The 72,089-nt window shown below is 32.9% G+C and overlaps 4 protein-coding genes and 1 long non-coding RNA gene across 6 annotated transcripts in view; 2 read left to right on the top strand and 3 right to left on the bottom strand.

Moving 5' to 3' along the window:
* Nucleotides 1-36,926: 36,926 nt before the first annotated feature.
* Nucleotides 36,927-52,453, top strand: LOC126771820 (uncharacterized). Its single transcript, XM_050491924.1, has 13 exons — nucleotides 36,927-37,017; nucleotides 37,225-37,358; nucleotides 37,440-38,261; nucleotides 38,365-38,534; nucleotides 38,613-38,894; nucleotides 38,972-39,159; nucleotides 39,313-39,499; nucleotides 39,662-39,905; nucleotides 49,489-49,606; nucleotides 49,722-49,855; nucleotides 49,956-50,783; nucleotides 50,869-51,035; nucleotides 51,465-52,453. The coding sequence occupies exons 1-13, from the start codon at nucleotides 36,927-36,929 to the stop codon at nucleotides 52,354-52,356; spliced, it is 4,257 nt and encodes a 1,418-aa protein (XP_050347881.1). The 3' UTR covers nucleotides 52,357-52,453.
* LOC126771839 (arylphorin subunit beta-like) lies at nucleotides 52,443-55,760 on the bottom strand. Of its 2 annotated transcripts, none has more exons than XM_050491969.1 (5): nucleotides 55,539-55,760; nucleotides 54,525-54,634; nucleotides 53,650-54,477; nucleotides 53,419-53,564; nucleotides 52,443-53,331 (listed from the first exon to the last, which is right to left on the bottom strand). In XM_050491969.1, the coding sequence occupies exons 1-5, from the start codon at nucleotides 55,642-55,644 to the stop codon at nucleotides 52,521-52,523; spliced, it is 2,001 nt and encodes a 666-aa protein (XP_050347926.1). In that variant the 5' UTR covers nucleotides 55,645-55,760; the 3' UTR covers nucleotides 52,443-52,520. The 2 variants fall into 2 exon arrangements, with proteins under 2 accessions (XP_050347926.1, XP_050347927.1); XM_050491970.1 differs by having other exon boundaries at nucleotides 53,650-54,459.
* A 2,481-nt stretch (nucleotides 55,761-58,241) lies between these two features.
* On the bottom strand, nucleotides 58,242-62,456 carry LOC126771884 (troponin C). The gene is made up of 5 exons (XM_050492047.1): nucleotides 62,287-62,456; nucleotides 61,882-62,053; nucleotides 60,174-60,276; nucleotides 59,159-59,307; nucleotides 58,242-58,520 (listed from the first exon to the last, which is right to left on the bottom strand). Exons 1-5 carry the CDS (start codon nucleotides 62,287-62,289, stop codon nucleotides 58,492-58,494), a joined length of 456 nt encoding a protein of 151 aa, XP_050348004.1. The 5' UTR covers nucleotides 62,290-62,456; the 3' UTR covers nucleotides 58,242-58,491.
* Nucleotides 62,028-64,048, top strand: LOC126771903 (uncharacterized). The gene is made up of 3 exons (XR_007669577.1): nucleotides 62,028-62,080; nucleotides 62,820-62,935; nucleotides 63,672-64,048. It is a non-coding gene; the product is annotated as an uncharacterized LOC126771903 (long non-coding RNA).
* Nucleotides 64,049-67,647: 3,599 nt separating this feature from the next.
* LOC126772037 (larval serum protein 1 beta chain-like) overlaps nucleotides 67,648-72,089 on the bottom strand; it is a 4,989-nt gene continuing 547 nt past the window's right edge. The window contains exons 2-5 of the mRNA XM_050492216.1: nucleotides 70,477-70,610; nucleotides 69,610-70,398; nucleotides 69,378-69,499; nucleotides 67,648-69,046 (exon numbers count right to left, since the gene is read on the bottom strand). Coding sequence (XP_050348173.1) covers nucleotides 67,648-69,046; nucleotides 69,378-69,499; nucleotides 69,610-70,398; nucleotides 70,477-70,610 — 2,444 coding nt within the window. The remainder of the gene's footprint in view (nucleotides 69,047-69,377; nucleotides 69,500-69,609; nucleotides 70,399-70,476; nucleotides 70,611-72,089) is intronic.

Below are 72,089 nucleotides of genomic sequence, written 5' to 3'. Positions count from 1 at the left end.
GGATGAAGTTTTAAATGTAAGTTATTAAGAACGAATTTAGGTTTAAATGCCCCACTGAAGAGAGCTCGAAAATGCTACAATAGTTTACCAAAAACAGTTGATTTTAATTTAAGATTGATTTAAGAAGATAAGTCGTTGAAGTACTTTAAAGCCAAACTGAAAAAATACTTTATGAAATTTTATGATTAAAAAAATACCTCTTACTTATTATACAAATTATTTTTAGTCCATAAATCTTAAAAATTATTTTTTTTTAATTTTAATTATTCTAATTAATTTTTATTTTGGTTATATTAACAGAATAATTATCTTTTTCTAATCTTTTAATGTATACATTCAAATTTACATTATAATGCACCACTTTATATTAATATCAAAATTTAGTTATTTATTTTGTTATTTAAATTAAAGATGCTTGTTTTTTTTTGTTTTGTTATTCTTCAATTAGATTTTTCTTTTGAATCTCAATTTAGCCTATCATTGATATATATTTTGTTACAATATTTTTATACATGCAATAACAAATGTTTTTCTGAATATATAACGTTGGCTACTTGCTGAAACAAAAATAAAAATAAAATAAATTGGCACCAGTAAAAGTAGCGGCTTAATGTATAATAACTGCTACTTAATAATAACAATAATAATAATAATAATGTCGTCCAGACCGATTTCGGCCATGACCGCCAATCTCATAATCCGATGGGACGGCAATCTGACACGACCGGAAAGAGTTCAGGCGCAGGACCAACGGCTTTACGTGCTTTCCGGGGCACAGGAGTTTACTCACTCTCAACTTCCAGACTCTGGACTGCTACTGAGAATATTCGACATAAAATCCCAATAACTTTTTATTGGACTGACCTGGAATTTAAACACATGACCTCGGGGTCTGCGGTCTTATATCTAGCCACTAGACCAACGAGGCAGTCAACTGCTCCTTAACGTCCTATTAATGGGCAGACCATCTTGTTCTGCTAGAATATCTTAAGATACATGCGGTTTTCCTTACGACGTCTTGAAATTTAAATTATAAACATAAATTCGGTAGCAGCATTAGAAAATTAATGGAGCCTGCCTGGATTTGCACCCTTAGTAGATATGTATGGTAAATAGTTGCATACCATTACATTAATAGAATAACTTTTCTTGGGTGGTGTTTTGTTAGACGCTCTGGGGGCGCTATGTTTTTAAGGTCTATTTAACACTGATGTAAATGTCAGGGTTTAGAGCAACAGAATATTTGGTGTATCTCTGCGCTGGAATGTTTCCGGCGCATAGCTTTGATGTCAGACGTTAAGTTTAAATTTAAATTATTATTATCTTTATAATAAACCTACATTTAGTTTATTTATTTTACTGGTCAAGAGTTTTGTTTTTATAATATTAATATACTTGATGCTTGTTCAAAATTATTTTTTTACTTTAGATTATTTATTTGTGTGATTAAGGAATAATTGAGGTGAAATTTTTATGTCGAATTTGGTTTTCTATCGGTTTTTACAAATTTCAAAGATTTTGATATTTTAATAAATATTATATAATACAATATATATACGTAATAGATCTATATGTACTAGTTGTCATTTATACTATATCGTCATTAAATATGACACAATATTAATAGATAAACATATGTTAGTTACCAAGAGCCAAGATGGCTCACGTCAGTAATTTGAACGCGTGAATCTTAATCGATGATTGCGGGTTCAAATCCAGATAAGAACCACTGAACTTTCATGTGCTTAATTTGTTTATAATTCATCTTGTACTTGGCGGTGCAAAAGAAATCGTGATAAACCATACATGTTTCTAAATTAACTGAATTTGTGTGGTAGAAAAAGGTCTAACTCATCACCTCTAATGAAAAAGAAGGTCTTAGCCCAGCTTATTTTAATTTAGTTTACCGATGCTACCTAATAATTTTAAAAGACATTATGTACGTTAAAATGGATTTTTATCATAAACTTAATTCCACGCTAGCGAAATTGCGAGTTTTGCTAGTATTATAATATTAAATGGGGAATAATTTTATATATACATATATATCATCCGTGCAGTGACGGAGAAAGAATACATTTCACTGCCCTTCTCTTTCCCATGGGTGTCGAAAGAGGCGACTAAGGGATATCTGAGCGACCATCTGCTCATCTGGTGGTAGGATGCTAACATCCGCCTGGTTTGTTACCACCGTACGCATGGTGAAAAACTCGTGGCTGCCCCACCAGGCCACGCATAATCTCGGGGTGCACCGTCGTGCCGGTTGGTGACCGGAAGGTGGGGTCCCGGCGGCCACTTCCGGGGCGGTTCGGGGGCCCTTCCGTCCGGCGGATCAGTATATTTTCCATTTTGGCAACCATTTGGGAAAACACGCCTCCATACTTTGCCCATCCCTATCGTGGTAATACGTCGCTCGCTTCACGTCTCTTTTCCTCAACGCTGTCCACCACCATCTCGAGACAGCACGGCCTGCAATGTTGTTTCTCACGGAGACGCAAATACTCCGCCCTGCCGACACCAGCTACCTTAACTATCCCGGCTACATGCTTGAAGAATCTTTCAAAGCGAAAGCCGGAGTATGCTTGTTCGTCAGGGCGGATATTTGTTGTCACCGATTGCGCTGCTTGGAGGACCCCTCCTTCTCCATGTTGGTGGTACGTGTGGACCTGGTTCGTCAGAGTCGAGTCTACGTGTGCCTCTACAGATCCCACAATGGTGACTTGGGACAAGCCGATTATTTGACCATCTTAGTCGGGTGGCAGATGCTGCGCAAGAGCAGTTTCCTAACGCGGAATTGGTGTTTTTGGGGGATTTTAATGCTCACCATGAATCATGGTTGAAATCCCTCAAAACTGACCATGCTGGAAGAACTGCTCATGCTTTTGCTCTCACACACGACTTGACACAACTGGTTGATCAGCCCACCAGGATCCCAGACATTGATGGGCAAGCGCCTTCTCTACTGGATCTTTTGCTGACTTCTCACCCGGTGGAATATCAGGTTGTGGTTCAAGCTCCACTTGGTTCTTCGGATCACGGCCTTATATCTACCAAAGTGCCACAGGCCAAGCTGCCGCTATCAGCGGTATGCAAACGTCGCGTTTGGCACTATAAGTCGGCAGATTGGGACGGTATGCGCGATTACTATGCGTCAGTCCCTTGGTTGCTTCAGTGGGAATGATCCGACAGCTAGTGCCGCTGCTGTTGCTGATGAGATCATGTTAGGAATGGAATACTACATTCCTAGCTCAGATCTCATCAGTAGGGGTACGCGTAACCGTTGGTTCACTCGTGAATGTGCCGACGCTGTATCATCTAAGCAGGCGGCATATCACGCGTGGATCAACGGCTGCGTTAGCGGGGCATCTAACATTGACTCACTGAAAGCAAACTACAATAAAAATTCCAAGTCCTGTAGGAAGGCATACACGAGAGCGGATGCACAGCACATTGTACAGATTGGTCATGACCTTATTTCCTAGGGGCTCCCGTAGTTTCTGACATCTGACCAAGTCTGTGCAAAGCAATTTCTGCCAACCTTCGCTGCCACCGCTCAGAAATTTGGACGGATCGCTAGCTCACAGTCCGCAGGAGAAAGCCGACCTTCTGGCTAAACTCTTTGCCGACAACTCTGTGATCGATGATTGTAGTGCGCTGCCACCAACAATACCTTCATGTGGCCACACGATGCCTGACATCAAAATCAGGCAACGTGATGTGCGTGCGGAGCTGCAATCACTTGATATACGGAAAGCTAGCGGTCCCGATGGAATACCAGCCATAGTGTTGAAGAAGTGCGCGGCGGAGCTGTCTCCTGTATTAACGCGCCTGTTCCAACTTTCTCTCTCTTCGGGATGTGTGCCGAAGGCTTGGAGAAGAGCTAATGTGCAAGCGGTTCCCAAAAAAGGGGATCGGTCTGACCAGGCAAATTATCGACCAATAGCTATCACCTCAGTACTTTGTAAGGTGATGGAACGGATTCTAAACAACCAACTGATCCATTACCTAGAAGATCACTGTCTAATTAATGATCGTCAGTACGGGTTTCGACCAAAACGGTTCACAGGTGATCTTCTAGCGTACGTAACACACCTCTGGGGTGAAGCTATCGACAAGCATGGAGAATCGTTGGCTGTCAGCCTCGATATCTCCAAGGCTTTCGACAGGGTCTGGCACAGAAGTCTTCTCTCCAAGCTACCGGCATATGGTCTGCCTGCTCAGCTATGCACCTGGATTGCCAGCTTCCTACACAAGCGTAGCCTTCGTGTTTTAGTAGATGGTTGCGCTTCACAATTCTATGTAGTGAATGCTGGGGTCCCCCAGGGATCTGTGCTATCTCCCATACTCTTTCTTTTGTATATCAATGATATGCTCTCTCTTGGGAACATACATTGCTATGCAGATGATAGTACAGTGCATGGTGGATACCACGGACGCGCAGTGGCTGGGCGGGCGGAAACTGAGGAGAGGTGGGAGAATCTTGTCATTGAACTCGATATGACGTTCGAGCTCATCGCCAAATGGGGTTCTCAGAATCTTGTTGAGCTTAATGCCAAGAAAACACATATGCGCACACGCTATGCGCTCTCACAGCGAAAAAGTCACCATTTTACCCTCATCCCTCCATCTGTGGCACACCGCTGATGATACAAAGCAAAATCGCCATGCTGGGGATGGACGTTCGCTGCGACCTTAGTCCAAGGGATTACATCGAGGCTATTATAAAAACAGCTTCACGGAAACTTGGAGTTCTGAACAAGGTGCGGCGTTTTTTCACGCCACAACAACTGTGCCTGTTATACAAAACACAGGTACGGTCTTGCGTTGAATATTGCTCGCACCTTTGGGATGGCTCCGCTAAGTACCTAATGGAGGCCTTGGACCGGTTGCAGCGACGTGCTGTACGCATTATTGGCGACGTAAAGGTCACAAACACCCTTGAACCTTTACAATTGCGTCGCGAGATAGCAGCACTGAGCGCTTTATATCGACTGTATCACGGCGAGTGCTCTGAGGAATTATTCTCTCGAATTCCTGCTTCCCTCTTCCTTCTTAAGTCCACGCGAGCTGGTTCTCGATGTCACCGCCTAACTGTGACATCAATTCCATCGCGCACAAAGAAATTTGGCAACTCCTTTCTTTGTCGCACTACCAAAAAATGGAATTCCTTACCAGCTCACGTGTTCCCCTCCTCTTACAACCCGGGTTCCTTCAAACGAGGCGTGAAGAGGCATCTTAAGGGCCGGCAAGGTGGGGACGGCTAGTACAGAACATTCTTCCCGACTGTACTGGCCGTCGTCGCGCTTTAACTCTACTACCACTTACCATCAGGTGGAGTAGAGTCATTTGCCATATATATATATATACATATAATACGATTTGGCTCAAAATTTGTTTTTAAGATAAGATTTTTTTTAGTTTTATCTAAAGAAATAAAGTTTATTCCTAAGAAGAACGATTTTTTTTCACAAAAGAAAAACTAACTCATTATTAGAGCCGAACGAAGCTCTTTCGCCCAGACTATCTATGAAAATGATAACGTATTATAGAATAATGAAATTGTTTCTCATAAATAATAATAACTACGAACGAAAATGCGGTCTATATAACATGACATAGCAACTTGAAAAATATGATAATTATCTTAAATATGATACTTAATGTAATAAAAAATAAAATATACTGCTTCGTTGGTCCAGTGGCTTGATATAAGGCCGCAGACCGGGAGGTCCTGGGTTCAATTCCCAGGTCGGGCCAATAAAAATTTATTGGGTTTTACTATCAGAAAATTCTCAATAGCAGCCCGGAGTCTGGAAGGTGGAATTGAGTACACTTCCGTGTCTCGGAATGCACGTAAAGCCGTTGGTCCGCGCCTGAACTCTTTCCGGTCATGTCGGATTGCCGTCCCATCGGATTATGAGAGTTAGGGAATAGAGAGTTCACTGTGTTTGCGCACACACTTGTGCACTATAATATCTCCTGCGAAATTACTTCTTAAAAAACTATTAATTGCGAGTGAAACTCGATTACAGAAGGTCGCTGAATATTTTATTATTAATCGATATTATTGTTTAAAATATGTTTTCAAAATGCATAGTCGGATAGTTTGCATATTTAGCATTTTTATTTTTCAGCCTTCATTCGGATACATTTTACCAAAAATAAAATTGACCACAAACTTAATTCTGACTAATAAATAAACAGCCATCAACCTTTGATGTGCCGAATTTCAAATCGATATTTATTTTAAGTATACATTTACTTAAATAATATATTTCTTTCAGTATGATATGTGCGTACCCTTACTCAATAGATAGTTCAGAGAAAAACAAGGTTGCATCGATCTCCCTTAGCACAGCCCTTAGTAATGGTGTCAATGTCAAGGCGGGTTTTGTCAAGGAAAATGTTTGAGGAAGAATTAGGTCTTATTAAAATATTGACATTGGATTTTATTTGCTTTATATCTTATGTTTCTAGTAGTAATGTTTTACTTAAATTTAAAAAGTGTTTTTAAGATCACTTTATTAGTCCGCGCCTTTATTGTTTTTTGTCTATAATTTGATTTAATTCTCTCATAATGTGCGCCAGTTGTCTTCCTTGGGTATTATTGAACTTTGTGGAATTATAGATTTCTTAGCTAGTATTCGGGTCATATATATTATATTTGAATGACAAATGATTTTATATTCAAATCTAATTTATTATGTACATACCAAATGTCCCTCTTTCAAATAAAGAACACAAAGCAATATTTCAAACTGGCCATAATTTTTGTAATAGCAATAAAAAATAAAAATCAAAATGGCGTTCCCGCGTCATGTCAGGGGCAAACAAATAATCAGGGCAGTAATGACAGCGTTCTATTTACTTTTGGCGATTTATATTTACGCGGGGTGAGAATTTATTTAGTGGGGATTGTAATGGCAACGTTATTCAGTTACGCCTCGTTGTAAGGGGTATAGCTTTAGGGCTGACTTTAATAGAATTGGCTGGGGAATATCGGAATAATGGTTTCAAGTTTACAGTCCAATTTTCACATCTGTTTGCTTAAGTCACTGAGATTAATTACAGTTTTATTAGATAAGTAAATAATGATTTAGCATATAAATATACTTAAATTTATTACAAATTTAAATAATTGCTCCTTAAATGTATTTGTAATGTTAGCATTTATTTTATTAATATGTGACATAATACATATTTTGTTATAAAAATAATTATGTAAAATACAAATATTACAAAAGTTATAAGCGGAAAATCCCTCGTATTGTAGAGGAATATTTAAATGAAACTTGGAAACAGATTATATCTGGTATCACAAAGAGATTGTGGATGTTTGAAATAAATCATTTTTCATATAAAAGTATCCTTTGTGGATTGAAGTTTACGTAAGAATAATATGAGAAATCGCTCTCTTCGCTCTATATGCAAATACGCATATTTGTAAGACTTTAGAGAACGTAGATAGAATAATATTGAAATATAAAATTTATGTAACTATTTAACGATACATTAACAAGATACCAACCAATTGTTTTTTTCTAATGCATTGAAATTTTTTGCCGAGTCTAATAAATTACAAGTTTTAAAACTGTTCTTACGTAGAAATACAAACGCGACGATTAATTTGATTTGCATAATTTATTATGCTTCTAAGGACCGTACTCGACTTACTATTGATACATGAAAGCAACCAGAACGGGTCACCCGTAAAATCGTCCGTATAACGCTAAGATACGTGTAAAATTAGGTGTTAAAAATGAGTGTAGAAATGTTGATTAGATCCAGGTATTTAACGGCAGTGGTACGATTGAGCGGTCACATCTTCTCCATACAACGCTCGACACGCGTCTGATACGCCTTCATATCAAAATTCTATGGTTCGTTTGTTCCATTATGATAGGCGGTGAATTCGTGTCATATGCCTAATTATATCACACTAATTTTAACTGTGCTCAATCGATAGTCTCGCCTCTAATTCTGTAAATAACAAAATTCATTTGAAATAGTTTAGGTAATCAATCGGATTTTTTCTTCACTGTTTTGTTATGCGACCTCGCTCGGACAATGATGGATCTCGGAGCGCTGTCACTCATTATTTTGAGCGAAAAGGCTCTCCACTATGTTGAAAGACTACTAGTATTACACATGGGAATCACCAATCAAAGTTTGACGTTTCTGAGATGTCGGAGCGGTTGTAATCAGTCTTTCTACGTTTTAGAGCGCTCGATGCATTGTTGAGTCGTCAATCAAGTGCCGGCGAGGTTTATTTCTGATACCTGGTATTACGCTTCTTTTACTTTTTGTATTTAGATAATATTGAATTTAATTAAAATTCCTTAGATTGAGATCGAGTTGTTTGAGATTAATCAGAATAAGTCCACTACAAGGCTCGTAGGTAATATAAAAGCGAGTCAATTATTTATTAGCACGCAATAAAATGTTAGTCTAGATTACAATTATTAATTAAAATCTAGCTTGAGTTAGTATCGAAAGTTAATCTCTGATTAATTATTTTTTATCATTATTATTTATAATCAAAAATTAAAATATAAACTCAAATTGAAACTGAGTTAATAGTCCATAATTATAAAAATAATTAATTGTTAATCGGATTATTTCTGATAAAAAAAACTTTTTTCGAGTGCATTTTAAATTTTTCTATTAATTGTATGTAATAAAACTTTATATTCAACAAAGTTCTAATATTATTTTCAAATAAATATGCTAAAGTAAAATAATCGTGATTTGTATGTGACTATAAAAAAGTAACTTAAAGATGTGTTTATTAGTTAGCTAACGTCTTCCTGTTATGTTATACTGTTAAAAACTGCTATTAAGTATCATCAATTTCACGACAACAATAAAGAAGTGAACGTAAAAATTAATTATTCGCCGTCCGCACGCTATTCTAATAATCATAAATAACGACTGCAATCGGATCAAACGCGGTAGGTCCGTCACCCACCAACAATGTGCGAAACATTAAAAATATCAACAAAAGAACTTTTGACGTTCATAGTACATACAAAATTTATTTTAAATCCTTAAAAAATTAGTAAATGCCAAATAAGGCCTTATTCCGTTTGAATAAAGTTTATTTTATATATATCGGGGTAAAGCTTTAGTAGTTTATAGTTGTCGCTCGCGCCAGCTGGCGTAGCGTGGAAAATCGATTTTCACGTGGGCCCGACGGATGTCGCATCTGCGCGAGACTGTACTGCCGCTTCTCTGCATCCAAAATAATCGTCAGAGAACATAAATAGTGTACCTACGTGTAACATATGATCAAACACAATAATGTTTAAATCGTCACAATTAAAATTATAGTTTATGTATTATGGTTTAGATGTAAATAAACTAGAATTATAAGAGATGTGTTTATTTACTTGGTGGTATGGCTTTGTGCAAGCCCATGTGGTTGGTACTTATCCGCTTAGTACTGTCGTGTTCTGATTTCAAGGATAAGCGATGAGTGAGTGTGTGCATTGGTGACGCAAGTAATGGCTTATATATCTTATGGCATCATTGTCTATCTATATACTGACTTTGAAATTTTAATTGGTACTAATCGAACCCATGTCAGCCTACTGACCACTAACATTAACAATAATATTATTAAACAACATAATTTAAACCAGAACAGACCACACAGAAGCCGGCGAAATTCAGAAAGCTATCACCGTTTCAAATCGTTTCAACGCAAACATATAATCGCTTGTGAGCCGTACTATTTGTTTTAAGCCAGCCGTAGCCGGGATATTGTATAAAAACATCAAAGGGGGTGTGTAAGTTAAACCGAAGGAGTAATTATAATTTGTCTCGGTTAACCGGAAATAGTTTGTGTCGCTATTAATTGCGGTTGTATTCTCGGCGACGCCCTCGCGCATACCGTGTACGCGCAGACATGATGGCACTTACAGCTGGTGTCAATCTCTTAAAAATATTGAATTAATTCACCACAAATCACGAGGGTATTATTTTAATAAAAAAAATATTTAAGCTAGCAATCTCTAATACTTAATATTTTATATACAATCGAAATAACAGAACAAGTTCTTTTTTATTGTTATTTAATTTAGGGACTAAGTTAAAACGTACTACGAAAGGCATCATAGGTAAGGCATTTATTGTATGTGTTGTATTCAAATTATTCAGATAAACATTTTAAGCTTAATTAAAATAAATTGAAAATTTATGACATTGAAAATTTTGTTTCATCAACCTATTAATTAGTTAGGCACGCTTTCACGTGAACATAAAATACATTTACTTTTATTTTATTTATTTAACTATTAATATATTAAGAGTAATAAATTTCATAATTTGTATTGAGCCTTCTTTCTAGTTAAGTCTTCTTTTTTTCGAATGTCAGCGCTCGATTGCAAAACATGAAAAAAATTATTTCATAAAATAAACCTCTGAGACGTCATTTTCGGCGACTGTGTCTTTGATTTTTAGGAAAATAGTTTACTCTTCACTGCAACATTAGAATTAATTCTTAAATATTCTATTTGACCCCACTTCTTTATATACTCACGATTCATCAGTTCTTTGTCAGCTCACGATTCATCTCTACTCTACTTTTACATATATTATTACAAATTGTCGCGTGTCATAGTCCTTTAAGTTCATAAACCGCTATCTAATATCGCATTCCAAATAAAATAAAGTAATTATTATATGTGTACATATTTGTATATATAATGTTAATAATATGATTGCAATTATTATTCTATAACAAAGCTATTATGAACTTGTTTAATTGATAGAGTAAATACTTCGAACTCGGGCTTACATTTGGGTTGAATTGAACTTAGTTTTCGTAAATTAGATTTGTTGCTCCCCAACTCCCATTGAAAATTAACTAAATTGAAACAGAAGTAGCTTTGTCGAGTGTGATTCTGTATATAAGTAACTAAACTACAAAAAACTACAATCAGCAAAAATCGAATGCAATTGCTCTTTTATATGTCCATTTAGAATCAATTTTATGTCCCTTTCACTGAGGCTGCCGATCCATAAAACGTTCAAATAAAAAAAAAACTATTGGAAGTCGATTTTCGAATGGTTTTTCTCAAATCTTTTTATACATACCTGCGTTCCATCGTTCCACATGAAAATTTTGTTCGGTACACGAATATTTATTTGTTAATATTAAAATAGTTCTGCAGAGTCGAGTTAGCTTAGTGGCTTAATCAAGTGAATACCAACCAAAAGTAATAGGTTGAAACTTTGACAAAAAAAAGTTTTCTTGTGCTTAAAGTAAAAGTTTTTATCCGACACATACAGATTTCTTCATGATTTCTTCACCACCGAACACGTGAAAATTCAGTGATGCTTGCTCGGGTTTTAACTCAGAACCGTCGGTTAACATGTCTACCACTGGACTATTAGTCTTTTTGTGCTTAATTTGTTATTATTATGGATTTCGTGATCGCTTGTAAAATATACCTCGTTAGAAAACGTTCAGTACTGTGTGTTAGACAAAAAACGTTTTAATTGCGTCATGCTCGTGTACAACAGTAACAGCCTGTAGATGTCCCACTGCTGGGCTAAGGCCTCCTCTCTCTTTTTGAGGAAAAGGTTTGGAGCATGCTCGTGTAATTGTATATAATACGTATACTTCGTATAGTTTTTAAATAATCTGTTCAACATGTTTGCAAGTCGTTACCTAGGTAGATAACAAGAAAAAATAATATAATTATAGCAGTCTGGAGGTATGAAGTAATTAAACTCCCGTGCTTCGGAAATCATGTAAAGCTGTTGGTCCTGCGTTTGAACTTTTTAACGGTCGTGTCGGATTACCTTCCCTTCGGATTATAAGAGTGAGGGAATAGAAAGTGCATATGTGTTTGTGCACAAACTTGTGTATTATAATATGTCTTACGCAGTTGTCACCGTGTCCGAAATAGGTCAGGAGGACATCATCATAGATAACTAGAAGTTTTAAGAAGAGCATTGTGATTATTATATTGTTAGGTACGATTATACTTTGTTCTTTGTTCATGTAAAATCTTTTGAGCTATATATGTCAACGGGAAAAAAACCTTGCTCCGAGTTTACGAATACAATATTTCAAATACTATATTAAAAAAATATATCATTGAAGAGAAATTTATTCGTCAGTTTAAAGTTTATTGCTTAGATATATATTATTTTTTTGTATAATATAACTTTACATGAGAAACGTGACATAGAAGGGCGGCTGCACCCGTCGGGAACACCGTGACGCATCGCGATTTCCACGCATCCATCCCCGCGTACCGGCCTTTGTCACAAAGGAAATTAACTAGTTGCGCTGCAATGTGTGTACTGTGCACACAAAGCGTGCCTTTATATATTGTACAGAATGCTTTAGATTTATTAAATTTAAACCTGGCTTTGCATAACTTGTAAATTGTATAAAGCAAAATTAAATTTTATTTTATGATTTAAAAAACTTATGCAAAGCGTAAAATAATTTCAAAATATTTAGTTGTATACAGTGTCTATATTTTACTATTAACTCAAATATTTTAATTTCGTATAACATTTTAAATTAAAAAAAATATAGTAAAAAAAATTTAAATAATATATTTCTGCTAACCATACTTATAATCAACCGTCAGTATGCCAATGAAGGAAGAACTATTGTTACGCTGTTGAATGAAAAGTTCTATTTGAGTAGATGTAAGGAATTTTTTGTGTGTTTTAAAGTAATTTTCAGCAGATGTTTCCATTCAATCGATCAGTCATTGGTCAAAATGAGGTTATTATTTTTTAAAACCGTGAAATTATTTACCTCTTTTTTCACATTTTTACTTAACCATAATACAAATGCTGTTCCATATAAAATAAGTCACTGTTAGTTTTTAATAGATATTTCATTGCTAATTATATTTGAGAACAATATTATTTGATCCTGAAGTCAATTTGGGCAAATTATTTTCTTAATATTTTTTTATAATAGTTGCAATTTTTATACTTTACATAAATACCTAAGTATTGCTTCAAACTGTAGTAGGTACTAATTAAGTTATTTAAAATAAGATTAAATTCGTGGGAAAAAATGTAAATGGACTTTTTCAATTTATTTTAACATTGTCAACAAAGTTTTTCTCAAATTATTGTTGCGGTCTACGGCGCAATCTGTTCTGCGATTCACGACGATCTTGATAAAAAACTTAATTTCGTATATCCTAGCTAACTAGGGCATATCGATTGGGAAATTTTGTTGCTTTATCAAAATGATGATAAATTTTCATAACAATATTCCAACATTAAGCAAATAATCTAAAAATTGCATGTTTTTTTATTTGCACTACTTTATATATATAATAGTTATAATTTAATTTAATTATATAATAACCTAATTTTAGAATAATTGATTTTGAAAATGTGTCTTATGAGTAAGGAGTATGTACAAATATATTTATAAATGTATATATTTTATAATATTTAAAATGAAATCAAAATCTAATCATTCCATACTGCTAATGTTTTTTTACTACTATTATAGCTAAGATACCTCTTTATAATGGTCTGTATATTTAAAAGTTGGTCAATTAAAAAATTTTATTGATCCGTGAAACGTATTTTTTTGACGAGTATCTTTAATGTATCGTTATGTTTATGAGTCGGCCAGGTGGTCTGACAGGACGATGTACCTTTTCAAACTTGCCTAAAGTAAGTCGCGAATAGGTGAAACAAATTTCGAAGCGATTTCTCAACACGTTATGAGGTACTGTTCGCGAGAAAGCAACTCTGAGATGGCAACAATACACCGATAAAACTCACAGTCGTATACCACTTTGTATGTGTTTGTGTTTTAAGAATACGTTTTGAATATTCTTTGCATGATTTACACTTTATAAATATTCCAGAAATTGTTGTTTAAAATTTTAGACTTTCAAAGGGTGTTGAGACTGTTGAGTGCTTTGTATGTACTAGATGGAATGACAATATATATATAATATGAATATTAACATTAAGCTAATACTGTTACATTTTAGGTTAAATCTTCAGTGATGAGCCGTGATGGCCCAGTGCTCAGAACTCTTGTAGCTTAAGCAAAGACTGTGGGTTCAAACCCGACGACCATCATTGAACTTTCATGTGTTTATATGTGTAGTGTAGTGTGTGTGTTTTTGTGTGTATGAGTTTCATGTTTAAAGAAACTCGCATATGTTGGATGGAAATCAGCCACATATCTATGCATCAATCGGCTATAGAGGAACAAAGCAATGACTTTCAAAACCTTCATCAAATTAAGAAGGACCCTTCGCCCAGTAGGGTTGTGCTAAAAGGCTTTTCATTTTATATTTATTATTGCCCTTAAAATAAATACAGTACTTGAGATAAGTACTGTATATATCTATAATTTTAAATAAAATCACTAAGCGTTATTAGTATAACTTAAAAGTACTTATATATTTACGTAAGGAGCCAATTTTCTTTAACTAAGGAACTCTTAAAAAGATCAGAGACACCGACGTTTGTGTCATATCTTATAATCGGGAAGTAGGATAAGGGGCGATTGTTCTAACCCGCTTTAATAAATCTTTCGTGAACAAAGTTTTTGACGTTATATATGAAAAAAATTTTTTCAGCCTTTTGCCGTCCACTGCTGGATGAAAGCCCCCATTAAACGCCAACCAAATAAATAAAAAAAAATATTAAAATAACCGGTTTTAAATAATTTAATATTAGCATTTAGTTGTTATTAAAAGTAAGTTGTTCAGTGTTAAAAACATTTTTGCAAACGTTACGGATAAGATTTATTATTAATTATTACGCCAATATTATAAATTCTGATATTTTTAATTTTTCTGTATTACTATAGGCTGTATAAAAAACAGTGTTTGATGTTATAAAGTTCAAAGAATTTATTTTTAATTACTTAACCTTTGGTACATTGCTTGTTGAAAATCTTTTGATCTAAAATCAAAGTTACCCTAAATAAATGAAGATTAAGTATATTTTTATTATTTTTCTGTGTTACTTAGAAAATCGGAAGATCAGCTCGTAATATTTTTATGAATGAACTTGAAATTCATGATTATCGTATCAATAAAATTTGAAACCTTTCGATCTTGATAAAAAACTTAATTTCGTATATCCTAGCTAACTAGGGCTTATCGATTGGGAAATTTTGTTGCTTTATCAAATTAAATTTTGTTGCTTTATTAAATTAATTAATTAATTTTATTAAATTAATTTAATTAGGCTCTATATATTCACTTGTGTGAATTTTTATATTACTTATAAAAGTATAAATACTAGTACAGGCAAAAGACGAAGACGATATAAAACGTAAAAAATATAACGAATGATCAAAATGTCAAAGAGTTAGGTGACTTGCATATTCGCTATTCGTATAACAAGAGACACTAGGGTTAACACATTTAATGACGGTCGCCTATTACGACTTGTTAGCGAACGAGAAACGAACCGACTCCTAATCGCATTTGATGCGCTGCGTTTGCGTCATGATATCGATTTGGGAGAATAAATATGTTACGTATGACAGATACGGGATAAACTGTAAAAACATTATATATGAGGGAATATAAATGGCTTAGTTACATTAAAGAAGGATTTTAAACAAGACAAAATAGGCTGGATTTAATGAGTTTTTAAGAGTTAATATATATTAAGGAAAATGGTTAAACAAACAAAAATGCTACCATCATTTATATTATCAAATTTTGTACTGAAACAAGAAAACAAATCTTAACCGGTCGTCATTTGTCTTCATAGTTCAAAGCAGAAGTCTGGATTAACGAACAGAATTATTGTTTTATTATAAAAATGATAATTTCATAAGAAAAATTATAATATAATATTCTAATCTCGTAGCTAACGTGTTTGATCCTAATAAATATGTATAATATATTCTTAATGAGACCCTAAATATATTTTTTTAGAATAGAGATTATAGGAAGATCTATATGATAAATATTTCATCAATGCTCCTCGGGATAATATTAACACACCTACATATATAAACACGGGACTTAAGATGTTATATTCCGTATTTCCATATACATGTGTATATATAATTTGTACGCAGACGGGCTACTACGCTACCTGATGGTTAGTGGTTACCACAGCTCATAGACATTGACGCTGTAAGAAATATTATATAACCTATAAAATATATTGTCCGCCGCCGACCTTGGAAACTAAGATATTATGTCTCTTGTGTCTGTATTTGGCAATACACTCACTCACTTCATCCGGAAACACATAAATCCGGAAAACAATAATATCAATCAATAATGCTGTTTGGCGGTAAAATATGTGGTGAGCGCAATTGAAATTTAACTATAAATATTGTTTATTATATATAAATATTGTCTATTGTTAAGTTATGCAATAAAGATACGTATTTTATAGGAGAAATGTAATTGAAGTACTTGAGCATACGAGCTATTTTAAAATTCCGCTGAAACAGATTTTTATACTTAAGAATTTAAAAACATGATACGGCAGCAGTATTTATCCTATTATCTTCTATCTTTCATCTTTTAAAAAGATATCATAATCACAGTTTGGTATCAATTTTCCATTTTCTCCGATACTCCTCAGTATTGCCGTCAAAATGATTAATTGCTTTCGCTTAGTCGGATATTAATTTTTTCAATGGGTTTTTTATTAATTATTTTTCAAATGTTTTTAATGTACTCAAAATTAAAGTATACTAGAAATAAAATTTACAAACAAATAACCAATAATCACCTTAATCCTTCATTACCATTCCTATAAAGAAACTAATTAATTAACCCGGAGCTGAACGGAGCTATATTTCACGAGCTGACAAATGCGTGCGTTCCATCACACCGGATAAAATATTATTAAAACAAACAAATGGACAAAAAAGATATCTTTTCGAATGAGCCGAAATCAATGTGCGAGCTCCGGTACATTGCTGGATACGCTAGGAACTTCAAGCGTCACAAATGCTCTCCACCTGTTAACAGAAATTAAATTTTAATTTAATGAAAATAGAGTTTTTATTAGTTTGTTCTTATTTAAGACAATAAGTACTTGGAGTCGATCAATTTCGTAGCAGTAATTTAATGTAACAGTTAATATGACAGCAGGCATGAGCATGCCAGCGGGTCGTCTGTATTTATGCACTCACACCTGGAGGTCTACCGCTCAAAGGTATTTTATTTTGAGTTGCTGCTCGATATTATAGTTAGTATTTATGTTGATACCGATAAATACGGGCTATTAATTACTGATTGTGTTACACTTCTGTTAATTCCTCGTGATTAATTGTTAGTTTCTTCGAGTTTTGTTTAACTGTTGCTTAGTGAAAGTTTTTGTTGTTATTGTTTTGACTGCTAATAATTTACGCCATCTGTTTATATTATGCGTCTATCGTTTAAGAAATATAGAAAATTCATTTGTAGCTAATCTTTAATATCATTTGATATTTGTAGAATTGTGTCTTATATACAATAATGTACTTATACTTTCAGCTTTTTTATTTATGTTTATATAATAATAATATCCTGGGACATTTTTCACACACGGCCATATGATCCCAAAGCTATGGAAACCAGACAACTGATATACTACATATATTACTTTTCTTTTGTAAATACATACTTATATAAATAATTACACCCAGACTCAGGACAAACAGACATGTTCATGCACACAAATGTCTGTCCTGGGTGGGAATTGAACCCACAACCGTGAAAGGTAAGTATCTACCAACCACGGCAACCGGCTTGTTAAATTATGTTATATAATGATATTTGTTACTATGTCCTTATTCGAATTCTTAACTTTCATTTTGCTCGAAGTTAAATACAGTTAAAAAAATATAAATATGATTATAGAATTAAGATGTCCCAATGGATGACACACTTGGATTTTAATAGAAGATGTCCGGTTCTAGTACGGGTTAGAAAGATTTAGTTGATGTGTAACTTTGTGGTTATATATATAATCTTATGCTTATTCTATTTATATATTATCTTACTAAAAATGCCTGATACGTATGAGCCTGATGAAATCTGGCTGTCTGTCACATTTATAACAGATGCGCTTCTTAGCGGGCTAGTGACGGAGATTGGGAGTTGGCTTTTGCCCATCTGTGGGACTTTTACAATCTCAAAAAATATCATTAACGGAATACATAATTAACATAACGTAATACTATATAATAACTTTAGATTTAGCGATCATTTCATTTTTATAAATGGTATTATAGAAAAGAATAATAAGATAAATTACAAAGATCATAACTAACAAAAAATATCAAAATTGAGATTGAAATATATTTAAGATGATCACGACGTATGTTTTGTTAACAGAAACACTATATAAATATTATATTATTGTTACATTAAATTTTTTTGTACAATTTGATATTCGAAACGTAATTAAAATATAAGAATATATTAATTTTTTAACAAATTAATGCATTTTTTCATCTTCACATCAAATTCGTCAATATGATTCGTGAGTGTTAGCACTGGATAGGCAATGTTGCACGTCAAAGCATTGTATTAATTCTGATGAGGAAAACGGGGTAAAAAATTATGTGGAAATAAAAAATTACATAAATGGTACAGCGCCGGTCTGTCACCTGACCTCAGCGAAACGCTTGCCCAATTGGTTATCCACAGACGAAATTATGCGCGGGATCAAATGTTAAAAACCATTGAAATCGTGACGTCGAAATTTCTGTTTTCCCTTCTATTTCAAACTAAACTTTAAAACTAAACTTTAAACAAACTGTAAACTTTCTTTCGGTGCTTTATGATAACATACCATAATATTTGTTATTATAAAAATATATTTAAACTCGCTATGCATAGCGTTTGTATCGTAATACAATTAAATATATTAATGAATATTAATTGGTTTACGCGGCACACGGAAGTAAAGTTTCGAATCAAATTTCAGTTCAGTTCAGTTTACATAAAACAAATAAATTATATACCTAAGCCAGGATGGCATGAATCAGATGGTCCATCGGTGAAAACCGTATGGAAATCCGTTCAGTAAGTTTTGAGTTTATCGCGTTCGGACAGATAGACGCGGCGAGGGTAATTTGTTTTATAATATGAAATGAATAAACAAAATATACAACAAACTAAGTATTACATAATGCCAAATGAGGTTAGGATATATTCTTCTCCAAGTAAAATTTCCATATTCCAATGTTTCTTCGTTCCTTATATTTTTGAACTAAGTATGTATGTAGTTTATTGTATTATAAAAGTTTTACTTATATTATTAATTCGACAGGTTGTTTGTAACGCATTTGTGTTCGAGCGACTGGACGTTGAATACGTGACGTATAAACGGCATGGTGGTCGATTAAACTGGCTCACCTACCCTTCAAACCGGAACACAAAAATACTAAGTATTGCTGTTTGAAGATAGAATATCTGATGAGTAGGACAAAGTCCTTCCACCAAGTAAATAAGTATTATATAAATGTAACAAATATGGTATGTGTAGATGTTTCACAATCAAAATATTATACTTTTTTTTATAGAAGGCGGACGAGCATATGGGCCACCTGATGGTAAGTGGTCACCAAACGCCCTTAGACATTGGCATTGTAAGAAATGTCAACCATCTAAGAGAACTAAGATTTTATGTCCCTTGTGCCAGTAATTACACTGGCTCACTCACCCTTCAAACCGAAACACAACAATATCAAGTATTGCTGTTTTGCGGTAGAATATCTGATGAGTGGGTGGTACCTACCCAGACGAGCTTGCACAAAGCCCTACCACCAGTAACAAAGTAGGTACTTTTTCAAGTAGGTTCTTATAAGCATTTTTGAATCGTCTAAAAAGTACTGGCAAGAAACTTCACATCAATTTACATATGTGTGTTGATGAAATAAAATTCAATTACTATTTATCCTGCATGAAAATCACCGAATATTAACTCCACGCTTTTTATAATCTATGTAGGTAGGTCTTTTCTTTTAGCGTCTAAGAAGCTTTATATATTAATGAATGTTTTTGACCATGAGTTTTAAATTTATTGATGGGTCAAGTTAAAAATGCCTTATTTATTGCTTCATTATCCACCCATATGTCCGTGTGTCGGTCCATGCGTTACGATTAACTCAGTACAAAGGTTTTATTGCCGTCTGCTGTAAATAAAGACGAAACATGGCCCATTAAAACAAAAATAATGTTTAATTAATTCAATTAAACACAAATTCACTTTCATCATTTATTTTATTATTATTGTATCCAACCTTAAGTTTGCGATATTGTATCCAATTTGGCAGATTTTTTAGCCTGACGTCATCTGAATAACGAACTAACGTTGCAATCTGCCAATATGTATATAGAGATCACACTAGGTGACTAGACGTACTTATGTGTGTATTATCGTATTCATATAATATGTAGGTCACGTACATGCATAGCGTAGGTGTTTCATATTAATAAATAACTATTACTTTACACCCACATCGAGAACGGTTTTATATAAAACTGAGACAGACGTTTGACATTTTGTATTTCAGAAGTATTGAAGTGTGACCTAAATCTTAGTTCCGAGTGCCAATATTAAATACTATGAAGCATACCTTATTATATAAGCTTAAATCTTATTTCTATAAAAGAAGGCGGTTAGGTAAAAATCTATTTATAGCTTTATTAGGCAACGCTGAAGCGTCTCGAAATATTGTATAACGATACTAAATTAATTCTATAGAGTTTTTTGCAAGGAATTCGTAATATTTCTACAATTATAAGTGGCGTATTTATCCGTATCCATTTTACGTTATCTGGTTATATACCATATGATCAGTTCTTGTATTGAAATATGAAAGCAGTATGTTCAAAAATTCTTTTTTACGTTAATAGTGTTAAAAAAGAAAAGATTACGATATGGCTCATTGTTTATATAATGTGAATCTTTAAAAAACTTTTATGTTTTTAAGTCATCATCTTTTGCTCAACGGCGCAGGAAAACGTGAGAAAACCTGCACGTGCCATATGGCAGATGGTAGAGACTCTGGACTATGCTCGAAACTTTCTACTCAAAAGGACGAAGGACTTTTCTTAGTCTTAGCCCAGCAGAGAGACATTTACAGGCTGTATTATTTAATAGCCTTTGCAATCGTTGGAGCATGATTGAGTACGAAACATTCAATCTTTTGCGATATTATTAAGATATAACCTTTTCAAATAAAACACGTGACTAAGTACGATTTATCTTGAAAGTTTAAGATGTTCTAATTTTAGGAATAGCCCGTGGCGTAGTTCGTGGAACGTCAGCATTTCGTGTACGAGGCTTCGAACAAAACGTACAAAAGTTAGCATTAAACGTGTCCGTTTGTGAGTAAACACGTGTAATTTGAGATGAAATGTGAACCGATTGATGTCTTTGTTCGACTTCGGAAACATTTTATGCTCGGTCAAGAGCCTGTTGACTAAACCTTGATGTTGCATTGTTCTGATAAGGAATTTATATTTCGTGTGACGTTAACTTTAGAGGAGCTGAAATTTACTGTATGTGTTGTGTTTTAAAAATACTTCTAAGTCAATTTTACTACAAGCCGTTTATTGTTTTATTGAATAATTCTTTTATTTGAAAGTTATTTTAATGGAAAAAAAAATTAAAAAAATTGGACGTTTTTGTATGTTCTAATTTTGAAAAGACACTTTTACGATCATACCAGAAATATATATTCAGAAGACCGTATGTTTGGTTGTGTGTAAAATCATTAATTATTATAATAACAAAGTTCAGGTTGTGACGGAATCAACAAGTGACGACATCTATCGGTATATCGGCGTTTGATTATTAATAAAACCGCGTGGAAGTATTTTTTACATTCGAGTTGGAAGCAAAATACATACATTAACTTATAATTTAAAAAGATTATATATTTTTATTGCATCAATAGCAGTGTATTTTTTTTATAATATCAAAATGACATTGAAAATTAAATATGTATAAGCTAAATTTTTATTATTATTTTTAATATTATTATCTTAAGGATTAGAAATAACTAAACTTGAGGTTGTTTTCTATCCAAAGAAACGACATTTAAAGTTTATTATTCCGTTTTTCCTCACATTTCTTTATTTCTTTTCTTACTTAATAATTGTTTTTTTTTAAAACATCAAATCTTTTTTTAAATGTCATTTATATTTTTTTTTTATTATCATATATAAACTATTACACAAAACATAAACGACAGTATCAATGAAAACTTATCAAACATTAAAGAAATATAAATACAATTATTTCTTGACATATGTATAACAATAACATTTCTGTGAATGAAAGTTGATAATGAGTTGAGTGATTTAATTTTATTACATAATTTTTTTTTATCAGTTTGGTTATGTCCCTGTATTTTATTTAAGTTTAAACATTAGTGGTTTATTATTATTTATTCATTAGCGCAAGCGCAGGTACACATGCATACATGTGCATGGATTTGCGGAGTCATGTCTGACCATTTCATGTACTTATGGGTGTAATAAAATTATAATTGACGTAATGAGTAAAATTTTAATCTAAATAAAATATGTTTGCTATAATTTATTTGTATAACTGACGCAGAAAGAATAATTTGATTTTAAAATTTAGATAATATTGAGTAATAAAATGCGTGTGATTTTAAAATATAATTATAATTGGTAATATTACATTAAAAACATTTAGCAACATTTATCTTTAAAAAGGAGATGTTTGAATTTTGGATTTTTGCGTAATAAAATATGAAAGAGGAGCTTGGGATAAAAGCGAGCGTCCGTAATCCCGATTCGACATTGCAAACATGTATAAATTATTCCCGAAATTTTATTTTATGGTGGTACATTACGAAAAATATATTGATATTTAAATAAAATTCAGTATGAATAATGGAAATATTAGATTATAATTAAATTAATACTAATCTTTTAAAATGTTTGTCGTTGTCGATAAAAATGTGTTTTCATAAAGGTTGCTAGTTGAATAAAATTCGGACATGAATAAAATAGATTTCATTCTGACCTATGAATTAACCTCTAAGGCTACCTGACCAAGGAGTGAGTAGACTATACTAGATTCAACTTGCAATTCGTTAAAAAGCCTTGGAGACTAGCTGTTTTTTTGTTCTATATATGACCTTATTTTACGATCATAAACATATAGGATCCAATCAATACCATTCCCACAGGACTTAATAAGGTGCCAAAACAAGTCCTATGGACGCGTGAAGATCATCAATTCCTGGGCAATTAACTCAATTAATACCTAGACAAGCGTCAATACGATCAATAGACGACCCGCCTTCGGTCGGCTATAAAGAAATCAATCTGCCGATTAGGTATTTCAAATCAATAAAATCTGAAAAGGCGATTATTGTCGGATTGTTATAACGTCGTAGAGAAAATGGAAAAGACTTACGATGTTTCATTTTGTTCAGTCGATATTGTATTATTTATACAACAAGACAAACTAACAAAATTCAAAAAAAAAACTTCGCGTAATTCATCGAAAAAAATAACAATTTTGAAATGGTTGTTTATTGGTATATTTTTAAAATGTTAGTGTAACTTTTGACAGGTTATTTTGTTAAGATTCGTAAATAAATGTTTTTACATTTGATAAACATGTCTACAATTCTCTAAAATGATCTAATACTTTCTCATATATCAATTTAAATGAAAATATTGCTTAATATTTTTTTCCTTTCATATTGTAATTACCCGTAATTAAAAGTGCAATAAATTTTGATATTAACATATCGGCATATTTGTTGGCAGGTCTATAATAAATAAATATTTTTTCTTATATTTATAGAATTATTAATTATTTGTAAACAAAGAGAATAAAACTTTCGTTCCCTGTAAACAGGAATTGCATTAGAATTTCTTAGATTAAATTTTGATTTATATAAAAGTGTTACTCACATTAGTCTTACACTCTACTCCGAAGCCACATCTAGTAGATGATTATTATCATTGATGTTTTTTTGGTTCTCATGGGAGTGTATCACGAGGCGGCTCGTGTGATACAGCAGTGGGGGGCGGCGCTTTTGATGCTGGCCACAGGTGTGATGCGAACGCGATGTGCACGATTACGGTTATACCGAACTATTAATCTGTGGTTAACTTAGCTTAATCTTTGCTTGTAGCTAAATTATCTTCACTTAATTAGTATACATAATTTATGTGCCTCTACATACTCATGCAGTACAACCTGTAATTATTTTAATATCAGTGCATTTTGTATTTGGTTAACTTGAATGATTTGTATGAATGATCTGTCTAAAAAAATTAAAAGGCAACTTAAAATAATGTAATAATAATAATGTCCTAGACCGATTTCGGCCACGGCGGCCAATCTCAAGAGAGATTAGTCAACTGCGCAGGAGATATTATAGTGTACAAGTGTGCGCGCAAACAAAGGTGCACTCTCTATTCTCTAACTCTCTTAATCTGATGGAACGGCAATCCGACACGACCGGGAAGAGTTCAGGCGCAGGACCAACGGCTTTACGCGCTTTCCGAGGCACGGGAGTCACACACTTCCAACTTCCAGACTCCGGGCTGCTACTGAGAATTTTTTGACAGAAAAACCCAATAACTTTTTATTGGCCCGACCTGGGAATTGAACCCAGGACCTTGGTTTGCAGCCTGGGTTTGCAGCCTTTCATCAAGCCACTAGAGGACGAGGCGTTAAAAAAATGTATAAGTAATATATATACGTAAATATAACGAATTTTTAAGTCATTGTTTTTTGTCTCTTTATTATGCATATTTTTATTAAATAATTTATAATACAAAATTATTAGGTTCTCTTGAAATTATAATCATGTCATTCTTCTAATTATTTAAAAAAAAAAAACGATGTCCGTAATGTAAGGTCTTTTTTTATTTTTAAATTATAGTAATATATATTTTATTTGTGCTTACTATGTAGTTGTATATTTAGTTAAATATTGAAAAAAAAACATTTTAAATTCTGTTCTTTATTTAATTAGTTTGGTGTGACTGACCTGCTTGAGTTCACGAGGTCAGTTAATTATAATACTGAGCGTTTTTATCCTGTTGCTATATCCCTATAAACTTATCGTTAACATATTGACAGATATCAACTTTGAAATTGATATTAATAATTAATTAACTAAATTATTTCAATAATGTTAAGTTCACAAGAAATATAGTTAACCGTAGTTATAGTCTAAGCATTATATTATTCTTTTATCATTACTTAGCAAAGCCCATATAACATTAAAAATAAATTAGACATATTTCTGTATCAATTGACTATGTTTCTTCATTGACGCTTTTCATCAATAATTTGTTTGTTTAGAACTAAATTTTGTTACTCACTTTAAATGAGTTGTCATATCAAATTTGCGATTGTGTCTGTATTGAGGTCATCTTTAAGTTTTACAAAACGATATACTTTTAACTATGTAAGTAGCTTTCACCTGTAACTTTGCGTGGAATTAGTTTCCCTCAGGCTACTATAGTAAAATCTAACTATATTTCGAGTTTTAGCAAGTTATGCAAATGAAACAGACATACTTACTTTTGCATTTATATTGCTATAAACTGGTGGTTTTGATTTGAAATAAATCAGGTCAGTGGTATTTGCGTAGTCTTTAAAAATATTGATCGGTTTATTTGTAAAGAATAATAATAATAATATCCTGGGACATTATTCACACACGGCCATCTGATCCCAAAATATGCAGAGCTTATGGAAACCAGACAACTGATATACTACATATACTACTTTTCTTTTGTAAATAGATACTTATACAGATAATCACACCCAGACTCGGGACAAACAGACATGTTCATGCACACAAATGTCTGTTCTGGGTGGGAATCGAACCCACAACCTTGGCGTGAAAGGCAAGTATCTACCAACCACGCCAACCGGCCCGTCAAAGAAGCGCAATTTATAGAATTATTTAAATTTTATAGCATAATTATATTCTAGTATTTTAAAAACCGTTCGATTGAATTATTAACTGTGTTCTTTATCAATATATTATACGTTTTGTATGTTGTTGTAGTTGTAATGAACGTATGGCTTAAACGAGTTCTCGAGTGGTTCTTTTGGTAACATCGATCTAGTTAAGAAAATATCTGTCTGCAAAGCTCGTTAGAATTTGACAGCTGCGATTGGTTCAGAGGCGAGAAACACTGAGCATTCTTACCCTGTTTTTTTGTGCACAATAGAATACGCGATTATATTCTGTATAATGGTTAATTTGAGATATAAACGACTTGGAATTGTTATGGTCATATAGCACGAATGCGGGATTTGATGAAGATTTGACGGGTTGCCGTTCATTTTACGAGTGTTCGTAATGTGCGGTCGACACGATTGAATACTTTAAGTGAGTTTGATTGTGAACTACAAAAGTTCCGATCTATTACAAAATTTTGTATAATTTCTTTTATATTCTATACTAGTTAACTTTTTCAGTGTAAAGTTTTGTATCTATATATAAAAGTTGTTTATATATTTTGACACTTTAAACTGTTTCTATTTTTCTGTTTTTTTTTTATGTTTGTATAACTTGTTTAGGACTAAAAATGTACCTGTAAAGTAATAAGTAAGTCCCACTGCTGGGCTATGGCTTCATTGCTGATTTTGGGGAAGGTTTGAACCTTAATGCGCCATGCTGTGCCAATGCAAATTGGTGTATATGGTGTATATAAATGTGGCAGATTTTGATACGATACACGAGATGAATTATAAACACAAACTGAGTGCATAAAAATACAGTAAAGCTTGTCCATAATTGAAGCCGTAATCTTTGGATTATAAAAATCTTAAGATTCACGTACTCATTGAACTATCTCGGCTTTATCTGTGATTTTTGTAAATTATCTTGAAAAGTACTTGTTTTAATTATATTAAGTCTCTGTTAAATTAATAATTACTTATTAAATATATAAAATTAACTTGAAATAAAATAATACAATCTACTTGGAGGCAAGGCTAAGTGCAAGCTCGTCTGGGTAGGTACCACCTTCTTGTCAGATATTCTACCGTCAAATAGCAATACTTAGCATTGCTATGATCCGTTATAAGGGGTCAGTGAATCAGTGTAACTACATGCTCAACGGACATAACACTATAGTTTCTAAGGTTAGTAGCGCAATGGCAATGTAAAAGATGCTACATTCGCCCTTCAATAACCGGAAGTTTGATGGGTGAATGTGACTACATCCACAGGGGACTTAATATCTTAGTTCCGGTTAGGAATGGTTAATATTTCTTGCAGCACCAATGTCCTATGGGCGGTGGTGACCACTTATCATCAGGTGGCCCATATGCTTAATCGTCTACCAATTTTATAAAAAATACACATATAAACATACATAGTGATACTCTATAAACAAGCTTTCCTACCTGGACCTAAACATTTTTATGTATTAAAATGGAGAAAAAATCACAATATAATCTACCATAGTGCTCCCTAAGGTTCGTCAGCTATATAATATTTATAAGTACATATTCATTCCTTGCTTGTTTTTGGAGAAATATAAGTCAACTTCGTAGAAAAATCGTAAGGAAAACTGCACGTGTCTTGTAATAAATTGCCGTTTTTGTATCCAATTCGCATTAAAGCAACGTGTTGGAATAAGCTCAAAGCCTTCTCAAAAGAAGAGATGATCTTTGTCCAGCAATGTGACTTCAGGTTATTAATATATATATCTATAGTTTTGTAATATTTGCTATTTTTATATTTTTATGTTGTTTAGGATCGGAAATGCGATTCAAAGGGAAAATGCTGCTAGCATTCTTGCCACCATTCCACGCAGTCACGATTTGTACAGTAACCATTTTTAATTTTTATTTGTATATATTTAAATAATTCTGTCATAAATTATTTTTCTTCTATGAAAATAGGAGTTAAATTCTTGTTATATTTGTATGATGAAATAAGGTAATATTTAAATCTATTTTGATATTAAAATAAGCGATATCATTTTATAATAACTTAATCAGTAACCTTTCTGACTCACCTTAATGATATTATTTTATATGTTAGGTAAGTTAGCGATATCGTTTCATTTTCGTAATTTTATAGTCGTTCGAATTTTATCAAAGGTTACGGTTTAATGTCTATTATTATAAGCGGTATTAATAAAAGCAATGCAAGATAATATTGTAAATGCAATTATTTTTAGATGAATTTATGCTTGTAAAACTTTTTTACATACATACTCGTTTACATGAATTAGGGGAAGGGAAGAACCCCCCCCGGGTTTGGTATGTGGAACTCGACGGCACTGATTGCACCGGAATACCCACTAAAAACAGCCGTATCCACTCACTTACTTACTCACTCACTTTAGTATTTAGATTTATTTTTAATATACATATGTTAAGTATGGATTGTTCTATCTGTAATTGCTGTTTGTCATATTTATTATCTTAATTTATATTGTTTATAATTCTGTATTTATGTCCTTTAATTTTATTACCCAATATCACTTTTCGTATCTGATCAAATTATACGATGCATTGCTGTTTCGTGGTAGAACTTAATTTGTCAGTGGGCGGTACTCTAGCCTGCAATCAGTCTTAGAACCAGTAACAGATTTGTTATTGAGGGAACTATATAGCCAATATGCATTCTATACAAGTACATAAACGTTGAGAATGGTACTATTATACTTAATGGTGATTGTATATATGCATATATTATTAAAATATTAATAGGAAGCAGGAATTGAGGATTACGATAAAAAAGAAGAGTAGTCAATTATTTAACAAAAAATTTAATAATTGAAACAAAAGCTACTATTAAGCCAAAATACATGTTTAGTTTTAGTTAATTCATATTTATTTTTTGTTTGTTTTGGTATGCTTATGTTTTTTTTTATTCAATCAATGCTGTTTTTTTTGCATCACCTCTCTTTCTTTTGAACGGTCTACGTCTTAGGAATTTAATATATTTAACATATTTATAAGCCGCACTTAATCCCTAACTGATTTAAGCTGAATTTATAATCAAACTCTTCGTTTCGTAATAATCGTGTTACGCAATATATTCGCCAATTCGTTGACTCTTTTTATTGTAGAGGTTATATATTACAGTTATATATGTATATTTGGTTTGGTTAGATATTTTAAAGTAATAATTCTAGACACAAATAAAGGGAATAACGAAACTAGGGCTTTTACACAAAATAATGATGTAACAAATCTTTTGCATTAAACTGTTCTTGCTTAAATTAAAAATTTGTTTGTGTTCATATCTATATAGATTTGCCTTGTCTTGCAATGGCTAACACTATCTATTAAAAACCTTTTGTTATTCAAATAATTACAATAACCATTTAAATAAAAATTATTTGTTATATTGTTCTTATTTACTATACTCATATGTACTAGAAAATTTAATTGTTAAGTTTTGAGGTCAGCTTTTTAAGCTTATTAAAACAAACAAATATTTTATCAATATAAATGAATGAATTAAATGTAGTGTTCATTTTATAAATTTAATATTATTATTATATGTGAATGTATACTTATTTGTTCTTGTTAACATTAAGCATTTTGCTCTTTCTCAAAAGTTTTATTTGTCCTCTGTCCAAAGGTTGCTTAGAAGAGATTGATGTTTTAAAGATGGGACCGCCTGTTGCGTAATATGCAACTTTGCTTAATCTCTTTATATGCATAAATATATAAATATTGAAAATATATAAATATATTTGCTTCATGTTAAATATTTATTATACTCATACTGTTACTTTTTGACAGATGAAAAGAGTGATTGCATTAAAGCAACATTTCGACTGCGGAATTCTCATCGTGCCGATTTCGCAGTCCTGTGTTTTGACACGAAGAACGATTGTTATAAATTTTTTAACGATTAAGCAATGGTGAGATTGATAAGAATTAATATTGTGTGCTTTATACTATTAAATATAAATTAGACTAAATTTTTTTTTCTGTTATATCAATTATACATATAAATATTACTAAACATGCGGCTTACTATAAAGCACCGTTTTTGTAGCATCAAGATACTTATAAAATACCGAAGTATAACATTTATATTTTGTTTATGGTGGCTATGGTTATTGCTATGGTTGATATTTAGGATTGCAACACCATAACCTTTTTATAATAATAATAAAATTAATCATTACACACTTGTGAGCTCATAATGCATTTCTATACAAGAGATATATAATTATTAGAAAATAAATTATGTTAAAGTATAAAGTATTTATGTTCATACAGTATGAACATAATATAAGTTCATAGTGTATGAGCTGTCATAAAGCGTATAATATGATGGATGAATTATAGTTTATATTCATTCACATTAATCTAAAAACACAAGAAATTCTATATAAATCCGTCATGTATTGATTTGAAACAAGTACTTTTTTGTTAGGACACTACATAACCGACTCACTATTCAACTGAGTTAATATTATTTACGAAATCAGTAAAAAAACAATCTAAGTTCTCTTTTTTTTTTTAAATGTATAGGCTAGCGCTTTACTGTTATCACACCTGATGAATGTTGAAATTAAATCAATCAATCAATCAACAGCCAATCGTTGTCCACTGCTGAACATAGGCCTCTCCCAAGGTGCGCCAAAGCTCCCTGTCCTCCGCCTTCCGCATCCAGTTGGTGCCCGCCACCTTCTTAAGGTCGTCGGTCCACCTGGCTGGAGGGCGCCCTACGCTGCGCTTGCCGATTCGCGGTCTCCACTCTAGGACTCGTCTGCTCCAACGGCCATCGGTCCTACGACATACGTGACCAGCCCACTGCCACTTCAGCCTGCTAATTTTGCAAGCTATGTCGGTGACTCCGGTTCTTTTCCGGATAATCTCATTTCTGATCTTATCCTTCAAAGATACTCCGAGCATAGCTCGCTCCATAGCACGCTGAGCGACTTTGAATTTGTGGACTAGTCCCGCAGTTAGTGTCCACGTTTCGGCACCGTATGTCATGGCAGGTAAGACGCATTGGTTGAAGACTTTCGTCTTCAAACATTGCGGTATAGACGACTTGAGGACTTGACGAAGGTTGCCAAATGCTGCCCATCCCAAGCGAATTCTTCGATCGGCTTCCTTCTCGAAGTTGTTCCTACCGACTTGTATTATCTGTCCTAGGTAGGTATATTCACTAACAACTTCGAGAGGTTTCCCCTCGACGTATATCGGTCCCGGCACGACATGCCTATTGAACATGACCTTGGTCTTGTCCAAGTTCATACCGAGACCGACACACCGGGAAGACTCGCCTAGGCTACGCAGCATTTCGGTGAGTTGTTCCAGCGACTCTGCTATGATGACGATATCGTCGGCAAATCGAAGGTGTGAGATGTACTCGCCGTTTACATTGACTCCATACCTAGTCCAATCCAGCGTTTTGAAAACGTCTTCCAACGCGTTTGTGAACAGTTTCGGGGATATTACATCCCCCTGTCTCACCCCTCTGCGCAGTTGGATCGCCTTCGTCTTACAGTCCTGGATGTGGACAATCATTGTAGCGGCGTTGTACAGACATCTCAGTACCTCGATATATCTCCAATCGATATGACATCTCTGCAATGAGTCGAGCACTGCCCAGGTTTCGATGGAGTCGAAGGCTTTCTCGTAGTCCACAAATGCCATACACAGCGGCTGATTGTACTCTTCGGTCTTCTGCACAATCTGCCGAACAGTATGGATGTGGTCCACGGTGCTGTAGCCTGATCGAAAGCCGGCTTGCTCTGGGGGCTGGAACTCGTCAAGTCGTCTGGCGAGACGGTTCGTGACGACTCTTGAGAACAGCTTATACACGTGACTCAGGAGGGAGATTGGTCTGTAGTTTTTCAAGAGGGTTTTATCACCTTTCTTGAAAAACAGTACCACCTCACTCCCGCTCCACGTTTCCGGGGTCTTGCCATGTTGGATGACGGAATTAAAGAGGCTTGCTAGCTCTTTCAGGACCGGGGTCCCGCCTGCCTTAAGCAACTCTGTTGTGATTCCGTCATCTCCCGGAGCTTTGTTGTTTTTAAGCTGTTCTAGAGCCGCCCTAATCTCTCCTTGGTCAACGACCGGGAGCTCCTCGGAGTAATGGCGCATAAGAGGGGCGCGCTGGTCATCAATACTGATTCCCACGGGTTTATCCGATCTTGAAGAGAACAGCTGCCCATAAAACCTCTCTACTTCTCCGATAATCTCAGGCCTAGAGGTAACGACCCCACCATTTTCAGTTTTAAGTTTTGTCAGACGCGGCCTCCCAAACTTGCGAGCGAACACTTTCGATCCCCGATTTTGCTCAATCGCAGCCTTGATGGCACGGGTATTGGAGCGTCGGAGATCGCGTCGCGTCAGCGTTTTTATTGTTCGGTTTAAGGCCTTATCTGACAAAAACGATGGTAGTTCTCGTCGTTTTCTCATGAGCTCGAGTGTCTCAGCAGAGAGTTTTGGTGCGTTGTCTCTTCTCTGTGGCGGAAAACACTTGCGGGATGTGTTTTGCAGTATTTTGACCAGCGTGTCGGTTCTCTCATCAATGCTGCTTATGGTTTCCAACGCGGTGAATTGATTTTGAAGTTCCATTTGGAACTTTTCGGAGCCTTGAGCAGCTTGGAGCATGGTAGGTCGGAGAGTAGACCTCATCATTCTCGATCTTTCGGCTTTTAAGTTGATATTTAGAGTGCCTCGAACCAAGCGGTGATCACTTCCGGTATTAAACCTGTTGATCACTGAAACATCTCTAAATATGTGCCTTTTATTCGAAATGATAAAGTCTATCTCGTTCCTTGTCACGTTATCGGGGCTTCGCCAGGTCCACCTCCTCTGAGGCTTCTTTTGAAAGAAAGAATTCATCAAAAAAAGCCCCTGCGCTTCGAGAAAGTTTACCAGCATTTGCCCCCTGTGATTTCTGCAGCCTAAGCCGTAAGGTCCGACTTTCGATTCACCGCTATCTTGTACTCCCACTTTAGCATTAAAGTCTCCCATAACAACATTGTAGTGGGCCTTCGAGGTGTCGTTGAGGGCCTTTGCGATGTCCTCGTACATCGCTTCGACCACATCATCAGAGTATGTCGAAGTTGGCGCATATACCTGTACAACCTTCAGGGAGTACCTGTCGGAAAGTTTTAGGACAAGGTACGCTACCCGGTTCGACACACTACTGATTTCCACAATGCTGCTAATGAGATCCTTTTTGACTAGAAAACCGACACCACCCTGGGAGAGGTTATCACCTTCGCGGAAGTAGAGTAAGTTACCGGACTCTAGAGTTATCGTGTCCTCCCCCTGTCTTCGGACTTCAGATAACCCCAGTATATGCCAGTTTATATGACTTAACTCTACTTCTAATTCGGCGAGGTGATGGTCCAGCCTCATCGAGCGTCCATTATACGTTGCCATTTTCAGTCGTTTTATACGGCAGCCTGCCGTGAACCGGTGATTCTTAGCACCCCCTGCCCTGCCGATACCGCGACCGCTACCTTGGTCGGGCCTAGCGGGCTTGCCGGTAACTGGGGGCCTTTTTTTGGGCGCATCTGCCATTAAGGGAGGGGTTTGCCCATACTCGCCGCGCTGGGCAGGCGTGTTGGCGAGCGCAGTAGGGGGTAAGATGTTTATGGGAGGGGGGACGCTGCTGCCCATCCCCCCTTTTCCCCGTCCCTCAGTCGCCTCTTACGACACCCACGGGATGAGATTGGGGGAGTACTATTCTAAGCCGGTACTCCACGGCATTGAAATTAAAATAAATAAATAAATTATGACTTGGTGGCTCTTGTAATATTGAGCTAATTAGACTATAAATATACTTAAATAAATGTGTGTAAATAATTTAATTTTTTTTTTCAGACTTTTACCGTCCACTGCTGGACGAAAGCCTCCCCCATAGGACGCCAACCATCCCGATCTTGGGCAGTCCGCATCCATCCCGAACCTGCCACCTTTTTTAAATCGTCAATGTAAGTTTTTTATCGTCCACTCATAATATAACAGTTGTATATTAAATTTGGTCAATTTTTTTTCATTTTATTTGACCAAATTAATTTTTTTTTTATAGAATAGGAAGGCGGACGAGCATATGGACCACCTGATGGTATGTGGTCACCAAACGCCCTTAGACATTGGCATTGTAAGAAATGTTAACCATCGCTTACATCACCAATGCGCCACCAACCTTGGGAACTAAGATGTTATGTCCCTTGTGCCTGTAATTACACTGGCTCACTCACCCTTCAAACCGGAACGCAACAATACCAAGTACTGCTGTTTTGCAGTAGAATATCTGATGAGTGGGTGGTACCTACCCAGACGAGCTTGCACAAAGCTCTAACACCAGTAAAATATAAAATATACAAATATACTATTACGAGTGGACGATAATAACCTACAGAAATAAAATAAAATTCTGAACTTCTAAAAGCGACGTGTTGTCCTTTTTTTTAATAAAGGAATACTTAATCTAATTTGCTATCCCAGACAATATATATCATAGACAATGTAAATATTTTATTTACACAATAATATTACAAAAATGCAATGTAAATGTACTCAAGCGTATTCAAGTGAAAGCGACGTTCGGAAACAAAACAAATATATTGTAAGAAACTGTTAATACCATAAAAGAAAGGGCGAAGCACCCTGTTGATATTCAATTTTCCCTTTTATCCCCTCAAACACAAAGAAATATAAACATAATGAGGAAATGAAGATAAGACCACCAGTTGTGGTGCAAAATTGACAAAATATTTTGAAGATTGTTTATTTGTTGTCACTCGAGTTTATCTCATTTCTTAACTTGTCCTTAAGAAGGATTAACAGTACTTTCCCTTTATGTGACGTCTCTGTTCCCTGATACTCAATAAAAACTCAGTGAGAGTACGGTTCGTCGAAGTTGGCTCATAACTATTGTATTTGTATTGCATTTAAAAAAAATTAGATCGATATTTTAGTTGTTTATTTATTCATAAGATTTCATTATCTTGGTAGAGTTTTAAATTAAGTCCGTTAATTATGTTATATGTTACATATATAATTTAATACAAAAACATTATAAACGAATTTTAATTTTATTAAATATATTTTATTTATCTTACACATTCTGACATCGGTTTCTCTAAGTGATGCGTTATAATCCTTTACAACGTCAAAATGGCCCTAAAAGTAGATAAAAAATGTCTTACGTCATAACAAAAAAATATTATAATTTGTGCTTCATTTTGTAACGCTGCAATTTCGACCTTGAAATTATATACACATTGCCTCAATTTGAAAACTTAAACAGAAATCCAATCTAAAAAAGGCTAGAATATTGATAAAAGAACAACCCATCAAAAAAACAATGCAAACGAGAATCTCGTTATTCCAAACGTAGCATGGAAAAAGTGCAGGGTTCAATGCGAGCTCATGTCCAACTGGAATAATTAATACACGCTCATCGGTAAAGTGTCGGGCGAAACGGGCGTCGAAAACAAATACATGAATATTAAACGGAGCATAACTCTCAGTCAGTCTTATACACTGTCATTTGCATTGAAACAACATATTTAACTGTGCGTTTAATTGTATTTGTAATAAACCTATTACATGTTCCAATATGAGCCGATATGGTCCAGTGGCTGGAGCACGTGAATCTGAACCGAAGATGGCGGGTACAAGCCCGGGCAAGAACGACTCTGTTTTTATGACTCATGAAATGCGTAAATACTCATTCACCGCCGAGTACGAGATGAATCGAAAGGATATCTGCATGTGTCGGATGAAAATCTGATGTATACGAGTATGTGTATCTACAAACTGGATTGGAGCAGTATGGTGGAATATTAAGAGCTAAATCTTTTACTCAAAAATTAAATATCGCTTAGTTCGAAAACTTTCGAATATTTCTAGATATTTAGTTTAACGAAAATGTTTACTTGCCTTGTTAAGTATGCTTATTATTTGCTTTATGTGTACCTTGAAATGTATTTGTTACTATGTCTAAATATACTAAAAGATTTTCAATTAAAATTAGTATAAGTTGCTATGTATACTGTTATAACAAAAACTATTTAATACGGATTTTGTTAAGTTTCTCTAGTATATTAAAAAAGGCGGAAAATTAATTAAAAAAATCCCAAGTAAATCTCGAGTTCTTTGATAAATTTCATTCGAGTTTATTAGTGATTTTACAAGCAAGTAGCGACATAATATCAGGCCTCGGGCGTTCATTTTTTGCGGGAGCCGAATCAACCACCTTGGCTCCAACAAATGTGTGGGCAATCCGGTAATTTATTTTTTTAGGCCAATAAATTACTCATACGTCAAAAGTTTGGACGTGCGGTGGAACGAGTGATATATTGGCGCTTGTCACAGCATCGTACCTTTTTCTACCGATTTTAATATGTTCCTCGATTAATTAATCGCCCGATGTGGTAGAAACGGTTATCCTAATGAGGCGATCTATTTTGTAAATATATAGTTTGAAATCGAAATCTGTACGTTTAAGTAGTTAATTATATTTATAACTTTTATTGTAATTATAAAAATGTTATCATTTTATTATTTTTAACGTAATTGTTAAAAAGTTAAATATGCATAATTGATTTGATTGATTACATGATATAACTGTACTGGGGTCCCATTGTACTTTTGAAGCATCGGATTTTAATAGAATATTCCAAAATTATATATCTAAATATAATTTGAGGTATCTTGACGCCTTTTAAAAAATAAGAAGTCGTTATCTAGAGGGGATGACCTTATAACGCAATTATAGGTAATGCTTAATAAGAATTATAACTGTATATGAATATGATTTTAAATATTTTGAAAAAGGTAATTTAACATAAAATTTTAAACCTGCTTTGTTTACCCATATGTAATGACCCATCGACTTTTCTTATCTCATGAGAATGATTCTTTTGAATGCATGACCTAGGTGATAATGAGGTGCACATCGATTGGTTTTGGGTATAAATATGTTGGTTCAAAGAGAAATTTCACAAACAATCATGGCGCGGTTTGTGTTTGTCGTGCTCGCGCTCCTGGTAGCGCAAACGGCTTCAGATGTTGTAGAATATAATGTCAGGCCGACGAAAATCGGTGAGTGAGCTTTTGTAATTATTTCTTATAAAATGAAAGTTTTGATAGGCAAGGGACATTACATCTTAGTTCTTGATGTTGGTGTCACATTGACGATGTCTATGCTGATTTATAGGCGATGTTAACCATTTACCATCACATGGTTCATCTGCCCGAATGCCTTCCAAATATATATAAAAACAATTGAATATTACGACGTTTTTATAGCTGACAAGACGTTCCTGCAACGGCAGATGGAACTGTCTTCTCTATTCTACCACGTCAATGAACCGATCTACGATCCAACATTGAAGACCATAGTCGAAACTTTCGAATTAGAGAAGAATGTAGAACAGTTCGAAGTAAGTATTTTTAGCGTCAGGTATATTTATAATAAAACAATCAAAGTCAAATTTAAAAATATTTTATTATTAATCTTTTAGAATGTAACGGCACTGAAGATGTTCTTGAAATTACAAAAATACAACATGCTTCTGCCCAAATCTGTTCCATTCAACATTTTAGAACAGTCTCAGAAGTTCGAGACAGTAACATTGTTCAACTTGTTGTATTCAGCTAAGGACTACAGTACCTTCTTTAAAACTGCTGTCTACTTAAGACAGCGCATCAACGAGGGACTATTTGTGTATGTGTTATCTGTAGCCATAATTCATTATCCTGAAACTCAAGGAATTGTTATCCCACCAATTTACGACATATTCCCGTGGTATTTCCACAACGGAAAAATTATGAGTATCGCTCAAAGAATTAACACACATGGAAAGAATTACGTAAGCTACTATCCTCAAACATATGTTTGGGACGATAATGTTGTCATAAGATGGAACTCTACAGTTTGGCCATACGTTGAAGGCGATCATGTCTCTATGGCCTACTACTTAAATGACTACGCTTTAAATACTCTCTATCATAACAACTACATCACTTTCCCTTACTGGTTAAGTGGTACCACTAAGCCTTTGATGAAATACAAACGTGGAGAATTCTTCTGGTACACCAGGAAGACACTCTTAACGCGTTATTACATGGAGAGGCTATCAAATGGTCTCGGTGAAATTGCGGAACTGGGCTTAGATGTTGTTCAAGGAGGATATTCTAGTGGCTTAGTATACGAAGGTGTGCCTCTCGCATCCAGACCAAACCATTTCAATATCGATCAACCTAAATTCGTTTCATATGTTGAAAGAATAACAGAACTAGAAAGCCGTATCCGTGGCGCCATCGAAGTTGGCTACTTAATTAGCGTGAGTAATATTGATAATATTTTACTACCTTTGGAAATATGTTTAATTTAAAATTCATTTTATATGAATTTATCATTTATTAATTTTTCCATCGTACTTGTAGGCTAGTGGTGAGAAGATTAATCTACGAGTACCAGAAGCTATTGATGTACTTGGAAGAGTATTAGAAGGAAACGTAGATTCTCCTAACCTAAATTACTATGGAAGTATTTATAACGCATGGAAACAATTACTTGGCAACTCTATTGAGCCTAACAAGATGTACTGGAACGGGTAAGCGTTATTAGATTTACTATTGATTTTTAGGTATATATTTTGATTATTTATAAAATAATTATTTTTATTTCTCAGACAAGTTCCTCTCACTGTGCCATCTACGTTGGAAATTTACCAAACAGCCCTCCGTGATCCAGCCTTCTATATGATTACGAAACGAATTCTTAAACTATTCACATTATGGCAATCATACCTTCCTCTGTACAAACCAGAAGAAATTTCTTTTCCCGCAGTCACCATTCAAAAGGTGGAGGTAGACAAACTTGTCACCTACTTCGAGAACACCTATCTTAATGTGACAAATGCTCTGCCCATGAACGAAGATGAAAGTAAGCTATTTAAAATAAAAATTCAACTGTTTTTGAATATTACCTTGAGCCATTTGATGGAAAAATGTATTTATTTTTAGTTAAGACCGGTGCAGATCATATTAGTGTGCTGGTTCAGCGTCCACAGTTAAATCACAAAGTTTTCAAGGTTCGTGTAAATGTCAAGAGTGATGTTGCCAAGACTGTTTTAGTGAAGTTCTTCTTAGCGCCTAAATATGATAGCAAGGGCTTTGAAATTCCTCTTCACCTTAACACTGAGAACTTCTTCAATTTGGACACATTTACATATGAATGTAAGTGTTAGTTTGGTTTTTGTTTATTAAAAAAAAAACATTTTTTTGTTGTAATGATGAAATATCCGTCGTTACAAATAACTACTTAAATAAATAAATAACTAAATAAATGTTTAAGTAAATAAATATTTTTATTTTAATATTAAATTTTAGTGCCACAAGGAGAGTCTGTCATCAAACGTGATTCTACCGAAAATATGTACATGATTGATCAATGGATGTCCGGTTACGAGGCATATAACAAAGCGTTTAAGGCTTTCAACGGAGACGGCCAATTTCTTATTGAACCAAAAAACTGGTTCCATGGTTTCCCACGTCGTCTTCAGCTTCCTAAAGGCAAGTATTTGAAATAGTTAAATATACTTCAAAAAATAGATTTACCTGTATTTGTAAGTTTAAATAAAAAAATTAAAAAAGTTGATTAATCGGTTAATTTATTATTTATTTTTTATTATTTATATAATAGGTTATATAATTAACTTAAATAAATATTTTCAGGTAGCATTGGTGGTATGCCATTCCAGTTCCTGGTATTCATCCAAGAGTACCAAGCTCCAGAAGCTTCGATCGGCAAAGGAGTAAGTCCTGAGGGTACATACGGTTACGGAGCTGGCGCCAACCGTATGTCTGCGTATCCTATTTATTACCCATTAGACAGGCCATTGTACGACTGGCAGATTAAGCCACTTACCAATTTTTACATTCAAGAAGTTCAAATCTTCCACAAGCCGGTACCTGAAGTATTTGTACCCAATACTGTGTACGTTTAAAGCCGTCCGATCAAGAGTGAAATTTGAAGTGTTATATATACCAAAGGGATTATTACTTATGTATTTTATGCATCAAATGTCTTCGTATATGTGTATTTATTATTTAATTAATATTTAATAGTATATTATTATTTACTTTATATGATAAATGTATCTATTGTATTCGATACCAAAGACTATACAAGACATTGTTTTCGTACTGTTAACGGCTTTTTATTGTTATGTTTTTCTTTTTTCAATAGCTTAACAGTTTAGTTTAATATACAAGACTTCATTATCACTTCAATCAGCTCCATAGATCTCACAGTTTCAAAGGTCTTTAGTATGTATGTACTATAGGTATATATTCATATGTATGTTATGTATATATTCAAGATATATATATTTTTATAGATATATTTTAATTTTATGTATTTCTTGTTGAAAAATAAATAATTTATAATTTAATTAATTTCTTTTTATATTCCTAACCAAACAATCTTAACATTAAAACGTACCGTTTTAAGACTCAGATCAAGTAGAATAATTAATTATTTCTCTTAATAATAACTTAAGAGCTAAATGCGACGAACATCTCGCAGATAGTCGGTTTGGTTTTCGAATAGGAGCGGGCATGACAGAGGCTCTTTTTGCAATGCAGGTTCTCGTACAAAAATGCAGAGACATGCAACAAGACAGAGACGTACAAAAATGCAATATTACATGATATCGGCTTAGATGACAAAGATGTACGTATTATCCAGAATCTGTATCTCTGTAATCTGGATCCAGAAGGCTACTGTACGAGTTGACAATGAGGAGACTGATGAGGTAGAAATAAAGAGAGGAGTCCGGCAGGGCTGTATATTATCACCCACGCTATTTAATTTGTACTCGGAACAAATAATAGCAGAAGCAATTGAAGGCCAAGAATGTGGAGTCAAAATAAATGGCCGGTATATTAACAACATCAGATACGCTGATGATACAGTCCTAATAGCATCATCTCCTGAAGAGTTGCAATTAATTATGAGCCGTGTTAATGAGTGCAGTGAAAACGCTGGTCTGAGGATGAACCTATCAAAAACGAAAATCATGGTGTTTTCTAAACATAGCTTCGATGACATTGCTATCATTGTAGCAGACCAAAAAATTGAGAGGGTGCGCAAGTACAAATATCTGGGGACATGGCTTAATGACACCTGGAGCTGTGAACAGGAGGTAAAGACTCGCATCGAAATAGCTCGAAGTACCTTCTGCACGTTGAAAAAAGTACTCCGTAATCGCAGACTTAAGATCCCTGTGCGCATACGTCCTACATTGTTACATCTGGCCTATACTTCTTTACGGTTGCGAGGCGTGGACAATTAAAGAAGACCTCAAAAAACGTATAGAAGCTTTCGAGATGTGGGCTTATAGACGTATGTTGGCCATTAGTTGGACTCAAAAGGTCTCGAACGTGGAAGTTCTGCGACGCGTCAACCAAAAACGGCAACTTTTGGAGACTGTCAAGAAGAGAAAAGTTGCATATCTCGGACACGTGCTTAGGCATGAAAGATATGAACTTTTGCAACTGATTATGATGGGAAAAGTTACCGGAAGGAGAGCTGTTGGGCGCAGAAAAAAGTCTTGGCTGTGCAACATCCGTGAATGGACGGGAATCGCGAGTGCTGCCGAACTCTTTCGCCTCGCGAAGAACAAGAAGGAGTATTTAAAGCTGACTGCCAACCTTCGCTAGTCGGAGTGGCACTCGAAGAAGAAGAATGATAACTTAATATAGTTTAATATACATATTTTTTAAATATCTCAAACGCGTCTCCTTTTCTACTTTGAAGAGAACTTTTACGCAACAACACATGTACAACGTTTAAATACAACATAGTATACGAAAAAAAATATTATTAAATGATATAAGATTTAACAAAACTTTTCACATGAACCACCTTATAATATATACTTATAATATTCTACCGCCAGAAGGATGGGCTCGACTGTCAAAATAAAAATTGATCTTGGAGGAAGAAAAAACAACTTCTAATATAATTCCTAATTCAAGGTTCATTTCGAAAACCAAATATTCATTTGAGTTAATAAAAGGAGATGTAAATTGATGATTAAATACCACTTTTAGAAATCCTTTATAGACTACCATCTTTGCATGCTTAGAATTAACATAATTTGATATATGATTTTAATGTAATTAATCCTAATAGGATCACGATACTGATATACAGCAACAGTGCAGTGCAGTCAGCCATCTGAATGCACTCCAGCTTTTTCTTCAAGCATTCATTCAAACGTAACGCATAAAATCTTAAGGTCTTAAAAACCTTTGTATGTGAATATGCTATAACAAAATATAACAGTTATAGTAATATAAACTATATTAGCATTAGCGTTTTTACTTAGACAAACTTTATGTTTTGCTATTATGCCATATTTAGCCTTAAAATCTTTTTAATTATGCAATTTATGCTTTGAACCTATCATAACAGTTTTGTAACACAAGTTAATCGGCTTAGCAGATTAAGCGCAAATCCTTAAAAAAATAACCCTTTATAATATTGTTACGCTTAAGTAAATATTAACGAATTAGAACGATTATAAGAAATTTAAAAAGATCTAAGATTAAAAATTATAACGTTCTATAAATAGGTTTCTATTCGTTTATGTTAGGACCAATTTGTTTATTATTTTTTAAATACTTGTTGAGCATTTATCGTCTTGATTTATGAATATTATTTTTGTAAATATAAAATTTCGTTTGATAAAAATTGTCGTATGAAGTTTCTGTGTAATTTTCAAATGTTTTTTTTTAAATATTTTATTATATCTTGTATTTTTTGGAAAAAAACCAAATTATGAACATTAATATTAGATATAAAGATATCAACAGTATTTTAAGTTGAAACTTTATTATTTGGTAAGTGGTTAACAGTTAGTGGTACATATTATTTCTTAATTGAAGAGCCAAGGTAATTGTAGACAGGAGGCATTTAATATACATTTAAACCTTACTCTTAAATGTTTTTGCATATACCCTTAAGTTAAGTTTCATCATCATCATCACCCTTTTCGCGTCCACTGCTGGACATAGGTCTCTTCAATGGCACGCCACTGAGCCACTTAAGTTAAGTTTCACTATGTATCTAACTACACAGGATACCTTCGAAGTCATGATTTAACTAATTATATTAAATATATTATATTCGTAATACTATTAAGCATTTATAATTTTCAAAGCAAAGCAGAACATGCTTGATGTATCCTTAGATATTTTTGTATATATATATATGTGCTGCCATCTGTTAGTAGTTCTGTTAAACATTAAGACAGTCTTCAGCGACAATTAAACAAACAAAACAGCGACATCTATGTCGTTTTATAGGTACTTTTATAGAAAGTTAGGCAACAATTAACTGGAAGTAGAAGCTTCCAGTGATACGTACGTAAACATGACTTAATGTCGCTGGTGTTTATTGGTCAATTGATAATTTTATTAATATTTTAAGGGATTTAATACTAAGATTTACAAACTAAGTGATACTTATTTAGGCGATTAAAGCCTTCATATTTTAAGAGAACTTTCATACATTTTGAACTTCTTGTGCCAAGGATCAATATTTCTCATTGAATGAAATAATCGAAATACCTAAAATATTATCTCGTATTAGAGAAAAAAACCTTATGCTTTATGATTATTCCAAGAACTAACATAATATCCTTGTTTAGTTTTTTATTTGACCACGACGTGGCGCGATAACGAGGAAATGACGCACTACGTTAGAAGATACATACTCAAAGCAGCTACGAGTAAAATGATTGGTGTTAAATAAATTTTATATTTATAGCTTAGTAATAATTAATTTAGGTATTTGGATTTTAAGTCTACCATTAATTTTTCAACAAAATATTGATTTTGTCACATGTTATTAGTTTTTATTGGAATATTTAAAAGTCTTCGTCGTTTTTCAACACAAAAGCTAGTAGATTATATATATATCTTAGCACCCACAGATGTGGGTAGTGTACTGCCAACAATTTGAGCTAGTCAATATAACTACAGGTACTAGGGATATAACATTAGTAGTAGTACTATTTCTTACAGCGCCGATGTCTATGGGCGGTGGTGATTACTTACCACCAGGTTACCCATTAGCGAAAAAAAAAAAACAAAAAGCGTACAATAATGTAATTGGTATTGAAAGATCATTTAAATAAACGAGAAAATATAGATAAAAAATTGATCTACATTAATAGGGCCGAGTACATTAAAAAGCCGAGTTGGCCCTGTGGTAAGAACGCGTGAATCTTAACCGATGATCGTGGGTTCAAACCCGGGCAAGCACCACTGAATTTTCATGTGCTTAATTTGTGATTATAATTCATCTCGTGCTTTACGGTGAAGGAAAACATCGTGAGGAAACCTGCATGTGTCTAATTTCACTGAAATTCTGCCACATTTGAATTCTACCAACCCGCATTGGAGCAGCGTGGTGGAATAAGCTCCAAACCTTCTCCTCAAAAAGAGGAGGAGGCTTTTAGCCCAGCAGTGGGACATTCACAGGCTGTTACGGTTACGGTAATAGGGCCGGGCCGTAAGAGATCTCTTTCCGTTTACATTAGTCTATGACGTAACTCGGTGATAAGTGTTTCATATTACAACAACAGCATAAAATACGCATATTTTCAAAATGGCTTCCCAGGTTGCCATATCTACCCTGCAAAAACGACCACCTGTAAACATCATCGGGCGTAGGCGTTCATATTATTATTTTCGATGATAGATCATTTTATAGTTTTCTTAATGGTATGTCGGAAAAAAGTGTTTGAACGACATGTACTTATATTTTTTTAGCAGACGTAGCTTAGTTGGGGATTTTTGATATTTCAGCTATTGTTTGTTTATATAAAATATCTTATTATTAAATGAACAATTCTTTTATATATTTTTAAATACTTACACAATTAACTGACATTGATATTACACAATTTGTTTTTTGTTTATTTATATATAGAGGTTTTAAAGCTATGTAAATTTTTGGAACTCCGAGCTCTTTTACGGTTGTCTTAAGGACCTAAAAATATTAACGTACAGTTGCATCTATGTATATTGAGTACAATACCACCTATGAATTAATAATAATAATGTTTATTTCCATAGAAACTGTGACTAATAAATTTGCAAGTTCCAGACTCCAGTCTATGATAAAATCCCGAGACATTTTACATTGCGAATTATTAAATTTGTGTTAAAATCATTAAAAGACTTATATTATTCTATACAAATTATGTAAATGATAAAAGCTATAGATTTCATAGATATGCGAAAACATAAATTATTTTTTAATGTTATTTTGCTGTTTCCATGTTGGTTTATTATTTAATTTAATACTGATAAATGGCTCAAAAGTTTTTGCTTATTGTATGAATAAAGTATACTATTGTATAGGTATTGATATAATTGTGATTTAAATTCAGCAGTGCTATTCTGCAAGAACTTACTTCATTATTCATCCGTGAAATGTTGTCCATCCCATTTAGCGTGATATACTGTTTTGATGCGTGTTTTGTTGAAATGCTATAATTATTATGGTCAATTTTGCAAATCACTTTCTGACATATAACGACCGACTTCTGCGTTGAGTCTCGAGTTTGTTCTTATAGAATAGTCCTACAGTTACATATATTAAGTTTTATTCAATATATAGACAATAATAACAGGTTATTATATAGTCCTGTAACATTATGTAATTTGACTGAATAAGCCGAAGTTGGTGCCCGCCACCTTCAGAAGGTGGCGGGCACCAACTGGATGCGGAAGGCGGAGGACAGGGAGCTTTGGCGCACCTTGGGAGAGGCCTATGTTGAGCAGTGGACAACGATTGGCTGTTGATTGAGCCGAAGTTGGATTTCAGTCGAAAAAAAGCACTTTATGCTTTTTGTATGTTTTGACATGTAAAGACAATGTAAAGTTTAATATTCAGAAACAGTCAGAAAAGATGCGTCGGGTAGTTTCGAAAAATAATATAAAGTAGTTAGCTGAAAATGAATTGCTTAAATAAAATACTAATAATTATATATATATTTTTCATTACATATTATTATAGTTTGTGTTCCTTAGCCTAGTGCTTGCAACACATGAATTTTAACAAAGATTGCGGGTCAAGCCCAAGCAAGCATCTCCGAATTTTCACGGGCTTCATGTTTGTTATTTATATTATTTATTTATTCATTCCGTGCTTGGAACTGCCCACAACTCCCTTTTTTGATTTTGGCTCCAAGCTCACACAACAATATAGAGACGACATTAGCAATGGGATATTTACAGACTGTTCTTTTCTAACTTTACTTAAGTTTTGATTTTATTTAATAAATATTTTACATTTTTAAAATAAAACCTAACTTTTTGTCGTAATGTTATTTGCATAAACTGCAGAATTAATAAAATTTCTGCGATAAAATGAAGATAAATGAATGTCACTTTTGATATTAAAAATATCCTTGAACTTAGGATCGGATATGGATATGTAAATAAATATTTAATTATAATTTAACGCAATGAAGAGAAAAAACTTTAAAGAGTTCTCATAAAGAGATAACGTGGGTTAACAATGTGCATTTTATAAAGATCAAATAGGTAGAAACGTGTGACTTAATCTTTCAACACTAAGGTTAAATCCTGACTTTTTTCAATATAATTTGTTATTGTATTCCAATAAGACTTATATATTATTAAAATTTTTATTATGGCACGAATTTTTCACACGTTGATTTGATGAAATGAAAACAACCCTTTTCAATAGCATAAATCAAGGTTACTGCAGACTATATATTATTACTGTTATATACATGGATGCATATTTTAATGTTTTATGTATTCTAAAAAAATAGTCGTGCTATGTTTTTTATAGCAAGGAGCTTAATAAGTTATATTTAAAGAATTTTGTACAATTACTTAAAATTGTTTACATTTGAATCGGTCGTTACTCAATTTAAATATTTAATATATTTAATTTACAAACATCCATTTAAAAAATAATAGTCATATTAGCGGAGATAAGTTAAAAGTCAATTGATAAGATGTATGTGCTCGGAAGATTACCGTAAAAAATGTACCTAATATAAGCAATAATGATTGTAATTAAGTCGAAAATAAGTAATTAAAATTATCTTTATCAAATACCTATGTTATGTTTTTTGTTATGTTATTTTCGTTTGTAAATATACTAATCAGTCTACGACTGTCAGAGGATGATAAGAGATGATTGTTTTTTTATTTGTCTAAGACAAAGGGTGTTAATACAAATTGGCCATCTGATGGTATGTGGTCACCTTCACCCTTAGACACAGTCAATTTTTCGTTGACCTATCTTGGAATATATGTTATAAAATGTATGCTTATGATTACATTATTAAATATAGTGTTATAAAACTATTTAAAATTAGAACACAGCAATACAAAATATTGATAATCAGTGGTAGAATAAATGATGCGGCCCTACCATAATGAAATGGTAACTTATCACACACACCATCTATTGAGTATTATGTTTGTTTGTGTTATTTTCATTTGAGTTATATTAATCGTTGCTTCGCCTTTATGTAATTCGGATTAGGCTAAAGTTTGACTGATAAATTTAATTGCCGAAAACTAAGTCCGTCTTTTATACCAATCGCAATAAATTAGTTAATAAAGTATTATAAATATATAAAATAATATAATATTTTCTTTCATTATATAGAATAATCAACAAAATGCAAAAAAAGTCAACTATCTCTTACAACAATGCTCTACCAGCATAGGAATTAAGTTTTGATGTTTTGTAGTGACACTTGATCCATCTTCATTTGAAATACAATAGAAGTAGAAAGCAAATGCCTAATAAAAAAAAAGATATAACATTAAACTTTCATTGTGTTTCGATAATTTTCGATCCGAGTTACATAAAAAATACAATCTTCTCTTTTTAGCTATTCCATATACATATTTTTTTTAAATCTTATTTAAAAAAATATGTATATGGAATATTTCTTTCTTTAAAAAACAATTTTTAAAAGATGTTAATACTTTTAGAGATTGAAAATTAATTCATAGAACAAAGATTACATCAACTTTATTTTATTTAAGCTTTTATTGGTAATAAAAGCTTTTGTTTTGTTGGTCTAATTTCACTGAAATTCTGACACATGTGTATTCTATTAATCCGCATTGGTGCAACGTGGCAAATAAGCTCCTAAAAAGGAAAGGAAACCTTAGCCCAGCAGTAAGACATTCAGAGGCTGAAGACGTTAGTTAGTTTATGTCAATTTTTGAAAGTTGAATTAGAAGTACTTGTTGAACAAGTTGAGTTGAAATTATGCATGTTACTTCAGATTTGATGACATTGCATTTTCATGGTATCATGACCTGATTCTACACTCAGAGTCGGCTCAGGTCAGCAGTATAGACCAGAACTTATGTCTTGAAAAATGGTTTATATTATTAATATATTTTTTTAACTTGTAGAAGTTATAGTTTAAACATAAAAGTATACCACTTTAATGCTTGTATAAACTTTAATCCTTGTATTGTTACCATTTATAACTATTATTGTTTCTGTAAAAGGATAATGCTATCTGTAACATAATGAAACTTTGTTTAAGAAATGTTTATTGTATTAAAAGGTTGAACAAACTACTGTTGTTGATATACGAGTACAATTAATATAATGGTGAATGAAATTATTCAATAAGAGTCTACATCACTGTTTCCCAAACTTTTTTAGGCCATGCAGCACCACCTTAACATTTCTAAAAAACTTTTATGCCCCTATACAAAATTTTTAACCTTTAAAAATTGTTTTGTTCCCTTAAGAAATATAAATGATAAATTATAGGAAGAAATCACTATGAAATTGTGGTGAATCCGCGACGAAGTTTACTTGATGACAAATTACCCAGTTGTATATTTTTATAACGTCAAACGAAATCATACCTAATAATTATTTACAGCATTTTTTAAAGAATTTGCTTTTTTTGATAAATTTGTCACCGATATCTAGCATTGCATTGAAATAACCCAAAGCGAAAGGATTAAAGTCGTGTCGAGTCCATTTTTAAATTGCCCCCCTTAACTACCTAATTGCTCCCCTGTGGGGCGTGGACCCCACGTTGGGAAACACTGGTCTACATGGTTCAGTTGTTAGAAACTGTATGTTACCAAAAATCGCCGATGTTACATGATGTATGTTACCAAAATCGGATTTAAATCCGAGTAATTGCGGTTTCAATGTTTTAGTTTTAATAAAAAAAACAAATGGTATTTTTTTAAATCAATATTCTGTAAAATAAAATTTTAAATGTTATGTTTAATATTGTAATGATTTAAAAAAACATATTCGTTAATATAATATTAAGTGTATAGGTGAGTATGATATCTCGATAAAGTGAAATATTATTTGTCTTCCAAAACGTATGAGGTCAAGAAGAGGCATATACGATAAAGAGAAATCGACTTATTGTTACTAAGGAATAGATACGCTCGAATAAGATAAGATGCATGAAATTAGTATAAAAACTGCAACAAGCGAGTGATGAGGCACAGTTGTCTTCCGAACTACTCAAGATGAAGACTGTCGTGGTATTAGCATGCCTGACCTTAGCGCTGGCCGAAGCCAGCATGATCCCTCCAAAATTCGTCTACAAAACCAAGCCTGGTAAGTTTTTTTAAATATTATTATCGTATTTAAAAATGTGTTTCTCCAGTTAATATGTATATATAGTCAAACAATTAAAAAAATACAATATGTATTTACCACAACACAATTTCAGTCGAGGCTGATTTTGTTACGAAGCAAGAGAAGATTCTGAAGCTGTTCGTTCATCCTGAGCAAGTTGACACTGAAGCTGAATACTACAAGATTGGAAAGGAGTGGGACATCGAAGCTCACATCGATGACTTCACTGTAAGAGTTAACTTATATGACAAAATATAATTATTGATTATGAATTTATTAAAATTGGTATTAAGTGTGTTATTTTTCTACATATTGAATTATGTTTTAGAACAAGAAAGCAGTCGAAGAGTTCTGGGGACTATGGAAGACTGGTTTCTTGCCCAAGAATGTTCCTTTCTCCATCTTCTACGAAAGGCAGAGAGAGGAAGCCGTTGCTCTTTTCCACGTCTTCTACTACGCCAAGGACTTCGAGACCTTCTACAAGACCGCTGCCTTTGCTCGTGTTTACATAAACGAGGGACAGTTCCTCTATGCTTACTACATTGCTCTGATTCACCGTGCTGACACCAAGGGAGTAGTCGTCCCAGCACCCTATGAAGTTTACCCCGAACTATTCACAAACTCGAATGTATGGTACAAAATCTTCCGTACCAAGATGCAAAATGGAATTTTCACCCCAGATTTCGGAACTGAGCACGGTGTCGTACATGAGGGAGACCGTTGGGTTGTTTACTCAAACTACTCCGACTTCCTTACTTACCCTAACGATGAATACAAAATTTCCTACTTTACTGAAGATATTGGTCTTAACGCTTACTACTATTACTTCCACTCTTACTTCCCATTCTGGATGGACGGCGATCTTTACCCAGGAATGAAGGAACGTCGTGGTGAAGTTTACTACTACTTCTATCAACAATTATTGGCCCGTTACTACTTGGAGAGACTTTCCAATGGATTAGGAGAAATCCCTGACTTCTCTTGGTGGCATCCAATCAGAACCGGCTACAGCCCCTACATCAACTACTTCACATCTTTTGTACAGAGGCCATCTTTCTACAACATTCCTTATGAAAAGAATTATGAAGAACTCCAACTTCTTGACACTTACGAAAAAACATTCATTCAGTATCTTGAACAAGGCCATTTCAAGGCTGTGAGTATTATAAGCATATCAATTTAGTTTTGATTATACTTTATGTATAGCAATTTAAAATTTCAAAATATTATTTTAATTTCAGTTCAACCAGGATGTAGACCTACGCAACAGCAAATCTGTTAACTTTGTTGGTAACTTCTGGCAAGCTAATGCTGATTGGCACGGCAAAGTTTCACGCAAAGACAACCACAACTCATACGAAGTTACAGCTCGTCGTATTCTTGGTGCTGCTCCTGAACCCGTTGACAAGTAAATATAACAAATATATATATGTATATATAGCATAGCAATAGCTGGTTAATGTCCCACTGTGCTAAGACCTTCTCTCCTTTTTTTTTTGAGAAAAAGGTTTTGAGCTTATTACACCACGCTGCTTCAATTCAGGTTAGTGGAAAACACATATGGCAGAATTTCAGTGAAATTAGACACATGCAGGTTTCCTCACGATGTTTTCCTTCACTCTCAAGCAAGAGATGAATTATAAACACAAATTAAGCACATGAAAATTTAGTGGTGCTTGCCCGGGTTTGAACCCATGATCATCGAATAAGTTTCACGCATTCTAACCACTAGGCCATCTCGATTATTGTTGAGACTATTTATATCTAAAAATTTTTTTGTTTGTAATATTCATTTTTATTATATTTATAATAATCATTTTTTTTCTTTTACTTACAGGTACACTTTCGTACCAACCGCTCTTGACTTCTATCAGACATCTCTTCGTGACCCTATCTTCTACCAAATGTACAGCAAGATTTTAAAATACTTCATTGAATACAAGAAGTTCCTTACACCATACACTCAAGATGTTTTGCACTACGTCGGTGTTAAGATCAACGATGTTAAGGTTGATAAGCTTGTTACGTTCTTCGACTACTATGACTTCGATGTAACCAACAATGTATTCTTCACTAAAGAAGAACTTAAGTCGCAGCAATACTCATCCTACGTGGTTCGTCAACCTCGTATTAACCACAAGCTTTTCACAGTTACTGTTGACGTTAAGTCTGACGTTGAAGGAGAGGCCGTATTCAAATTCTTCATGGGACCTAAGTATGATAGCAAGGGCTACCCCATTAACATTGAAGACAACTGGCAGAACTTCGTCGAGTTGGACTGGTTTGTACACAAACTCACCAAGGGACAAAACAAAGTTGAACGCCTATCTACTGACTTCTTCTACTACAAGGAAGACTCTGTACCCATGCGCGATATCTTCAAGCTACTTCCTGAAGGCAAAGTGCCAACTGACATGTCTACTGAATCTGGTGCATTCCCTAAGAGGTTGGTCCTGCCCAAGGGTACTAAGGGTGGTTTCCCGTACCAGTTCTTCGTAATTGTCTACCCATACACTCCCGCTGAAAAGAAATTTGATGCTATCAAAACATTCGAATGGGACAGCAAGCCTTTCGGTTATCCATTCGACCGTCCAGCACATGAGGTCTACTTCAAGCAGCCCAACATGTTCTTCGAAGATGTTGTAGTATACCATGAGGGAGAAGAATACACTTACAAATATAACACTCCGTACTACACAGTACACCACAATGAAGTGACCAAACACTAAGAGGAGAGAGAAATAATTCTAAACATCATGCTATTTATGTAAGTGTTATATTGTAAAACCTTACAATTACAAATAAAAAGACATCATAAATAAACTATTTTTATAATTTTATTCTATACCTTCTATAATATAATGAATGCAATTAATATATAAATTTAATTTCACTAGTTTAAATGAGGAGAAAAGTATCCATTTGTGTGTTTTGAGTTTTCTTTGTGATAAATGGTAATATTATAGAATTTATAATTATTAAAATCGGCAAAGTTTCTTACGGAAGTTTGTCTATGGAAGGGGAAACCTAAGGGAATAGAAAGAGTATCAAGATCACTGTCGTCGTTGACGGGAGTTATCAAAATAAATAATGTGAAATTGAGCCCTTGTTCTAAGCCTTTAGGTATAATCATATTTTCTGGAAATTTAAACAAACAAAACTTATTTTTTCTTGATGATTTCAGCTCAATATTGAAGTAGTCATCAAATGCATATCTCAATGTTGTTTCTGGTGACCATTTCAAAATATTTAGACCTTCTTCAAGTTCAAAAGTGAAAGAATCTAGTTCAAAAAATTTAGAAAATTCCTCAAAGCAGGTGATTTCATTGCACCTTGGCCCTAAAAATAGCTTTACTAAAGATGTTTTATTATATTTAGAGTCTACTGTAAAAGATAAACTAAACGGAGTGTGTTTAAGGCGTTTCTGTCTAGCAGTAAATGTTAAAGAGCTTCTTAAATCGTTATTATCGTTCCTGAAAATTTTGCCGAGATTAAATTGATAAAATTCAAAATATGTGGTAATTTTTGTGAAGCTGTTGTCAATTATACTAAATTCATCACTTTGATATCTAGAAAAGTCATAAGGATCTAATGTATTTGAAAATTCATCAAAATACTTCAGCATACTTTTGATCATATACCAATATATCGGATCACGTAACGATGTTTGCGGATGATGTAACACCGAGGGAGCAGGATTATATCTAAAAATAAAGTTAAAATTTTAATGAGGGATAATATATAACGAATTTATGATAAATTAATAATATTAACTAAAACAATAAAGTTACCTGTCAGTCGGAAATCCGTCGCCTCCATAACCGAACAAGGATCTTAAAGTTTTTGCTACTTGAACGCTTTCAAAATTAGCTCGGATTAGCTTTGCAAGTAGGTTGACATAATTATCTTCCGTCAGATCAATTTTTGTGCCGTTTTCCTAAAAAAATAATTTTATATTTTAATCAAAGTAACAATGCAACACGCATGTGACATGTGAAATGAATGTGTAAGTTTGGACTTACCATGAATATTACACCTCTTGTAATGCATTCTTTAATTGCAATATCAATTGATTTTATACGAGCATAGTCGTCACTCCATTCCCTACGAATATTAGATCTTGATGGAAAGGGAAGACCATTATCATAAGTTAAATACGGCATATAATCGTCATAACATTTAGTTTCATTTGAGACATTAAGATATTTGAGGTTTTCCTTTTCTAAATTATATCTTGCCATGAGTTGTTGATGGATGTAATAATATTTTTCAGCATATTTCGGATCAGTTCCTGTTAGCTCTTCACTGTTCATCCAAAACGGATATAGAAAATGAACACCGTAATAATAACTGTTCAGACCTATGTCCTCTCTGAAATAGTCTAAATTGTTCTTACATTCATTATTCCATAAATTCCAACTAGAATAATTTGTGTTAATCGATATAACATCATTTGTTCTGTGAAATTGTTGCACTTGTGCTTCTTGGGGATTAAATTTTCCATTGTTAAGTTTAAGTTTGAAAGCTTTATTAATCGTTTCACTGTTAACGAAGTAATTGGGGTTTGTAATGAAAGGAGGTTCGTGTTCTTTCAGTGCATCAACTCTAAATAATGACGTTAGGATCAAAGCATAGTCTAACATATCATTATTAATATTTGCGAAAGCCCATTCTTTTATACTATCGATTTTATCATCTTGGGAGTATTGTAAAAGGCGGAATAAAGCAATAGCGGCTTCTCTCATATTGTCATCATATATATTGAATGTCAAGCCTTTCATAGTATGACCAGCTTCAACATGTTCATTAAAAATTTTGTAATATTCACTGTCCTGAAAGAATAAGTCATCCTTTTATACTATGTTAGATGAATTTATATAAATAATTATAAACTTACCTTATTTACGAAGTCTCTTAAAAGAGTTTTTGTTTGTTTTTGAATTTTGTGAGGAGAATATCCACCTGGTATAATGTATTTAATATATGCGTCATCGGTTACTTCAAGTTCTGAAAATTTTTTTTTTGAATAGTTATTAATACAAGACGTAGGTAACAAATTATATAATACAGTAGTAGTACTAGTGTGTAAATGCCCCGCGGCTGTGCTGAGGCGTCCTTTCTTTTTGAGTAGAAGCTTTTGAGAAAATTCCACCACATTCCAATGCGAATTTATGGCTTGTGGGAGATTTTCATCTAACAATTCAAGGAAAACATCCTGATGTATGATCCTGTACATGTTTTCCTTCACCACTGAGCGCGAGACGATTTGACAATTTGTTGAGTCGTAATAATAAAATTACTATAATTGGAGAATAATTGACAAGACGACTGCTTTGGTACCCAACATTACAGAATTGATTACGGAAACTCTATTTTAATTCTATTAGACATCGCAAAATCGTGGTTGTGATTTTAGCGATATCTATGAGAAAAACACAGCGTTTGTGTAATAAAATGAAAAAAATAACATAAGCATCTTTCATTAATTGATATAAAATCACTACCAAAAAAAATGACAATAGAAAAAACAAATGTTCATTAAATTGTATAATAATTTAGTTCACTAGTTTTAGCTAAATTCAAATGTTTTTAAGCATCAAACGAAACAATATATTCGCGTGAGCGGGATAGAAAAGGATATGGTTTAAGAATGATCAAACGATTGTAATGTAACCAAATATAATTGTTTTAAAATTTACTATATTAAAAAAACGATATGTTTTGCATGCAGGTAATACACAATGTTCTAATTTAAACTATCCTGTCATCTTCGTACATTTACCTTCCTATCTGTTATTTGTAGCCTTGAGATACAGTAACAGTAGTAACTTCTAATATATATCCATAAGCAATTCAACCTGATTATTTAGTATAGTAACCGGGTCATCAAAGTAGACCGTTTGTTTCTTACCTCCTTCATGGACAAAACTGCGGAATTCATCGCTCGGGACAGTCGATGAAGTCGCAAATAAAAATAGCCAGAGTAGTATCATATTGATAGAATATTTCAGATACATAGCTGATGCACTTCTAACACAGACTAAATAATTTAAATAGAAAAGACATCTTATATGCACCTCCCTGCCACTATTTCTGTTCTCTCAATTGAAATCCTGGGGTCGGTTAAATGGCAACAATTTTCAAAGTACACTTATTGACAAATTTTACATTATAACACGTATAAGCAGTTTTTAATGTTCTCGAAAAGGAGTGATACTAATAAAGTAAATGTTTAATTACCTTGGCGGAACGCTCTGCAAATTACTTAACTTGCTTGTTCCAATTTAAGTATAGTTCGTGTTTACGTTTTAAATGACGAAGAAATGAATGTGATCATGTAGGTATTCTATGTTGGAATTTCACTTTGTTTTAATTAATTTGGCTTAATAATTATAGTATTTAAATCATAGGAAATAGTCGTATAATAAAAGTAATTTAAACTATCAAACCGATGCTAAAGGTTTCTGTAAGTAAAGTTACCAATTCTAGTTCGGTATAAAATTTTTTTCGTAAATTGTTTTTTCTTCACAACAGTACAAAAATGTATATTCTTCAGGATGCTAAATGCAATTGGACAATTTTCCAATTGGAACCATGGCACCAGTCTAATTTGGTACAAGAGGTAACTCGTTGTTAACAAGTGCTATTACACCTCTCGTGACAAACAGAATAATCTTCAATATACTTTATTATGATCGTAAACAGGTTATGTAAAAAAATAAAACAAGATGATTGTTATTGTAGCATCAATGGCTCAATAAATAATGGTTGACTAGCGTTGTGTAGGATTCATTCTGACCAATTAAACTGTTGTCGTACTAATCCAAACTTGATTATAGCACTTCACTAGATGAGAATACATATTATACATATGTGTTTTGAAATCTGGTCATCATCCTTTTTTTCGATCGTGGTAGGGCTTGATTAGGTCCATCTGAACTATCAGTTATTCTACTGCCAAACTAAGAAAGAAATACGTTTTAATGTAATTAGCAGCCTAGCTATATAAAAGCGTTACTGTCGTCCCCACTCCTAACACAAGCTGTCCACTTAATTGGAGCGGTAAATAGGAATATTAGTAATTCCTCAAAAATGGGCATTGCTAGTATTCTTTAAAAAATTTATAGACACAGGGGATATTACTTAGATCTCGTTGTTGGGAGAAGTTGTTAAGAGTTTAAATATTATATATGCGAACGTATTTTCTGTATGTCTGTTATGCTTCCATGCCTAAGCCAAGGAAGTATTTTGATAAAATTTGGCAGGCTTGAATCCCAAGATAGGTATACTTTTTTACATCATACTTTCCCTCACGTGACCCTTTCCCATATATAACTCAATAGATTAGGTAGAACAGTTTCAAATTTAGTTGCAAAATTTGAACCGCACATCACCAGACACATTTGAACCGCATATCACCAGACACATTTGAACCGCACATCATCAGACACATTTGACTCACACTGGTGAAGTAATTTATTTATAAGGTAGTTCACAGCTAGTAAAAAATTATAAATTATAATATTAAATATTTTTTTCGTAAATAAAGCCAAAATAGGAATTCAGAAATTGATAAGTGTTATTATTATTATTAAATTAAATTATTTAAGTTACACACAACCTTGTAACACTATTACTGTTAAAAAAAGTCTTTATAACTTATATTATTATATATATACATATAATACCCTTTAATCATTTGCTTACACAAATAATGAAAATAATAGTGCGCTGAACAGTACATATAATAATAATTATCATTAAATTCCTTGAGCAAATTTCAAAGGTAAGTGAACCAGTATAAACATAAACTAGCTTAACATAAACGTGTACATCAAACGTTTTGAATTCAACAATAAAAAAAAATCAAAGCATTCTAATTTCATGAATACCAACTCGTATAACGAGAAGGACGTTAGTACGAGTTACGCAAGATCGCAAGTTCAAAACGAATTAATAGGCGTACGTCTATTGAAGCTTTACAGACGCGTATTTTTTCTCTTCCCAATTAATTCTGTTGGGCGATTCATACTTGATAGTAAACAAACACTACCACACGTGGTCATAATTTCTGACAGTATACATAATTGTATTTACAAAATATATTTACCATGTATCTTCCTTGTGTAAGAGTATTATCTATGTATAAATAAGGAAAAACAAAGTAATTTGGTACCGGTTTCTCTTCTGTTTGTCTACCGGTTTTCTTTTTCTTATTTTTTGTTTGGTAGCTATCGACGAGCTTAAGTTTGCTTTTATCAATCAAAGAAATTTGAAAATGAGTAAAAAATAATTAAAACATTCAAAGCATTAATATATTGTTTTTCTTAAATTTCTTCCCTCAAATTTCGAGCTTTTCAATGAGATTTTATATTATCTATGTTTTAAATATACTACTGCAACTCAATTAAATAAATTGACTGAATAATAATTAAAATCCATCATTACTATTATAGTACAGTTTATTACTTGCGGGCCTTGACATATAAAACAACAACTGACCTATTCCAACGAGAAACATCTTCAATCTTTATTATTATGTCATATTTGTTTGGTATTAAGTATATAATTATAGAATATAATATTAAAAGGATATTAAAAATAAAACTGTTCATGCGTTATAAATATTAGCATATAATTGTCAATATGTATCAAATCCGTTACATTTAAATTATTAAAGAAATAATTAATTCGAACGAATATTTATAATTTTATTTACCTATCTATAAGATAGATTTAACGTGCATAGTAAGGCTTTCCATGCATGCTTTGCTAATACCGCATTGGTTTGTACTAATGAAGTCTTACATTTCATAAGTGTACAATATAAAAAACTAAGTATAATAATTCTATAAGTATAAGACTTAGTCGCCGGTCATCATCTCCATGAATTCTGAAACAAATTGAAATAAATTATATATTTTAATTATATTAAGAAATTAGTTAAAATCACGCCATGTTATATATCTATAAAATGTTAAGTTATCATAAACAATAATGAATAACAAGGTACGTAATGTTTGACAAAAGTCTATGACGGATGATAATTACACAAAACTTCAGAAACTATTCAGGTGACAAATAACTTATTCAGGAACATATCGTTCTATAAATAATCATTTAACTAACACTAACTTTTTTACATTATAACTTGTATGACAAATTATATAATATAATGATGTTATTGGATTTATTATAAATTAAATAGTTTGTATAAGGAAGAAAATATGATTTATAATTTTGCCAATATTAGTTTTTAACATGAACAAAACACAGTCGTTTGTCATTTTGTTATTTCTTATAAAATGACAGGACCCCTAAAAAAATCACGCATAATTATATCGGTTGGATTTATATAACCCACAGTTATGTAAAAAACTACGAAAAACAAAACGTAGATAAAACGTTATATCTAAACGAACAATATGTGTAAAATATAAATCGAAAGTCCCATAAGAGTTCGCGAGATTATCTTGCATTATTTAGTAATATAGTACTAGATATGTTATTGCTGTATAAGTTTATACAAACCATCGAAGTCAACGGTTCCGGAACCGTCAGTGTCAATTTCTGCAATAATGCCGTCCAGGTCGGCGTTACTGAGTTTGTCATCAAGAGCCGCGAGGATCTCCTTCAGGGTTGATGTTGTGATATAACCGTTGCCTTCGCGGTCATACAATCTGAAAATAAAATATATTGTGTGAGTTGATTGATCGAAAACAATTGTTGGAAATTATCCGATGGAATGTTCCGTTTGCCGTTTGTTTATTACGAATGTCGAGTATTATCTTTGTTACAAATTTTTAACTATTTACCGAGAAATGCGGATAGCATAGTTAAAAATTTGTATTTGTATATTTGTAACATGTTTCAATATGATATCATTTTCCTTTACATAGTTATGACAACTATCTGAAAATGTAAAATGTAATGTTTTATTAATTGTTGGTTTGTTACGATTACTTTAACGATCTAAAAATAAATGCAGATATTAATATTTGAACTGAACAAAGATTTTCTTTAAATAATAGGCACTCCTTTATGTTTTAATTGTACTTTATGTTGTATGAAAAATTATTTTTATAATAATTCTTTAAATATAGTCATTCTGTGAATTCCTGTCAAATCGAATCAGATGAACATAAAGTATTTAATATTATGATGATTTAGCGATCTGTAAATTTATAAATAAAAAGAAAAACGGATTAAAGGATTGTCATCATAAAAGACGCACTATATTACACAAAATGTGGTTATGTACTCTTATAAATATAGATGATTTTCTGATAAACATGCTTGTTACTCAGTTTTTTTTTAAGTAAAAGTAAAATAACAATCTAAATTTCATCACGATGTTTTTCTTCTCCGCTGAGCATGAGACGAATTTATCTAAATCAGTGGTGCCTGACCCTTACGATTTTAACCCGCAGCCTCCGATTCAGATTCACGTTCTTAAACCACGGGTCCTTCGGGCTTTGAAAATCTTATTAAATAATATTTTTACAGTAAAATTTATATGTATGTTCATAATATATTAATAGTATACCTGAAAGCTTCTTTCAGTTCCTGTTGCATGGCTTCAGCATCCTCCTCTTCTAAGAAGTGGGATGCAATGTTGCAAAAACCATCGAAGTTGATTTTGCCAGTACCTGAAGAAGAAATATATCATTTTAATTTTTGACGACAAGGCAGTTCAGTCATATTAATATACGTCATATTAATTATAAATGGAAAAGGCAATGTTACGCTAGATCCGCGTATATTCAAGGTAAATATATGTTTCAATACACCGATAATACACTGATAACCGATACTAATACAGTGATAATACAGTGATAACCGATTTTCTAATTGTTTCCGTTCGAATAAACATTTCAAACACACGGTATAGTCACGTCAATATTTGATTTTTTATATTTTATTAATTATGTGGAAAACAATTCGATAGAACATAAATAAAGTCCACTAATATATGCTACTTCTCTCCAGTAAGAGCTATTAAAACTAAAATTTGTTAAGAGTAATAATATCAAGGAACTAAAATGTAGATATCATTAAGCTATATTGTCATGTGGGTAGCGTAATAATTGTTTTTAAAGCTTGGAAGTTAGCCAACAAACAAATCTAAGCTAAAGAATTTCTTATTCAAATAATTATAAGCTCGAAACACAAAGGTAACGCGAACATTTGACACAAGGTAGATTAAAGATACATTTGACGTATTTAAAACCAAGACGTCAATAATTAATTTTATTATTTAAAAAATAAAGAGAGAATCGATAAGGTTCTAAGCTTAAATAAGAATACTTGATCCTTTAATATTCGATAATTTTGATTTATTGATAAACTCTTAACATGATAATTAGTATGCGCTTGTATCGTTCTTGTTTTGATTCGAGCGGCGAAATCTTGTTGTTACAAGCATATTATGTACTATTGGTGACAATTCTGTCATCAATAGTACAAAATATTCTTGCAGTATTAATTTACAATAATATAACTAGTAGGACTGAATATTGTATATTTAATAATAATTAAAATGTTGATTTATTAAAGGAACAAATTTTAACATTAAAGATTTAATTAAAAAGAATAAACCGCATTCACATATTGTTTCATAAAATTAAAATATTAATTATAATATGACGGATAATAAATCACCAATGAACATATAAATAAACGCTTAACATTTAGCATATGTCATGTCCGACTGCGTAAGTTAATCAAAAATAATAAATTATATCATTATTATTAATCTTTGGAATCATTATTCTAAATTTATAAAATAAGAATCATTGCAGTTGAACGTCTAAATATTTGTGTGAATTTCATAGGTAACGAAATCTTGTCGCAACTAAAATAGACTTATTATAACGACCGCGTGTAAAAATATTCCTGTATCTTTGAAGATGTCGTCGCGTAACGACGGCTTGTTTCAGATTTAATGATTAATACCCCTTGTTATTTTTACGAGGTTATTAAACTACATATTGTTCCATGTCGCGATTTTGAAGTGTCAGGTAATTTTATGAGGGATCGTTACGAGATTTTATCACGTTAAAATTTTTTATTCAGTTTTTAAGGTCGTTACTTTTTTTGTTTAACAAAATTATTATGAATAGCTAAATGATTGAAGCCCAAATACATTTTAAATGTCTCTCAGTACTATTTCCCACTTTTTAAACGTAATAATCTTTCAAAGTGTTATAATTTTTTTTTTTAAGTAAAAATGAAATATAATATTAAAATATTACCTTCAGGGTCATTTTCATCGATAAGAGCCTGTAATTCAGAGTCATCGAAGAGTTGACCCATTGTATTAAGGATGGTCGAGATCTTTAGGACATCAATGTATCCTGACTTGGTGGTGTCGAACATTTGGAAGGCCTTGCGGAGCATGGCCATCTTTTGGTCATCGTCAGTGTCCTACAAATAATAGGAGATAAGCGTATTGTATGTACATAAAAACAATATATATATGTAATGAAGCATGAACGTGAAAAAAACAAAAAATAACTAAACATGGTCTCAATAAAAATCTAATTTATCGAATAAAGTCTGATGTCAGCATCGATTAAACCAAAATCACTTTTATAATTAATAAGCACATTTCCACTTAGACACTATTGAAAACGCAACACTAAGATTATAATCCTCACCATATTGTTTTAGAAGTGTTAGCAGTTGTAACAAGAACCGAATTCGAGTGCGAGTGTTGTTACACTGAATTTTACATTCATGTGCCACCCTTATTTATAGACCATTCCTCCGGCGAAGGAATACAAAAATAAGTAAAAATCAGCTAGTGTCTTCTCTTGTAGTGTGTTGATGACGTTTCTCATTCGTCGTCAGTATTAATACGTCAGTCGTTGAAAATATTGCAGGAAATGATAGCATTTGTTTTACTTTAATTACTGACATGTTGTTTAAATTTGTGTGCTCCGATTTTTATATCGGTTCGTTTTTGTTAAAATTAAAACGTACTATATCTTCTGATTCTAAATTCAAATAAAACTTTGTTCTACATCACAATAAAATATTTCTTGTGTATTTTAATTGTTTAAATTATTAGTATTCCACACTGAAATTTGAATTCTGTACAGAAATATTCCTGTGAACAGTGTACATATGTAGTCGTTTACGCGTGTAGATGTTTGCTCGCTTTTCTTGTGAACTCAAATGTTGATTGCAGGAACAAACTGTTTAATTAATTGCTCATTGAGTTTGATGAACGGTTGCCGAAATCCTTGATCGGACACGTGAGATTGATCTCATACATCCAGATTCAAACGTTCCAGAAACCAAAAGGTATGCGCTTATTAAGCAATTTCCCGATTAAGAACAGGAAATTCCTTAGAAGCAGCCGTCGATTCACAACAATCCAATGAAAATATTACGCATGGCAACGTCACAGATGGCTGGAAGGACAGACTCAAGGCGCCAGACGTCTCAAACTATTTTAAGCAAATTTTGGTTATACCTGGATATGAAATAACAATTTAATAATTATTATAATACATCATATAAAAAAAGTGAAACTTATTGTATTATGCTTGATTTTAAATTTAATTTGTATTGTTAAAAAAATTAAATTCACCCCGAAATATGTTCCAAATTTGTGTTCTTACATTAATATAACTATTATAAAACAGTTGGAAAAGTTAGGACATTCGTTTCGTTATGAGCCATTAATTTGCGACCACTGGCGCGTGCAACGGGTTATACGCGGCGTTCGCGCAGATATAGAATGTCGGTGATCGGCTATAATTTTTGTTTTCTCATACGAGCGGTACAATAAGAACGTTTACGTCTGATTATCGCCCACGTGGACTTCCCTCTTCACAATGAAACAAAAAGATTAAAAAACGGTATTGACGTATGTTTTTAAATGTAGATGAAAGCAGTTAGATTTAGTAGCCATTTACGATTACATCTGCTTAATTTTTTTTATCAGCCAGGCAAATACACAGATCATTATTACGTATGTATTTAAATAATATTCAATTTTGTTTTTAGTGAGTAAACGAAGATGTTTTTTTTTCAGATGTGTAAGTAGGCCACTTTTAGTAAGTGGTCACCACACCGTCAATACGTTGCCAACCTTGGAATTTAAGATGTTATATCCGTTGCGGTTTTAATAACACGTGCTCATCGATCTATTAAACATGGAATATGTGTATAAATAATATTCCTGTTTAGTGGGAGAATGAGTGGATTTTATACGAGCAAGCGAGCTTTCGGGTGACCCGATGTTCAATGATTATGGATATTTGCAAAGCCAGGGGCATTGCCTATGCGTCGTCGGCATTTGAGGTATTATCTGCTTCTAGAAAAGTCCAAAAATAATATTATAGTTTATTTTATGTTATTATACAAACAAGGACTGTCTTAAACAAAGCCATACTATAATTTTTTATGTTACAATTGATTCAATATTAGTTTGTCGAGAAATATTAATTTCCTGGCACATTTAATTGTAATTCAATGCAAATAAAGAAAAATATAAATATATTATTTATTATGTATCACCATAGAATGATCAAGAAGATAGATGATCAAGTAAATAAGTAGACTAATAAAACTATTTTAAAAAGAAACAAAGTTCTACTCTAAATAGCTCGAAACATTATCCGATTTATTGATCTAATCGCATTTTGTTGATGACATTATTTATTACCTATATTTTGAATCGTTTGAAATTTTATCGAATTGATTATGTTTAGTTTAGATAGCCGATGTTAGATGTTAGAACGCTGGTTTGTAAGCCACCTAAGTCAATTTACAAATAGAAGAGATATGCAGAATAACTTGGCTTCTAACATCCTCCAACTATTTCTGATTTATATTCGAGATGTTGAGATACACTTTATTTATATCGACCCAAACGTCAATATAACTGTTTGTGGGCGGCTATTAGTCGGACTATCGCTTTCAGTTCCATTCAGTGTTTCTATTTCCTTGGCATACTGACTTTGTTATAAATATAGATACTTGGATATGACAAATAAAACGATCCATTAGCCGGGTACTGTAATTCCATCGCAATGAGAAGCATTGTTCTTCCGTTACTATATTTACAACTCATTCTTCTCCTTAACAGCTCTAGGCTTAGGCCTATTTTAATGTATGTAACTTCACATTAGGAGATACCTGTATTGATATCCATTTTAAAAACACGGTTTCGATTTTTTAAATTTAATGAATGTAATCCATTTTCAAAAAGTCCACCACCTTCTACTTTAAATATTAGCAATCGTATAACGATGATTTCATTTTATGTTCCTGGAAAGAATGTCAATGTGTATAATTATCATAACTTTAGTTATGAATTAGGGTAGATATATTTTTAATGTATTTGACTAAATTTACCGGTTGTTGGGCTTTGTGCAAGCTCGTCTGGGTATGTACCACCCACTCATCAAATATTCTACCGCAAAACAGCAGTACTTGGTATTATTGTGTTCCAGTTTAAAGGCTGAGTGAGCCAGTGTAATTACAGGTACAAGGGACATAACATCTTAGTTCCCAAGGTTGGTGGCGCATTGGCGATGTAAGCGCACGGTTAACATTTCTTACAATGCCAATGTCTATGGGCATTGGTGACAACTTACCATCTCATTGTAATTTAGTGGCATCATTTGCTCGTCCGCCTATATCTATACTATAAATAAAACCAAGTACATTATCTATATTGTATCAGGTTAAACAATTCCTTACAAATGTGGAAACGAACCTGTGTAGATGTTGTTAAAAAAGTATGAAAATTTAACTTTGTTTTATATTTTATTTATAAAAATGTTTTTAGGACCAATAAGTGACAATAAGAAAAAAACAGAAAAATTGAATGTATTCTAAAAAAAAGTAACATGTGAAAGATTTGTAAACAGCCAGTGGTATGTGACGTTAAAATCGATCGCTAATGAATTGTATACAAATGAGACAAGCATTTGCAGATCAAAGGATAGTTTTATTTACGTATCTATTAAACTCTATGCACTAAAAATTAATGTTATAGGAAATTTAATATGTTTAATTGATTTAAAAATATTAAATAACGATTTATTATATAAAATAATTTCAACGATGCGATATTAAATGTTTAAAAATCCTGAAATCTGTGACATTGGCTACAATTTAGTAATTCGTCACAAAGTAATCCTGAACATCATAATTCAAAGTCGACGTGGGACGTTCATGATAAACAGTGATTAAATGTTTTCCTAGTTTGTTCAAGGTAACCTACAAAGAGACACATTGCAGTTGATGTGATGTCTAAAATATACTAAGAGGCGACTCTCAGCATTAAATTTACTATACGATGCATAACCGACATATGAGTTATTTATTTCAAATTCTTACCCAAAAATAATTGGACCTTATCGTCAGAAGTAAGCATTGGACAGTTTGCTTCTGGTATATGATTCATAGTTGTCAATGAAGTGGAAAATATAACTTCATTTTGGCACCGAACATGCCATTTTCCTTGCTGCATTCATTTGTGAAATATGTATGCCAAATGTAAATAATTCTTTAAATAGGTTTTATGACGGATGACCCGTTACACGTTTCTTTGGTATTCAAAATAAGTATTTATACTGTGATAATTAATTATGAATTATTATTGTATATTACTATAACATCATTGCAGATTTAATCAGGACAAGTGTTGGACATGGCAATGGGACAAGACGCCTAATGAGTGTTACGATGATAGTTATATCTTCAAATGAATATTTCATTAATAACGAGGCGTCTGTAGTTGATATTATCTATGCTTGGTGTGATTGTATCATGGGATCTTTATTACTAATGACATTATCGTAAATCACGCATTCACATTAATAGTCTGGCGAGATGCAAATTTTAAATGTCTACTCGTTTATCAAATGTTTGAAGAATGAATATGTATATATATTACATTTTTGAATATCAAATAGAAAACTAAATATATTTTTTTCCTTTTATTCCAATAGGCATTCTATATGTATAAAGTGCAAATTAAATTACTAAATATTAATACGTAAAGTTTATATGCTCTATAGGCTCGTAACTTACGAATATAATACCTAAATTAATCGGGTGTTTAGAATAATACAAAATATATTCATTTTATAAAAATAGGTTAAATAAAAGTTATAAAAATCCGTGTGAACAAATATTAATAGTAAACTTTATTAAAAGCTAACTTGTATACGTTATATTTTTTATCACTAACAATAAAATATATTTTACGTACGTATTTTACAACGATAAATATTTACCTCATATAATTTGCTGTTTCTTCGTTTGTAAATAGATTATTCGTAATTAAATATAGCAGATGAGTTTAATTACCAAAGCAAGAAAATTATATGAATAGTTTTGTAAAGACGATGAAATGTAAATAAATCATTTTTTTTTATTAAGCTTTAAACAGCTTATTCGTACAACTTAAATTTACTTGTAACTGGCGTCGATGAATATTATAAAATGTAATAAACATTATATATATAACGGAAATTACGTCAAAATATTTTTCATTGTTTTGGTTCATTCGTCGAAAAATAGAAGTGTTGCAATTTACCTTTTATAAAATTTACTGCTCTTAAATTACAAATTTGTCGCGACACATAAATATGGACTTAAGATACATTTTGTGCATAAGGAAACCTTGTAATCGGCTGTAAAATATTTCTGTTTGTATTCTAGCCGTTGTCACATTGGTGACCGATGGTTTTTAAATTTTCCGCGATGAAAATAGGGAAAGCGTAACGTCGTTGTAAAGTATTTGGATCGAGTCCAGAAATAATGATAGAAAATCGAGAAATAGTAATAAGTATTCAACTTCTTTTGTGTCCCAGATAATGAAAGACAATTTATACTAATGTCTACAAAAAATAGTTAAATAATTTGATATAGTTAATAATATATACGATGATATTATGTAGGTTAAAATGTTGATCAAATAAAATTACCATTGTACTTTATTTATTTAATATTGTTAAAAAATAAAATAACGAAACAACCCAATACATAACTCATTATTCATATACATCCTCATCGGGTTTGATAGGCTTAAATACAATATTAAATATATTGGAAAACTTTTTTTTCGGTGCTTTAAGTAATCTATGAGGTTTTATTTTATAATCTTTTTCTACAACTTTATTATAATTGCTAGTATCTATTAGATCAGACGGAGTAAAATAAACATCACTGTTATCATAAATGTAATCTGGTGAGATTTTATAATACATGTTATTTTTATCCATAATATTTTCAGCTGATTTATCATGTTCCAATTCTGGAGTGATGTAAATATTATTAATTACTTCCATATTATCAGGTATTTTTTCATCACTTAATTTTGTTGATGCTTCAACTTCGTTTGTAAATTCTTTTGTTTTCGTATCCTGCTTAATTTCATCTTTCTTTGAAGCATAATCATTTTTTTTACCATATTGATTCTTTTTTGATTTATAGTCGAATGTTTTTTTAGTAAATGCAGGTCGGGTCGACAAAGATAGTGGTCCATTTGGACGAATATATTCTACATCGCTAGATTGCCATATGTTATCGTTAGTAGGGGTATTGTAAGCGTTGCTTGCTTTATTATACGCACCTTCAGTTTTATGTGTTATGACTATGTCTTTGACCAAAGCATTTGGCAGGTTAAATAGTTGCTGGATTTCGACACTTAAATCCAGAGGATAGCCAGGCGATAGAATCGCGTCCAAATTTAGATCTAAAGTATTTCTAGGTCCACCTACAGTTGCCTTTACGTATGGCGCTACAAACACAAATAAATGTATTGGTAAACCTTCAGGGGTACCCTTCGGAAGGATTAAGCGAGAGGGGAATCCTAATTGTGACCATACAGACTTAAGAAGCAAAGTATCTAGTCCAAATTCAGCATCTAAAACTTTTTTGTGCAATGTTTCCAGGGAAGTAAGGTCGTCAGACAAATTCATCATATCATTTGAAGATCTCGTTACCACGTTACTTCCAATCTTGAGATTGAATTCGAAGCAATCTAATAACATAAACATGTTCTTTTTCTCGACGAGCTCACCAGGCATTACCTTAGGTCCTAAATATAATTTTATTAAAGACTTCTGTGCTACTTGGGATGATATAGTGATTTTGAAAGTAAACGGCTTGTGATTTAATCTCGGTTGATTGATCTTTACTTGAAATTTAACGTCTTCACCTTCACTTTTTAAGGCACTAGTTACGTCAAATTCGAAATTGTCGAATGATGTCATAATTTTCTTTACTTCTACATTTTGTACTACGACTCCGGGGAAATAAAGTTGGCTTCTAGTATAACTAGGCAATACTTGCAAGGCCTTGTCTACTAAATCAACTATCTTTTTATTCAATTTCCAAAATATGGGATCTCTAATAGTAGTCATGTAATGTTCCAACGTAGAGGGTACACTGGAAAAATAATTGAAAATTGAACACGTTTTGACAAATTTAAAATGCTGTTAAGGTCATAAATATCAGGAATACATAATAATAAAACTAAATAGTTTAAAATATCTTAGAGCAAGTTATGAGACTTATAATCCCTAAATAATAGTTAGCTCAGTACTAGTATGAGCGGAGTGACAGTTTGCAATTGCGATACTATTGTGGTATATTTAAATATTATATAGTTTAAATTTACGATCAACAAGAAAAAAGTTGTTAATTTATAATAAAATCATATTTAAATGTGTTTTTTTTTATCTAAAGTTTAATCATTTAAGTAAATAATATATATTACCTTGTAATTATTTTGTCGACGCCTAGGAATTGTAAAGCTAAGCTTTCATAGCTTTTTTCACCTGTCACAAGGATCTCCATTAAATGGTTAATTATTTCAGATTTATTATATCCACCATCCCTCTGCAAATATTTATACTTAAATAAATTATAAACGTTAGTTCATAAATATATTAAACAATAGAACATATTAAATAAATATGCATAAAAAGTTAATCAAAGTCTAGATTTACCATGTGAGCAACGACTGTTGGGAGACCGTTTTCAATATTTTTTAGCATCATAAGAATTTCGCTATTATCATTGTTTCTTCTTCTTTGACTAAACTCATTACCATTGGAATATATGAGCATAGGATCATAAGAGTACTCGTTTATATAATCCCAATCAATTCCTTCAAGTTCAAATAAGCCGTTCGAATATCTTTCTAAATTATACCTAGACATCATTTGCTTCATTGAATGATAAATTTGTTCCCCGCAATTATTGCATTGTAAATTCCGCAAATTAGTAATCCACGGTAACTTTTTCAATCTATTTAAGTAATAATAGGAATTCAAACCTATATCTTCATGGAAATAGGCTAATTTATCGTCAGTGTCGTCATAGTAATTTGTTGTGTAGTTAACGTCCAATATATATGCGTTCCCTTCATTCCGAACCCATTCAGGTAGGGTAAATGTTTCTCCTCTGATTAATGACGATGCTTCAATAATATAATCTTTTCTTATAAAATAATTTGGCAATATCTCATACGGAGCTGGTATTGTAATTTTTTCTGTATCACGTCTGCTTAATATCGCCAAGTATATAGCATCGACAAATAAACCACAATTAACATTTTGTCGAGCCCAGCTTGCAGCTTTGTAAAAAGTATCGAAGTCTTTAGCATAGTATAACACATCGTAAATAACTTTAAGTTCATTCAAGTGATCTGAATCATATTCAGTAAATATTTCTCCCTTTGCTAACATTCCTTTGGTCGCTTTAAGATTTTGAAAATTTTCAATAACATCAGGTTTCTACAAGTAATACAAAAATACATTAATCACATTAAGATTTTTTTTAAATTAAATTAATACGTATTTATATTGTTTTACCAAATAAAATCCATATGAAGGATCTAATTTAAATTCTTCATTTAGGCGTATAACGATAGGATCGGTGCTTTCTTCGCAAACATTTTCGAATAATGGTAGTAATAGTTTTTGAATATGAACCCATCCTACCGGACCTGAAATGTAATAGATATGTTAAAGCACAAAATAAATCGTAAATATATAATAAAGTTTCATATTTTAATAATTAATAAATTAAGTTCAACATTATTCTACCGCTAAAAAGAACTACTTAGTATTTTTATTCGGCTTGAAGGGTAAGAGAGCCAGTGTAATCACATTCAAAAGGTAATAACTCCCTAGTTCCCAAGGTGCATCGCAATGTAAGGAATGATTAATATTTATTACAGCGCCGATGTATATGAGTGGTGGGGACCGATTACCATCAGGTGGTCCAGTTTCCAATCAACCTATCTTTTGTAAATAAATATGTATTATAATACTCTTATTATTATTATTTTATTATTAACAGCCTGTAAATGTTCCACTGCTGGGCTAAGGCCTCCTCTCCCTTTTTGAGGAGAAGGTTTGGAGCTTATTCCACCACGCTGCTCCAGTGCGGGTTGGTGGAATACACATGTGGCAGAATTTCGATGAAATTAGACACATGCAGGTTTCCTCACGATGTTTTCCTTCACCGAAAAGCACGAGATGAATTATAAACAGAATTTAACACACATGTAAATTCAGAGGTGCTTGCCCGGGCTTGAACCCACGTTCATCGGTTAAGATTCACGTGTTCTTACCACTGGGCCATCTCGACATATATATATTATTATATTCTCGACTTTTTATAATACTCTTGCTAAATATTTATTCTGAATTCGTAAATGAATATTTTTCATTTACGAATTCAATAAAACAACTCAATGACTACAATTAACGCGTTATAGCTAATAAAATAAAATGTATGACAACTCAAATCAATTGATGCTAACATTATCTCATATTTTTAAATTTCAAATAATATGTGAAAATCTATACTGTCTGCCGCAGATCGCGCGGTGCTGGGTTCAAACCCCAGGATAAAAAGTTATTATTCTGTCGAAGATTCTTAAAAGCAGCCTGGAGTCTGGTGTTAAAAGTGTGTATTTACTGGTGGTAGGGCTTTGTGCAAGCTCGTCTGGGCAGGTACCACCCACTCATCAGATATTCTACCGCAAAACAGCAATACTTGATTTTGTTGTGTTCCGGTTTGAAGGGTGAGTGAGCCAGTGTAATTACAGGCACAAGGGACATAAAATCTTAGTTCCCAAGGTTGGTGGCGCATTGGCTATAAGCAATTGTTGACATTTTTTACAATGCCAATGTCTAAGGGCGTTTGGTGACCACTTACCATCAGGTGGCCCATATGCTCGTCCACCTTCCTATTCTATAAAAAAAAAAAGTATCCCGTGCCTCAGAAAGCAGTAAAGCCGTTGATCCTGCGCATGTACTCTTTCCGGACGTGTCGGATTGTCGTCCCATCGGATTATGAAAGTGATGGAATAGAGAGTGCATTTGTGTAAGCTACACTACACACTTGTGCACTATAGTATGCCCTGCGCAGTTGGCTATTTTCTCATAAAATTGGCCGCTGAAATCGGTCAGGAGGG

This window comes from Nymphalis io, chromosome 11 (genome assembly GCF_905147045.1).
Source record: "Nymphalis io chromosome 11, ilAglIoxx1.1, whole genome shotgun sequence".
NCBI lineage: Eukaryota > Metazoa > Arthropoda > Insecta > Lepidoptera > Nymphalidae > Nymphalis > Nymphalis io.
This window is presented reverse-complemented; position numbering and strand designations above follow the sequence as displayed.

Excerpts from the sequence above, each read along its gene's own strand:
- LOC126771884 (XM_050492047.1), bottom strand. Across the intron at positions 60,277-61,881 it reads CGATGAAAATGACCCTGAAG|GTACTGGCAAAATCAACTTC; the intron begins GTAATATTTTAA and ends TTTCTTCTTCAG. Across the intron at positions 58,521-59,158 it reads CGGAACCGTTGACTTCGATG|AATTCATGGAGATGATGACC; the intron begins GTTTGTATAAAC and ends AATTTGTTTCAG.
- LOC126771820 (XM_050491924.1), top strand. The coding sequence starts at position 36,927 with ATGGCGCGGTTTGTGTTTGTCGTGCTCGCGCTCCTGGTAGCGCAAACG. Across the intron at positions 38,262-38,364 it reads AAGTTGGCTACTTAATTAGC|GCTAGTGGTGAGAAGATTAA; the intron begins GTGAGTAATATT and ends TCGTACTTGTAG. Across the intron at positions 38,535-38,612 it reads AACAAGATGTACTGGAACGG|ACAAGTTCCTCTCACTGTGC; the intron begins GTAAGCGTTATT and ends TTTATTTCTCAG.
- LOC126771839 (XM_050491969.1), bottom strand. The coding sequence starts at position 55,644 with ATGTATCTGAAATATTCTATCAATATGATACTACTCTGGCTATTTTTA. Across the intron at positions 54,635-55,538 it reads CAGTTTTGTCCATGAAGGAG|AACTTGAAGTAACCGATGAC; the intron begins GTAAGAAACAAA and ends AAAAATTTTCAG. Across the intron at positions 53,565-53,649 it reads CAAGAGGTGTAATATTCATG|GAAAACGGCACAAAAATTGA; the intron begins GTAAGTCCAAAC and ends TTATTTTTTTAG.